This window comes from Lactuca sativa, chromosome 4 (genome assembly GCF_002870075.4).
Source record: "Lactuca sativa cultivar Salinas chromosome 4, Lsat_Salinas_v11, whole genome shotgun sequence".
Taxonomy (NCBI): Eukaryota; Viridiplantae; Streptophyta; class Magnoliopsida; order Asterales; family Asteraceae; genus Lactuca; species Lactuca sativa.
This window is the reverse complement of record NC_056626.2, coordinates 295,315,832-295,387,920: the sequence shown is the minus strand read 5'-3', so window position 1 is coordinate 295,387,920 and position 72,089 is coordinate 295,315,832.

The window sequence follows — 72,089 nt, the reverse complement described above, 5'->3', positions numbered from 1 at the left end:
TTAGCTGTCTGTTGCTAAGCCGAACTTGGAAAAATCACATCTTCGCTATATGAAGTCGGATTTGGGCGTTCTTTTCACGTACGATTATGTTTCAAAGACATTTAATCATAGAAGGAAATTAAGTAGAACTTATTTATACATGTTATTATGAAAGTAACTTTTTATTATTCAGAAGTGGTTACAATACTTGACCCATTATGGTCGTTACAAAGAGTTGAAATATCGGGTTGTCACATCATCCCCCCGTTAGAGAGAATTTCGTCCCGAAATTTAAAGTAGTAAAGATACTAGTGAACATGAAAGAGATGAGGGTACTTTTGTTTCATCTGATCTTCGCGTTCCCATGTGAATTCGGGTCCCCGCTTGGCGTTCCAGCGAACCTTCACGATGGGTATGCGACTTTGTTTTGTTTGTTTGACCTCTCGGTCCATGATTTCTACTGGTTCTTCCACAAAGTTGAGGATCTCGTTGATCTCGATCTCGTCGAGTGGAATAACAAGAGTCTCGTCGGAAAGGCACTTTTTCAAGTTTGAGACGTGGAAGGTTGGATGGATGTTACTAAGTTCGCGCGGTAGGTTTAGCTTGTAAGCCACTGGGCCGATTCTGGCAAGAATCTCGAAAGGCCCTATGTATCTTGGATTTAGTTTCCCACACTTTCCAAATCGTATTAAACCCTTCCACGGTGAGACCTTTAATAAGACGCGGTCTCCTACCTGGAATTCCAAAGGTTTCCTCCTTTGGTCAGCGTAGCTTTTCTGTCGGTCTCTTGAGGCTTTCAATCGTTCACGAATCTGAACGATTTTCTCTGTTGTTTCACATATGATCTCCGGACCTGTGAGAGTGCTTTCAGGAACTCTTCCTCTAGCTAACTGGGTATCGCCAACTTCAGTCCAGCACAGAGGGGATCTGCACTTTCGACCATAGAGGGCTTCAAACGGAGCAGCCTTTATGCTTGTATGATAACTATTGTTGTATGAAAATTCGACAAGGGGTAAATGAATATCCCATGCCTTTCCAAAGTCAATCACACAGGCTCTCAGCATGTCTTCTAAAGTTTGTATTGTTCTCTCACTTTGTCCGTCTGTCTGTGGGTGGTAGGCTGTACTCATGTCTAGCCTAGTTCCCAGGGAACTTTGTAGTGACTGCCAGAATCTTGAAGTGAATCTACTATCTCGATCGGAGATAATGGATATCGGAACACCATGCAGTCGTACTACTTCCCTTAAGTAAGTTCTTGTAAGCTTCTCCATTTTGTCAGTCTCCTTGATGGGTAGGAAATGTGCGGATTTGGTCAACCTGTCGACAATGACCCATATGGTATCGAGTCCACTTGTCGTCTTGGGTAACTTGGTTATGAAGTCCATAGTAATCCGCTCCCATTTCCATTCCGGTATCTCTGGTTGTTGTAGTAGTCCTGACGGTTTCTGATACTCGACCTTAACCTTAGCGCAAGTAAGACATTTACTCACGAAGGTAGCAATTTCTGCTTTCATGTTAGGCCACCAGTATAGTTTCTTAAGATCCAGATACATTTTATCTGAACCCGGGTGAACGGAATATCTTGAATTGTGAGCCTCGGTCATGACTACGTTTCTGAAACCACCATGATTTGGGGTCCAGATTCGGTCCATGAGATAGTAGGCCCCGCCACCCTTGACTTTTAAATTCTTCTCCATTCCTCGCAGGGATTCACCCGCCACATTTTCAGGTTGCAAAGCTTCCATTTGTGCTTCCTTAATTTGTGTGGATAGGTGGGAATGGATAGTCATGGTCAGAGATTTGACCCTCCGACCAGTGTATTCCTTTCGACTGAGGGCGTCGGCTACTACGTTGGCCTTGCCAGGATGATAACGAATTTCGCATTCGTAGTCATTCAGTAACTCAACCCATCGTCGTTGTCGCATGTTGAGTTCCTTCTGATCGAAAATGTGTTGAAGGCTCTTGTGATCGGTGAATATAGTACTCTTTGTTCCGTATAAGTAGTGCCTCCAGATCTTCAGAGCAAATACCACTGCTCCTAACTCGAGGTCATGTGTCGTATAGTTCACTTCGTGTGTCTTAAGCTGTCGGGAGGCATAAGCGATAACCTTCCCTCTCTGCATAAGAACACAACCAAGTCCTTGATTTGAAGCATCGCAATACACCACGAAGTCTTCTATCCCTTCGGGGAGGGATAGTATCGGTGCGGTGCACAAGGCCTGTTTTAGTGTCTGGAATGCCTTCTCTTGTTTCGCTTCCCAGTCAAAGGCCACTCCTTTCTGGGTTAATGAAGTAAGAGGTTTCGCAATGCTCGAAAAGTTCTTTATGAATCTGCGATAGTAGCCAGCTAGACCTAGAAATTGACGAATTTCTGTAGGTGTCTTTGGTGCCGACCAGTTCTCAATAGCCTTAATTTTGGAAGGGTCCACGTGTATACCTTTCTCGCTAACAACGTGACCTAAAAATTCGACTCTTCGAATCCAAAATTCGCATTTAGAGAACTTCGCATATAGCTTCTCCGTTCGCAGTGTTTCTAGGACTTTTCGTAGGTGTTGACTATGCTCTTCCTCACTTCGAGAGTAGATAAGTATATCATCGATAAAGACGATGACGAACTGATCCAAGTAAGGGCGACATACCCTATTCATCAGGTCCATAAATACTGCTGGTGCATTGGTTAATCCGAACGGCATCACTACGAATTCGTAGTGTCCATAACGAGTTCGGAAGGCTGTCTTTGGAATGTCCCCCTCTAGAACTCGTAATTGATGATATCCGGATCGCAGGTCTATTTTGGAGAAGTAGTTCGCCCCTTGAAGTTGATCGAATAGGTCGTCGATACGGGGTAGAGGATAGCGGTTCTTGACAGTAAGTTTGTTCAGCTCTCTGTAGTCGATGCACATACGGAACGATCCGTCTTTCTTCTTTACAAACAAGACTGGTGCTCCCCAAGGTGAGAAACTTGGTCTTATGAATCCTTTGTGAAGGAGTTCATTAAGTTGACTGGAAAGTTCCTGCATCTCTGCTGGTGCAAGACGATAAGGCGACTTCGCTACTGGGGTAGCTCCTAGAATTAAGTCGATTCTGAACTCGACTTGACGTTGCGGTGGTAATCCTGGTAGTTCTTCTGGAAAGATATCAGGAAAGTCGCGTACTACCGAGATGCTCTTGATGTCCTTCAGTTCTTGACTTGTATCGACGATGTGCGCTAAGAATGCTCGACAATCCTTCCGCAAGCACTTTCGAGCTTGGATGCACGAAATGATGCGAAGGTTTGTACTAGATTTGTCGCCGTAGACAACTAATGTTTCGTTGTTTGGGAGGTTAAGACGGACTGCTTTCTCAAAGCACATGATGTCGGCGCGAAGAAGGCTCAACCAATCCATGCCGATGATGACGTCGAAACTTTTAATTTGAACAGGCATGAGATTGATTGGGAAAGAATGGCCGTCTAATGTTAACGTACAACCCATGTATATGCAATTTGTGTTTTCGGTTTTTCCATTGGCCATCTCCATAGTGAATGATTTTTCTAACTTGCTAGGTTTAGGTTTAAGTAAATGAATAAAGTTTTGACTCACGAAGCTTCTCTCCGCTCCACTATCGAATAATATGCATGCGTATGAATTATCGAGAAGAAACGTACCAGCAACTATAGTTGGGTCAGCTACAGCTTCATCGTGGCCTATTGCCAAAACTCGTCTAACACCTCCGGTGCCTGCTGCCTTAGGACAGTTTCTCTGGTAGTGGCCCACCTCGCCACAACCGTAGCAAGCCTGTCCTACACCCGCACTGGGAACTTGAGTGATCGGCTTCGCGGGTTCCTTGCAGAAACGGGTTGTGTGCCCTTTCTGGCTGCAGTTAGTGCACTGCATAGTTCGACAAGGTCCATGGTGGTGGTAATTGCATTTGGTGCATTTTGGGAGGTTGCCTATATAAGGCTTTGTTGGGTAGGTATTTATAGGGGCTGTAGTGGGTACAATGGCAGCATTTACTGACACAAGTTGTTTCTTCGCGGATTCTTGGGAAGATCCACCCTTCCCTTTAATCCATGCTCTCTTCCTGCCATTGTTGTGGTTGTTGTTGTTGTAGTTGTTGTAGTTGTTGTTTGCTTTCTGTGGTGCTGGTGCAGAAGTGATTGAGTTCTGATGACCTCCGTAGTCGATCAGAGATTGTGCCAGTTCCTTAGCACTTTCAAAGGTGTCAGGTTTAGAAGCTAACACGCTTGATCGCATTTGGGGCGTCAGTCCCCAGATGTACCTTTCTATCTTCTTGCTCTCGGGAGCAATCATATCTGGACAAAGGATTGCCAGCTCGCAGAATCTGTTGGTATAAGTAGCGATGTCGGTACCCACCATTCCGAGAGTCCATAGCTCGTGTTCAAGCTTTTGAATTTCTCCCCGTGGGCAGTATTCTCTCATCATCATGGCCTTCAAGTTCTCCCAGCTTATGGAGTTCGCCACGATTAGGGTAAGTACTTTAACGTGGCCATTCCACCAAGTTAAAGCTTTATCGAGAAGGGTGAAAGTTGCAAATTTGACCTTGCTGTGCTCGGGGCAGGAGCATATTTCAAAGACTGCCTCCGTCCTTTCGATCCACTGCCTCAGGGCCATCACACCACCAGTACCATAAAACATTCGAGGCTTGGCATTAGTGAAGTCCTTATAGGTGCATTCCCGAGGTGGTCCATGACTCTCGCCATGGTTGGATAGGTGCGTGCCAGATCCCGAGCCATTAGTACTCGAGTTATTGATCTGTGACATGGCAGCTGCCACTGCTGCGGTGACTGCTGCTTGAAACATAACAGCATCAAATTGGGGTGGTGGAGGTGGTGGTGGTATAGGTGCTTCCTCACCGTTGTTTCGCCTCGGATTCCTACGCGGAGGCATCCTTCAACTATAGATTGAAAAGACAAGGATAAGAATTTCATAGAATGGAAAATGTATGTGTCTCATGAACTAAATCGCTATAGTTCAACAACAGATGATAGTATGAGTCTTACAATAGAAGAATGAAAGTTATTTGTAAGACTGAAGGTATGAAACAAGTATTTGGGGTTCTCAAAGACCATTCAAGGTTCGAACGAAATACTCAACATAGTAGTAATAGTGCCACTTATATTAATATAAAAGTTGTTACAACGATCATGAAAATTTGACCCCTATAAGGGTCTCCGATTACAAAGTTCGAGAAATTTAAAGACTTTTAGCTGAGGTCCTAAGCTATAACAAAATTTGAGTCCTTGACAAGCACTACTTGCGTCGAAGGTTGCGCTTGGAGCTTGACTCCGTATCTGATTGCTTTGACTCCATTAGACGCCTATCGAAAGCGGCTTGTTGTTCCCTTAGTTCGGCGAGGGCTGCAATCATTTGCGCTTGAAACGCTTCGGTTTGGAATTGAGCGTTGTCTTGCATCTTGTCCAGCCTACGGATGTCAGAAGTGTGAACCTGCACTTCCACGTTGATATCCCGGAGTCGGCTAGCTTGTACTCCAGACTGATAGGACTGATTGGCTAACTTACCCACCATTACCGGCAGTGCTCGATCAGCCGAACCTCCACCGCGGACATCATAGAAGTCCCGGCACATGCCGTAGGGAGGGCGTAGGTTCTGCTGTTGGCTCCAATGGTGGAGGTGACTTCCCCAAACGGGAGTCGGTCCTTGAAAGTTCCTTACGAAGACGGGAGGTCGAATGGGTGGTGGATCGATAACTTCCAGCTCTGAGTCGGTACCGGAGTCATCACCCACTTCTATGGGTTCCTCGTCCTCTTCGGGATCATCTTCGATCCATCCTCCGTTGCCTTGGTTGGGAAAGTAGGGGTCGCCAGGGTGGTGAAATCCAGCCATTTGGCTGTACGAGAAATAGGGTTATAAGAATTGAGTAAAGTCGGAACATGTAAAACATGTAAGTTAAACTAGTTTAGATAGCAAATACTCCTATAGTATTTAAATTCTTGTGTTTGATTCTTGAAATGGTTTGGTAAGTTTTGACTTGTTGCTTACTATGATCATTCCTCGATATACGTTGGTCCAATCTTGGGCAAATATAGTTGATCACGCTATATTTGTCCAAAATCTGATTACATATATCGAGTCTCAATCGTAGTGTCAACTTGTCTAAATACTTGTATAGTTGTATAACATGAAAATAGTTCGTGGTATGCATGTATTTGTACTTAAATGAACTACCAATTTAAGTTGAACGAAATGCTGCTTAAGTGTAAAAAGAAAATTTGTTTTGTCAGAGAGTATTAGTCCCTTAAGCATTTATAGTTTGTATATCTTATGTGGTTCGATATACTTAGTTCACTATAAACATTGCTCTGATACCAATCTGTCACACCCCCAAACCTGAACGGCAGAAACGTTCGGGGGCGGATGACTTCATGTGGTAACGTAACAAATGAATACATAGTAAAGGAAGCAATACAACCATCATATATATAATTGAAAGTTTACATTTGTCAAAAGTTACATGTTCAAAACTCAATTACAATATGATGTCAAAATACGAGATTAAACTGGCGCCGCAGCATCCCTTCATCAAAAGCGAAATGAATACCTGAAATTACTGATTCCCTGGGACATACAAGTAATTTTGAAAGAGTAGATCAGCATTTAAGCTGATGAATTTCATAAGTATTTAAGTAACAATGTTTGAATGAACTGAAATGTTTTATCTTCGTTTGTTTGTGGTTAGAAAATCCAGTATTTTCTACTAGTATAAAAGTAGCCTTCACTCAAGACCAATGTTTGTTTCTAAAATGTATGTAAGTGTAAAAGAACCAATGAATTTGAAAACCTTGTAAATCAATGCATTTTAATACCCCTTGTGAGTTTTATAACCAAACTATTGACTCTGAATGCCTATACACAACGTTCTTCAGGCGTTGGAATGTTATGACGTTTGTCACCCCAAACGGTGGACTGCAGCTAACAGTCAGGGCGCGGGTTTGTCAAGCCCGTATAGATCTATACACAAACACCATGCTCCCCCTCCAAGGGATTCTGGTATATAATACAGGACTTGAAATGTGTACTCGAACGTACATGAAGTTAGTGTCTCACAAATCCGTGGTATAAAAACAGATATACTTGTTAAAATGTTACGTTTGTTCTTGTACACGAAAGTGAACTTCTTGAAATATGTGATTCTACTACATAAGAGTTAGAAATTTGTTTCGTAAAACCATACCTATTATAGTTTCCAAAAAGCGTGTCTTGTTTGTTTAGAAATATTGAGAAAAGAAATCACTTGTTTATGAAAGTATAGATTTTTGGTGTAGAGTCTAGGATAGACAAGAAAAATCTAAGAACAGTTTAGTTTATACATGTATTACAACAACATTATATTTTAAAAGGTAAGATGCTATTGTGACATATGTTATATATATATATAAAAGTTCCTTTAAATGTTTATAAATCGCATGATATTTGAATATATAACAGTATATAAAAGAGTTTCCTTATGGAACACACGATAATACTCGTGTGTTTTACTTGTAATCCCCCCCTTGAAAGCATATAAAAGTATTTAGAATAATTAAAACGGTTGATTAAGGGGTATGAAACTCACTTGAAAGTTTGAAGATAGCGAGATGGAAAACCGGGCAGAGTTTCGTCTCGGGAAACGGATTTTCCTCGGGGTTCTCGGAAATCTCGGGAGTAAAATCGACCTTCAGGACTTGAGCCAAAAAGACCAGAGCTTCGGGTTTGAACGGACACGGAAAACGAGGCAAAGTTGGGAGAGAGAGAAGAGAAATGAACCATTTCTTTGGAAACCCTCGCATTCTATTTATAGGAAGGCTGGTCTGCCTCGGTACGCGGGGCGTACGCTCGTACGCGCTGCGTACGCGTACGTCATGCATGACCGAAGCCTCGACTGCCTCGGTTCGGATGGGACGGGTTGTTGGGTTCTCGGGTCGGATGGGACGGGTTGCTGGGGAGGTGGGTCGGATGGGACGCCGGGTCGGATGGGACGTCGGGTCGGACGGGTCGGGCGGGTCGGATGGATCGGATTCCTCGGATATGGCGACGTGGACGATCCGAGGCCAATCCTCTCGGTTACGCGGGGCGTACAGGAGTACGCAGCGCGTACTTCGGAGGAGGATGCTGACTCCCCTTCGGATAATATCCGAATTTTGAATTAAATAAATAATTAATTTATTTAATAAACTTCAAAAATCCATATCTTCTTCATACGAACTCCGTTTTCGATGGTCTTTATATCCTCGCGTAGGTGAGACTACGCTCTACAACTTTCGTTTAGACTCCGTCGGCAAATTCCAAAATTATATTTTTATTATTTATTAAAAATCCATCGTGTTTAAGGAATTTCTTAGAAAATTCATAACTTCTTTATCTGATGTCGGTTTTTGCCAGACTTTTTACCGCTGGAATACCATTGATGAGACCTTCGATTCTCGTTTAGGTCATTCCGGCCAAAAGTCGCTCGATTTCGATTCGAGTTTTTAGCTGTCTGTTGCTAAGCCGAACTTGGAAAAATCACATCTTCGCTATATGAAGTCGGATTTGGGCGTTCTTTTCACGTACGATTATGTTTCAAAGACATTTAATCATAGAAGGAAATTAAGTAGAACTTATTTATACATGTTATTATGAAAGTAACTTTTTATTATTCAGAAGTGGTTACAATACTTGACCCATTATGGTCGTTACAAAGAGTTGAAATATCGGGTTGTCACAGTCACAGTCGACGATCTTTTGTTCCCCATGATTAGATTTATCCTTCCATGCTCGACATCCCTATTTCTTCTTAGTCCCTGCAAATCAGAACATATGTGAAAACCACATCCTATATCAAGAGCCCAAGAAATAGCATGTGATGAATCATTAGATTTAATAGTGTATATACCTGTGAAAGACGGCTTGATCTTTCCATCCCTAATGGCTTGCAGGTATTCCGGGCAGCTTCTCTTCCAATTCCCTATCTTGTGACAGTGGTGGCACTCTGCCTCCTAGGGTTTGAGTTGGGTTTAGCGGAACCAACATTGGTCCCACTAGAAGAGGTGCCACTTTGGGACTTTCCCTTATGGTGGCTCTTCGAAGGATCCTTCCTCTTTTTACCCTTCCCTTTCCCTATAGCGAAGACAGGGGCAACAACAGTAGGAGTGGGAGTTGGTGCAACAGACTTGTCCCTTAGATTAGTCTTAGCAGTCCTCAACAAGCCTTGAAGCTTGTTCAATGTGACCTCTTCCTTATTCTTATGGTAGGTCATGTGAAACTGGTTGTAGCAGGGAGGCAAGGAGTGAAGGATCATGTCGATTTCCAACTCTTCATCGAAGTTAACATTTAACTTCAGCAGGCGATTAACATATCTCTGCATCTTTTGCAGATGAGCGGTAAGGGACTCTCCACTGCCCATTTTGGCAGTGATCATCGACTTTCATGGAGTTTTGCAGTCATGGTCACTAGCATGATGCAATGGACTTTCATGGCATCATGCTCATGTGCCTCAAAGGCAGCGATTTCTTCAGCAGTGGCAGTGTTGAGGTTGATTTCCTTCAGCTTCTCATCAAGGACATACTCTTTGTCCTCGTAGCGAGTGACCATTTAGATGTTTCGAATCCAATCATTGAAATTGGACCCGTCAAAGATCACTCTCCCACAAAAATTCATGAGTGAGAACGAGCCGGAGGAGTTCGAGCCGGAAGCATTGTTGTTGACGTTCGACATCTGAAATAGAAAAGGACAAATTTTGACTATAAATGAATCCCCAATTAAACACCCAAATGAAAAATTAGGGCTAGGATCCAACAACATTATTTACAAGTTAGAAGAGGGATACCATAATCTAACAAGCAAATAATTTGAAGGTAAGTGAATGACGATTCACTAATTCTCCACCATGAAAAACAAAAAAAAAAAGAGATTAAGTTTTAAATGTGTTGAAAATCCTAGATTTCTTTGAGATTCATTGAACTTTTCAATGGCATGTTTAAATCTTGATGTGCCCCTCTATTTTTGTGACTGGGATGCCGAGGATCACAAAGCGGGTGTGAATAACCATGCAAATGTACATGGTGCCCTCATTGTTATAATCACCTATTTGATGTGCTGGTTAACCACACACACTCCATCGAACTATGACAAACATTGAGTCACACTTTGCCGCCTATACTAAGAGTCTAATTAGTGTGTCGGTTAACCATACGTGCTCCACTAACGTCTTAGCAAGGGTGCGAAGTGTAATTTCATGGAATTACACCAATTCATTTTTCCTAAAGTAACTAAGATTTGAGAATTGTTGTAAAAACATTTAGTTACTTTTATAATTCATTATACTTTTTAATGAGGAAGGGTTTTCCCTATGCTACTCGTTCGGCTAACGACCCTCCAGCAATCAAGGAAGTGGTGGGTGAGAGTGGACACCCATTAAACGACCATTTTATAGGCCATAACCTTATACCCCCTTTATAGATCGGCTTCATGGCATACTAACGGTAAGACTAGAATTTTAAGTTATACATATATATTTATTAATCTTGTAATAATATAATAGTATAGGGTGTATTTTAAACATTTCAAAATACTAGGGTTTTTAATTTCAATTTAAAATTTTCGAAATTTAAGACCTTTTAAATTAAAATTTTAAATATTAAAACTCTTGATTTAATAATTATCTAAGAATAACCAATTAATTTGAATTATTAAATCATAAAGGATTATCTTAAATTAAACAATTAATTTATTCTAATCCGTTAAATCCCTCTAGATTTCGAAAAACATGCGATCGGATAATTCAAAATCTTTAATTACAAGATATGGGATTATCCAAATCCCTAAAATTTAGGATCTTATCTTGGGAGGAGGTTACTTTCGAAATTCAAGGGTTGGCAAACCCTTCGAAATCTTGGGCACAAAGGAAAGGGTTTGGAAACCCTTATTAAATTTCGAGATTTAGGGTTCAAGAACCCTAAAATCGAAAATCTTGCCTCCTAGGGTTTATTGGCTATAAACCCTAATTTGAAAAATACATACAATTGTATAATACTAATTGAAAAAAAATAACCTGGCTCTGATACCACTGTTGGCTTTTATACAAACAATCCTATGTGTGCATATAACCCTAGTTTATCGATCTATGTTTTCACTATTAGACATACAGCTTTATGAACACAAAAGAAACCTAGCATGCATCTATTATAATCGAAATTCACATAGGAGAATAGAATACACACCTCTTGTTGTTATATAGTAATAACAACTAGTTCCTTGGATTTCCTTAGCTCTTGAAAGCAAGTACCAGAAGTGTAGAACCTCTAATGGCTCACAAACAAACTTTGGGTGAGAGGATGAATATGAGCGAGAAAAGGAAGGGTACTAAGCTCGAAAATTCGGCTATAGTAGGGTTTTCCCAAGGGGTGGTCGAATTCCTAAGCCTAGGGGGCTATTTTTACTTGAGGCTAGCTAGGGTTTCAAGGTTGAAACCCCTAATCCCTTAGCTTAGGGCCTAAGTAAGTCCATGGACTCCTTTACTTAAGTCCTTGGACGAAAACTCCTAGATTCTTCTAGGATTTTCGTTCAAGCCTTAATAATGGTGATCCAATGGCCTAAAGTCTCAATTATCAAATAATTACAAAACTGCCCCTATACTTTTAATCAATTCCTTTAATCCCGAAATTAATTCCTAATTAATTTCTGATTAAATATGAATTAATAATATGATTCCAAATTAATATATTAACAAATTTATACCTAAATTTATTATTCTTAATAATAAATCAACCTCTCTCCTCAACAGTCATCCTGTCTAGTCACCAGTGTGAAGGCAACCCAAAAGGACCATGCTACAACCGGGTTAAGTACATACCAAATATAGTTATGGACTTAGACTCTAATGCAACAGTCTCCCACTTTGATATGTCTAATAACTATAAATTCAAGTATGACTTCTGGATTTGATTAGCAATCATAGCTTTCAAAAGCCGCTGCAAAATTTTTGTTTGGAACGTCCACAATATTCTAGGTTGAACAAATGAGCTTGATGAGCACTTCTTGCATGATCAAGTTCATGGCATCTTTTAATGAATCTCTTTCTCAAGCCTTTGAATATGCTTCTCATGAAGAACATGAGTCTGCTTGATAAGTTCATTAGTAGCAAATATCACGTCATCATGAATCATAAGCATAGTGTTGATGGTTTCGAGATGATGATCCGGATTGGCCTTGTAGCATTCCTCAGCTTCTTTGAGAGTACGAATCAAGTGAAGAGAGATAAGTCGTTCCAACTGTTTTGCTCTATCAGGTTCCAAAGGAGTGGTATCTTGGATGTCGGAAAGAGACTTGAGTATAAGTTCGAGTTTGGAATCAAGACTATAACACCCTATTTCGACTTGTTTCATAATTCGGGTACATGGCCTGAAGATCAACTATCATAAGGCTTCAGGCTTTGGGAAAGAGAAGTTTAGACCTATTTAGATGTGTATAATGTAGATAATATGATCTAATAGTTCGGTTTGTGCTTTGATCGAAGATTTCGGTTTGTTCCGCTTGATGAGATCGAAATAAATGAGTACCTTCATTTATTCGAGGAACTCGTGGAAGTTATGGATACAGAAGTGAAACGAATGAAGCAAAATTGCATTCCCATTGTGAAAGTTTGGTGGAACACCAAAAGTGGACCGGATTTCACCTAGGAGTGCGAGGACTAGATGATGCGAAATTATCCATACCTCTTCCCAACTTCATGAACGCCACTTTAGAAAAAAATTGGGACGAATTTCCCTCTAATGGAGGGATGATGTCACAACTAGCAAATTAGGGTTAAGATGTTTATCCTTGTACAATATAATCTCCTTGTGTAATCCTGCAACATTTCATTTAGTGAAATTCAAACTTCAATGCTATAAAGTTCATACTGTCATACATTGACATTCAAGTCGAAACAACCTCTTATAAGCCCAAAACTCGATCCAATAAACCAAGTCAAATCAATTTTGGGCCTTAGCCTAAGAATCTTCGACCCAAAACTCTTATTGGACCAAGACTTCCTTATTGGGCCCTATTGGGTCGATAACTTCTCCTTTTGGTCTTCTTGGGCTGAAAGCCCATCTTTGGGCCCTAATGGGTTGAAAACCTCTTTTAGACATTATATTGGACTGAAAACTCCTATAATGGGCCTTTTTAGGCCGAAAGCTTCTAGTTGGCCTTTATATGGGCCGAAAACCCATACTTGGGCCTTAGTTGGGTCGAGAACTAATTTTTTTGGGCTATTTGAACCGAAAATCCCTAATAAGCATCAATGGGCCAAAAATCTTCATTACACCAAGCCAAATCGAAGCCCACAAATTTTTTTTGGGCCACCCTTGGGTCGAGAAACCCTTGGGCCGGTTGGGTATTAAAAAAAAAGGGATTGAATGGATATTAGATTTGCCACTATATCATTACCCAGCATGTCACACCCCCAAACCTGAACGGCGGAAACGTTCGGGGGCGGATGACTTCATGTGTTAACGTAACAAATGAATACATAGTAAAGAAGGAAATACAACCATCATATATATAATTGAAAGTTTACATTTGTCAAAAGTTACATGTTCAAAACTAATTACAATATGATGTCAAAATATGAGATTAAACTGGCGCCGCAGCATCTCTTCTTCAAAAGCATATTAGTACCTGAAATTACTGATTCCCTGGGACATACAAGTAATTTTGAAAGAGTAGATCAGCATTTAAGCTGGTGAATTTCATAAGTATTTAAGTGACAATGTTTGAATGAAATGAAATGTTTTATCTTTGTTTGTTTGTGTTTAGAAAATCCTATATTTTCTACTAGTATAAAAGTAGCCTTCACTCAAGACCAATGTTTGTTTCCAAAATGTATGTAAATGTAGAATAACCAAAGAGTTTGAAAAACCTTGTAAATCAATGCATTTTTAATACCCCTTGTGAGTTTTATAACCATACTATTGACTCTGAATGCCTATACACAACGTTCTTCAGGCGTTGGAATGTTATGACGTTTGTCACCCCAAACGGTGGACTGCAGCTAACAGTCAGGGCGCGGATTGTCAAGCCCGTATAGATCTATACACAAACACCATGCTCCCCCTCCAAGGGATTCTGGTATATAATACAGGACTTGAAATGTGTACTCGAACGTACATGAAGTTAGTGTCTCACAAATCCGTGGTATAAAAACAGATCTACTTGTTAAAATGTTACGTTTGTTCTTGTATACGAAAGTGAACTTCTTGAAATATGTGTTTCTAGTACATAAGACTTAGAAATCTGTTCGTAAAACTATACCTATTATAGTTTCCAAAAAGCGTGTCTTGTTTGTTTAGAAATATTGAGAAAAGGAATCACTTGTTTATGAAAGTATAGATTTTTGGTGTAGAGTCTAGGATAGACAAGAAAAATCTAAGAACAGTTTAGTTTATACATGCATTACAACAACATTATATTTTAAAAGGTAAAATGCTATTGTGACATATGTTATATATATATATATATATATATATAAAAGTTCCTTTAAATGTTTATAAATCGCATGTGATTTGAATATATAACAGTATATAAAAGAGTTTCTTTATGTAACACCCGATAATACTCGTGTGTTTTACTTGTAATCCCCCCTTGAAAGCATATAAAAGTATTTAGAATAATTAAAAAGGTTGATTAAGGGGTATGAGACTCACTTGAAAGTTTGAAGATAGCGAGATGGAAAACCGGGCAGAGTTTCGTCTCGGGAAACGGATTTTCGTCGGGATTCTCGGGAATCTCGGGAGTAAAATCGACCTTCGGGACTTGAGCCAAAAAGACCAGAGCTTCGGGTTTGAACGGACACGGAAAACGAGGCAAAGTTGAGAGAGAGAGAGAAGAGAAATGAACCCTTTCATTGGAAACCCTCGCATCCTATTTATAGTAAGGCTGGTCTACCTCGGTACGCGGGGCGTACGCTCGTACGCAGCGCGTACGCGTACGTCATTCATGACCGAAGCCTCGACTGCCTCGGTTCGGATGGGACGGGTTGCTGGGTACGCGGGTCGGATGGGACGTCGGGTCGGATGGGACGTCGGGTCGGACGGGTCGGGGCTTCGGACGGGTCGGTTTCCTTCGATGGTCTTTATATCCTCGCGTAGGTGAGACTACGCTCTACAACTTTCGTTTAGACTCCGTCGGCAAATTCCAAAATTATTTTTTTATTATTTATTAAAAATCCATCGTGTTTAAGGGAATTTCTTAGAAAATTCATAACTTCTTTATCTGATGTCGGTTTTTGCCAGACTTTTTACCGCTGGAATACCATTGTCGAGACCTTCGATTCTCGTTTAGGTCATTCCGGCCAAAAGTCGCTCGATCTCCGATTCGAGTTTTTAGCTGTCTGTTGCTAAGCCGAACTTGGAAAAATCATAACTTCGCTATATGAAGTCGGATTTGGGCGTTCTTTTCACGTACGATCATGGTTCAAAGACATTTAATCATAGAAGGAAATTAAGTGGAACTTACTTATACATTTTATTATGAAAGTAACTTTTTATTATTCAGAAGTGGTTACAATACTTGACCCATTTTGGTCGTTACAAAGAGTTGAAATATCGGGTTGTCACACAGCATATCTACAATCCCATTAACCTCCACGCATCTATACATTTCCCATCACCCCCATAGGTCAACCCTACTCTCTCCCCTCTCCTTCTCTACCTCTCGGCCGACCTCCTCCCTCCTCACCATTCTCACTCCAAATTTTTTCTTTCAACTCTATTAATTTCTTTGCTCTCAAGAATAACATACATTTTTCTCTCAAAATATCAAGGTCCTATCATCTTCTTTTCTCCCCAAAGATTTAGTGGGTGTGTGTGTTAGCTTCAAGGAGTCTTCTTCAAGCATCATAAACTTGGTAAGTTCTTGGTTAAACCCTATTTTTTATTTCAAGTTTATACTAAGATCTTTCCTCTTACACTCTCATTTTTGTAAATATAAAACTTACAGCACCACCATTTTGAGAATCTTACCAAGAGAACAAGCTAGGCTCAAAAATCCTTCTTCTCCTTCCTTTACATCTCGAAAATCCCCAAGGTGAGCTTTATAGCCCTCTACTTTCAAGTTTTCATTCTTTTTTTTTTGGGGGGGGGGGGGATAAAAGTCAAGTCTTGTTTGAAATCTTTGGATATTTGCATGTACTTGTATGTATATATGTTTATGTGTGTTGGAATGTTGTTACTCTCAAGTTGTTGGAACAAAGTTATCTTTGTGTACTTTTAAATATTTTGGTACCATTTTGAAAAGGAAACAAGTTGCTAAGTGAAAATGGTTTCTTTTTAATGTGTGTTAAAAATCACCAACAATGTCAAAGAAAATGTTAAAGCATTTTTTACTGTAAAAGCTTGAAAGATGGTAAAATATGAGAGTTTACACTCAAAATGGTAAATTTTTTGATATATAAAATATTTACTATTAATACATGTAAAATTGTTGAAACATAATAAATTTCGAGGATTTATGTAATTTTATGTAAATTGTGACAAGTTCTAGTCAAAATAAAAATAGACTATTTTTGGTGTTACAAAACACTCAAACAGATTTTGTTGTGTTAAAAAACCACCACAACACTTGAATATTTTACTAAAATATAGTTCCTATTAGTAAAATAAGCGTAAAAGGTCGTACTATTTCAAAGGTTTTAAAACCTAGAGTATTATGTTACTTTTACAACATACATTGTAAATTGAGAAGCCATTAGTAAATATTTATAATATCGTTATAAATAATTTAATCAAACCGGTATGCAAAAACAAAATTTTATGAAAGAAATGTCCATGTTTCATAACCTGTCCATCATAAAGCTAATAATACAAGTGTTAAGCTGTATGTCATAAAGCTAGGAAACGCATGTCATAAAACTGCAGCCATAACTTTACAATAAGAGCATCATATGCATTATTCGATAAATTCGTGTAAATTTTGTAAGGCTCTTGTGAGACACTCCTTCAGCGTACCTACCTAGCATACACCATAAGTCATGTAATTATAACCAGAGTCTCTTGGAGGGAGAATGGAGTAATTGTGTATAGATCTATACGGGGTTGACACTCCCACACCTAAGTTGTTCGCTACAGCTAGACTGGCCAGTGTAGGGTGACAAATATCTTACCGAAACCGACACCTGAAGAACGTCATGACAGGCATTCCCTCACATCAAGTATGGTTATAACGACTCACATAGGGGATAACAATATTATTTAGAATTTACGAAGAATACATACTCTACATGTTTTCATAAAAAGGCAAACCACGCTATATCTATTTTGTACACTAACTCTAGTCTTAGGATTTTAAGACTACAACTTTTCGTATAATAGAAAATATAGGATTTTCTGTTGGATTAGTGCCTAAGCCTGTAACTATATTTGGTAAGTACTTGACCCGATTGTGCATGGTCCTTTTGGGTTGGCTTCACCAAAGCAATTTGACAATGTGATTTATGAATAGAGAGGTTGTTATGGTTTATTAATATATTATATGAATAATATATTAAAAGAGAAATTATATAATTAAATTAATATTAGACAAGAATTAATTAAGAAATTAACTTTATGGCTAAAATACATTAATTTAATATCGGTGACTTAAACTGTCAAATGTGTGATAGTTGAGTATTAGGCTGAGGAGCCTCTTGGATTAGGCATGGACGAAATTAGGATGTGTCCATCCATAATTTCGGCCATAAGGGCCTTGTTCCGGAAGCTTCCTTGGATTGCTTAAGGCCTAAGTTGTCCATTAGGGTTTAGACTGAAACCCTAGAAGCAACCGTATGAATAAGACCGTAAGGCTTCCAATTTTTGGCCACTTAATACCCTAGAGAGATCATAGCTAAAATTATGCCTCTCCCTTCTCTCCATTATCCTCCTCTTGCTTGTGTGGTGTTTGTAAGCCCTTAGAGGAGTGTCATTTGTGACTCTAAGTCCAAGACAAGAAGATTCAAGCAATTGTTCAAGAGGTAATCATCTATATCTATTTTATTATGTCGATTTCGAATCATGTATGCTAGATCTAGGGTTTGTAAGTCTTGGATGAATTGCATGTACAATAGAGAAACCTAGATCCAAGCTTTAGGGTTTGCATGAACACATACGATGTTATTTTCTGTAAAACCCATCAGTGGTATCAGAGCCATTATTGGTTTCCATTGTATTGATGCCTTGCTTGTTCATCCTCTCTAAATATTGTTTTTCTGCCTTCTACCCGACCTGACTTGCCGAGTCCAGTTAGTGACTCGGTTAGTCGGAGCGTCAGATAGAGGGATTTTCGAGATTTCTTGTTGTTTTGCTGCATGATAATTACTTGAATCATTTTTGGCTACTAAAATCTGATTTTTATTCTTGTTATATGATTATCCTTACCAAAATAAAAGATAATTACCAATTTTTTGAATCATTAATTCCTTATTTGATTATTTAAATTAATTGTTGAATTATATTGCAAATAAAATGGATTAGGTAAAATTTAGATAATCATTAAATTAAATGTTTAATTTTAAGTTATTTGCTATTTTATCCTATATATATATATATATATATATATATATATATATATATATATATATATATATGTGTGTGTGTGTGTGAGTGTGTATAACTTAAACTGCTAGTCTTACCGTTAGTAGACCTTATTCACGAAGCCGATCTATAAGGGGGTCTAAGGTTATGACCTATAAAATGGTCGTTTAATGGGTGTCCACTCTCACCCACCGCTTCCTTGATTGGTGGAGGGTCGTTAGCCGAATGGGTAGGATAGGGCCACCCCTTCCTCATTAAAAGTATAATGAATTTATAAAAGTAACTAAATGTTTTTAAAATTCCCAATCTTAGTTACTTTAGGCAAAAGTGAAATTGATGCAATGGAATTACACTTTGTACCCTTGCTAAGACGTTAGTGGAGCGTGAGTGGTTAACCGCCACACTAATTGGGCTTTAAGGAAAAAGTGGAAAAGGGTGACTCATTGTTTGTCATAGTTTGATGGAGCGTGTGTGGTTAACCAACACATTGAATAGGTGACTGTAACAATAAGGACACCATGTACATTTGCAAGGTTATTCACACTCGCTTTGTGATCCTCGCCATCTGTCATAGCCCAAAACCGAGAACGGTGGAATCGTTCTGGGGCGGAGGACGTCATGTAATGTATCACAACAATGTAAAGTAGTAAACAATCAACAACATCATCCATTGCATTAATAGTATAATTTTAATTACAAGTGTGTTCTTTCATAGTATAATACAACATAATGAATAATCAAAATAAAAGACGAGTATTGACTGCTCCATCTTCACAAAACCTGGTCGTCGTACCTGTCTATTTGTGACCTGAGAATACAAGTTATTTTGAAAGCGAGTATTAGCCAAAAAGCTAGTGAATTCATAAGTATTTATGTGTCTTTGTCTTGTAAAAATTGTAAAGGAAAGACTTATAAACATTTGGAGAAAGTTTGTATAAGTATGAAAATGTTTGTAAGTAATTGTAAACAATTAAAAACCCTAGAAAAATCCCATATTTCGTACTAGTATAAAAAGTAGTCTTCGACCAAGACCTAACTGTTTTGAAAGTAGTCTTCTACCAAGACCCGATTTGAAAGGAGCCTTATACCAAGACCCGACTGTACAACTATTATTATTATAATCTAATCTCCCTCATCGATTATGTGATTATGACACATGATAAAGGTATTAATAATATATTAACTGGAGTTTTATCCTTTTGTAATTATCGTATATACAGTGTAAGTACTGTAGTATTTGTAATAAGTGACTACTTTTGTACTAATTTGCCTTAATTGAGGGTTAAGGCATAATGTGATGGCTAGATCCCATACTAAACGCTCCCTGTCAAGAGATTTTGGGAACCAAACGCGACCCTGCATGATTGCAAGCCATGAACATCCACATTATTATAATCATGTATACTCAATATAACTATCACAATGCATTAGTGATTCATTGGTATAGTTAGATCCTGAACTTGTTCTATGCTATAGCACCTTGTTATGTTTGTTCTGTTATCGTGTATTATAATCGTATTTATGTAAGCGTATTCATGTAAGCATATTCATGTACGCGTATCTATGTAAACGTATTCATCTAAGCGTATCCGAATGGTTCTTGAATCTCCATGGTCATTAGACCGTAGGGCGATCTGGTTATAGGAGTCGTATTGGGTTCTAAGCTTGTTCGTGTGACGATGCGATTACTCGTAGTCTTGGGCAGTCTCCGTCCTGAAATTCATATTAGAAGTCATACATGCTTCATTAATCACAGTCTCGTGTATACGAGTCGTATATAATTAAGATTGAAAAGGTAGTCGAATAAATGATTCTTCTTTAAGCTCACATCCTAACGAGGAAAAGAAGTTAAAGTGGAATCGTCAATTCTAAACATGTAGAACCTTGATTATGTACTACCCCTATGTATAGATTCTTCAGCGATAGATCAACCGTATGGATCTATGGATTGAACTTAACGTACTGTACGAGTGGTACTTCAGGGAGGTTTACTGAGGTCTCTTCGGAAAGGATAAGAAATATGAGGTACTCTATGCATGAGTACTTTGGAGTTTTGGAATGACGGCTTCGCTAGAAAGACGTTTTAGGAGAAATAGATGTGCACACGAAATTGGTAATGTGCAGATCGAATGGACTCAAGTTGTCTGACAATATCGGACAAACTTGAAAGTAAAGACACTAGATTTGAACATAAAGGCGTCAAAGACAAAACACAACAGTGCAACTTTTAACAGAGTTACAGTACTTTAGAGTAACTACAGGAATGCTGCTGCGAACAAGGTATACTAAAAAAGACAAGTATACGTAGCACAAGGGTCCCTTAACTGACGAGATCTCGCAAAAGATGAGACTCGAGTTCACTAGTTTTAAACATGTTTTATAGGTCTGTTACAACGAGACGCCTTAATTACATTAACGTGGGTCCGGAGTAGTGTCTCCTGCGGCAGTGACCCTTAGTATCCTCCCGTCTGAGCCGGAGTTCTTTGTTATTAGACAATCCTTCTTGAAGTGCCCTATCTCACCGCATTGGTCACATGTCTGGCGAGTACTAGTATTGGTGGTGGGAGTGAGGTGTCGAGTCAGACTTATGTGGACACGGGTGTTTTCCTTGTTCATCCACTTTGAAAATTTCCTTTTATGGGGTCCAGTTTTATGACTACTATCGTGTGCAGGTCTGATCCCAATGTCGGGGACTTGAGAAATGGTTCCTGCTGGTGCTCCACGGCTATAGGCATGGTGCCCTACTTTGTGGCAATTGTAGCATTGCATTTCATGACAAGCCCCGTTATGATGAAAACTACACTTGTTACACTTTGGAAGTTTTCCCTCGTATGGTCTGATCGATGCTGAAATGGCAAGAGTTGCCACTTGTTGCCGTTGCAGGGCAAGTCTTTGGGATCGCCTGCGCTCCTTTCGGGGTTGGTGATATCGTTTCCTCTTCTCCGTTTTACGGCTTTGTAAGTTCGTGACTGTTGTCATTTTTTGGCTTCCCGGATTGGTACTACAATTGGAATTGTCAACTCCTTTTCCAGTCTTCTTCGCGTTGCTAGAGTTGATGTGTGCAAGGAAAGCTGTCCCTGCAGCTGTTACCGCGGATTGTAATGTAGCGGCTTCAATATGAAGGATAGCGGTTTTGTTGCTCTGGGGGCTATTTCTGGATGATGAGGTGATTCTGTAATTTGAAAGAAAAGGGATTCGTGAGCTAATACAGTTGAACCTGTATCATTTTGATTTTGGCTAATAGATGAGTTGTTATACATGAAAACTTAGCTTATACACGTTATGATATAATCAAGTTTGGGCGGATAATAAAATGTGTGATTCTACTATAGTTTCACATCCCAACAAGGAAAAGAAACTAATTACAAACCTCGCATTCTATTGTCTACTAGGTCTTCGTTATATATAACTCGGGAATGTATAAGCAAGGAAAATCATAATACTAACCTTCTTGCGAATCCTTTTTAACGAACTAGAATTCCTAGTAAAGGCTACCATTGACCCTAGATGTACTTCGATCGTTCAATTATGGAGTAAGACTATGTTCTCGAAGGTTTGACCTACATCCCTATGATGCAGTCCTAGTATAGAATAGGAGTATTTTTATGAAGGTGAGACCTACATCCCTATGATGCAGTCCTTGTAAAGAGTAGAAGTAAGTTCGTAGAATGGTCTCGAGACATTTTTCGTTCAAACTAGGGGTAACATTGGTTGGTGAATAACATGATGCAACCTTTGAAAGAGACTTCGAAATGTTTTCAGAGTTAAATTACTACAGTCCAATGACTTGACTAAAGCAAATTTCAGATAGACTCCAATGAAGGTATGATGAAAGTATTTGAACAAAGAGTGACACGGTAGTTAGCTGACTGTCAATAACATCGATGTTTAAGATGTAGTAAGTTCGGGGAAAATTGACCTTGTAGTATGTCTTACATCATATACAGAGTAGAGAAGTCTTTGACAACATAAAGACCTAACTAAAAGTACTTACCGTACAAGGTAGTCACATAGAAAACTGTTACACAGAATATAGACAGGAACACGGTTCTTTAGAACAAAGAAGGGAGTAAAGCATCTCCTACTGGCGACGGTCACCCCTATGGTGAACCCTTAGTTCAGCTAGTTGACGTTCCAAATCTAGCATGTATCTTTCGTACACCCTCTGGAGTACCCAGAGCTCTATGACTTCGGCTCGAGTTTCAGCGAGTGCTTGCAACAGGGTCTCATGGTTTCTCTCAGATCTCTCACTTGTGTGATCAAGGCGATTGGTGCAAATAGTATGCATTCTTGCATTGGCCTTAACCTCTCCGATACGATGGAGAGCCGTTCTGCCCTGAATTTTGTTTCGGGCAACTCTACGGATCAGGATTGGTAGAACTCTATCTATTATCTCCCTTCGTTTATGTTGTAGAAGCTTCGGTCTCCATTAAACGGCATAGCTTGATCTTGATCTTCGTTCCATGTTTCCAAGCATTCTACCCAAGGAGGCGTCAGGCCATGAAAAGTCGGACAAGGGTTAGGATTTGGAATGGGAGCTACCGGAGGTAGGTTCTCAACCTCGGGTTCAGAGTTATCATCATCTGAAAGGTCTTCAGCATGGTGATCATCTAAAGGGATTGGATGATCATTCTCAGGTTCTTCTCCAAACCATCCGACATTGCCTTCGTTCGGAAGGTACGGGTTGCTGTGGGGATGAAGTCCAGCCATGTTATCTACACCAGAATTTGGGTAAGAAAATAATTATTAGACGAACTTTCTAAATAATTATTAGATAATCTTAATTATTTACATCACTATTTGTAAAGTGCATACCAGTTATATGTAATCAAAACAGGATAGGCTTTCGAATAAGTGACCTTAACTCCAAATTCACAAGGAATAGGGGTAAAGCAAAAATTTCACAGATTCTAAGTCTATAACATCCTAGTTACATATAACCTTAGTGTGTCCACTTAGCAACTATCAACTTAGTAATGAAGATCCTTTTTAGTTCTCAAGTAAGTAATTATAGTAACAAAAAATACTCATATAGTATATTAGACTTAGGTTCTGTTATAATGTTCTCATTATGGTAGTGTTAGTAAGTTTTTAGACTTGTTTCCACATCACATCCATTCTTGGGCATGTGCTAATCACTCCTCGGACCAACATAGTTGATCAGGCTATGCCACTCCCAGGACTGACCATACATCCCCGAGCTTACCTGTGATATTCAACAATCGTAATACTTTTGTTCTTGTCATTGTGACACAAATTTTAGTATGAATGCAGGCACGTATACTTAGTTAAATATTTTATTATTTAAAAGTATAAACTCTTGGTCAGAGTATTTTTAATCCCATTGTATTTATAGTTAGTATATCCTTTATGGGTTGATATACTCAATTCAGTAAAAACAATGCTCTGATACCAATCTGTCACACACCAAAACCGAGAACGACGAAATCGTTCTGGGGCGGAGGACGTCATGTAATGTATCACAACAATGTAAAGTAGTAAACAAGCAACAACATCATCAATTGCATTAACAATATAATTTTAATTACAAGTGTGTTCTTTCATAGCATAAGACAAAATAATGAATAATCAAAATAAAAGACGAGTCTTGACTGCTCCGTCTTCACAAAACCTGGTCGTCGTACCTGTCTATTTGTCACCTGAGAATACAAGTTATTTTGAAAGCGAGTATCAGCCAAAAAGCTGGTGAATTCATAAGTATTTATGTGTCTTTGTCTTGTAAAAGTTTTAAAGGAAAGACTTGTAAACATTTGGATAAAGTTTGTATAAGTATGAAAATGTTTGTAAGTAATTGTAAACAATTAAAAACCCTAGAAAAATCCCATATTTCGTACTAGTATAAAAAGTAGTCTTCGACCAAGACCTAACTGTTTTGAAAGTAGTCTTCTACCAAGACCCGAATGTTTTGAAAGTAGCCTTCTACCAAGACCCGACTGTACGACTATTATTATTATAATCTAATCTCCCTCATCGATTATGTGATTATTACACATGACAAAGGTATTAATAATATATTAACTGGAGTTTTATCCTTTTGTAATTGTCGTATATACAGTGTAAGTATGGTAGTATTTGTAATAAGTGACTACTTTTGTACTAATTTGCCTTAATTAAGGGTTAAGGCATAATGTGATGGCTAGATCCCATACTAAACGCTCCCTGTCAAGAGACTTGGGAACCCCTACATGATTGCAAGCCGTGAACATCAACATTATTATGATCATGTATACCCAATATAACTATCACAATGCATTAGTGATTCATTGGTATAGTTAGATCCTGAACTTGTTCTATGCTATAGCACCTTGTTATGTCTGTTTTGTTATGGTGTATTGTCATCGTATTTATGTAAGCGTATTCATGTAAGCATATCTATGTAAACGTATTCATGTAAGCGTATTCATGTAAGCGTATCTATGTAAACGTATTCATGTAACATGTAATGTATTATTATAGACTCATGAATGAACTAACTCTTGTGTGATTCCTTTTACTTGGAATGAAAAGCAGTATCTCCTAACTATACCTATTATAGTTACTAGTAATGTACGTGTATAACAGAAAGTATGCCTTTGCTACCCAAAGGTACTGAACTGACTGTGGGAACTTTTATGTCTATATATGTATACATGATATATAACTAATATTTAGACGACATTCGGATGAGCAACCGATGCCCTAAGGCCACATCCCAACAAGGAAAAGGAAATAAAGCGAGCTAACCGTCCTAAGTCCTTTAAACATTATTTATATAACTATACATATCTAGGCATGCATTTAACAATATAAAACTGTAAAAGAAGTTTTGTAAAACCTTTGAAAAGTTTACTATTAAGAAACAATGACTTGATGTCAGCTTATAAAATGATTTGAAAGTATTTTGTTTGATAAGACAGTTCAAGGATAAGAAAAACCTTTGATTGAAACACATTTGTAACAGAGTTTGAAAGGAAACATACAGCATGTAAAGCAGTTTGATAAAGAGTTTTAACATGTAAAAACGTTTATGAAAGTCATTTTAAGAAATCTGTTTGGTAAAACAGTTAACGTATAGTAAATCCATTTGCATGATTCAACTTGTATTCCCCCCCCCCCCCCCCATAAAGCATTTATAAACATTTACAAAACATTTAAAAGGTTATTTAAGGGGTATGAACTCACCTGCAGTGAGTGGATCGGATGGAAGTGTCGGACACGTGCTTCGTGTCAAGTGAAGACTTAGAGACACACAATGATCCTAATAACATATGAAGACATGTGTATATATATAATTAGTGATTATAACACTAATTAGACATGTATAAACTATTGGATTAGTGTCTAAGTCCATAACTATTTTGGTATGTACTTGACCCGATGGTCCATGGTCCTTTTGCGTTGCCTTCACCAAAGCAACTTGATAGGATGAATTATGGAGAGAAAGGATTAATTATGATTTATTAATATATTATGAGAATAATATATTAAATGATAAATTATATTGTTTAATTAATATTAGTCAAGAATTAATAAGAATTAAGTTTGTGACTAAAAGAGATTAATTAAACTTAAGAGACTGGAAATGTAATTATAAGATAATTGCAATTGGGCTATGGATTACCTTATAATATAAGGTTGGACGAATTCTATGGGCAAACCCATTAGAAATCGTTCAAGGCTTGTTAAGGAAGGAGTCCATGGGTTTCTTAGGGCTTAAGCATCCAAATTAGGGTTTTGTTGTTAGATAACCCTAATAGCCTCACTATTTAAGGACCCCTTGGGCACCAAAAACGTGGGCAACTGAATCCTTAGGGTTTTTACACATTTTTGGGTTTTTCTTCTCTTCTCATATTCATCCTCTTGCTCTTGGTGTTTGAGAACCATTAGAGGAGTGACATTTGTGACTCTAAGCTTTCTACAGTCATTACAAGAAGGATTTGAGATTGTTATTGCTACATAACAATCAAGGTATGATCTAAACCCTAATTCATATGTTATATTGATTATCATATTCTAGATCTAGGGTTCATAGTCTTGGATGGATTGCATGTACAATAGAGAAACCTAGATCCAAGCATTAGGGTTTGTATGAGCACATAGGATGTTCTTATGGCTAAAACCCATCAGTGGTATCAGAGCCATGATTGGTTTCTATTGTATTGATGCCTTGTATGTTTGTTCAAGCTGCAAAATCAATTTTTGACCCATCTGCTTGATGAACTCGGCGAGTCCCATTGTGGACTCGGCAAGTAGGCCCCTACTCGGCGAGTCCATAGGGGTACTCGGCGAGTTCGAGCGTCAGAAAGAGGGAATTTCGGGATTTCTTGCTGTTTTACTCATGGATACTTGCCTTATCTGTTTTAGATCATTAAAATCCGATTTTAAAAATACTTATTAGTATATCCTTGATTAAACAAAAGATAATTACCAATTGATTAGATAATTGCCTATAAAATGGCGATTGAATGGGTATCCACTCTTACCCACCGCACTCTTGACTAGTGGAGGGTCGTTAGTCGAACGGGTAGGATAGGACAGAAACCTTCATTATAAGTATAATGAAGTACAAAAGTAACTCAATGCTTTTACAAAATTCCCAATCTTAGTTACTTTAGGCAAAAGTGAATTGATGCAATTCCGTGAAATTACACTTTGTACCCTTGCGAAGACGTTAGTGGAGCATGTGTGGTTAACCGGCACACTAAATGGTTCTAAGCAAAGGTAGCAAAGGGTGACTCAATGTTTGTCATAGTTTGGTGGAGCGTGTGTGGTTAATCGGCACATCGAATAGGTGAGTGTAACATGTGGGGGCACAATGTAAGTTTGCATGGTTATTCACACCCGCTTTGTGATCCTCGGCATCCCAGTCACAAAATAGAGGGGCATATCGAGATTTAAACATGCCATTGAAAAGTTCAATGAATCTCAAAGGATCTAGGAGTTTTCATAGATTTAAAACTTAAATTTCTTTTTTGTTTTTCACGGTGGAAATTAATAAATCGTCATTTACCTACCTTCAAATGTTCTGCAATTTGGGTTACGGCATCCCTCTCCCGAGTTGTAGAATATTGTGTTGGGTCCTAGCCTTAGTATCTCATTTGGGTGATTTATTAAGGACTCAATCAATCAACTAACTTGAATTTATGATTCTCCCGTTTTGTAGATGTCAAAGTACGACAACTATGGTCTTCCCAAATCCCGTGGAACAAGCATTCCACATAAAGATGATATTCCACGATTCGATCGAGGAACAAGATATCATGCTTCACTTCCTCCACCTCCTCCAATTATTCTCCCTAACCCACAAGATCAACGAATTGAAAGGTTCAGTGTCACTAAAGCCCTATTCGAAATGAAACATGAAGATGGTAAAACCGTGTGTGCCCACGTTCTAGGAATGAAATCACACATCAATAGATTGATAATGTTGGGTGCGTCATTTCCTGATAAGTTGGCTGTGAACTGGGTTCTGCAGTCACTTCCTGAATCATATAATGAGTTCAAGAGAAAGTATTATATGATGGATCATGACGAAAACCTCATTGACCTAACTTACATGCTCATTGTTGCTGAATCAGAAATGATTTGGCAAAGCAATGGAGCGTATTTGTTTGGAAAGTCAACCAACCATGCTTCCGAGGACGTTCTAGGAGAACCGACCTGCGTTTGCTGCCAAGAGAAAGGGCGTTGGATACAAGTCTGCCCTAAGAGCCCGAAGATTCCAGAAGATGGGAGAGTCAAAGAGTATGGTTGCGCTTCAGGTAAAATCCACTATCTAACGCCATTAAGTTCCTATTCGTTGATTCTTAATACATGATGTGGTAAGATTACATTTGAATGTTTTCCAGGATCAGTGAAAAGAGAGGAAGCTTGATGAAAGAGCAACATGAGTCTAATCACAAATAAATGGATCTCGATCGCATGGACTTGAAGATTAGATTTTGAGCTTAGAAAGTTATGATAGAATTGTTAGGAATATTTGACTACATAGTTTTCAATTGATTTTGCAGTGTAAGGACAAATGTTTTCCGCTGCTTTTATGAATAAAATAAATTTTGTTTTGACTCATTTATTTATTTATGTATTTCCTTGCAATGAAATCATTATAAAAAATTGATGTTTGCATATTTCTACAACGAATGGATGTGATTCTTAATTATGTTAATAGTTGAAATGTCAAGAATTTACCAAATAGGGAGAGTTTCTCATCACCCAAGTTTCAATTGGACAGAAACTTGAAATCATGCAACTTGGTTGCACCATGAATGAGAAATTTCATATTTGGAAATTAGACTAATTCATTGACAAAGTGTCAAGTGAATGACTAGGAGATCGAGTACACAAAGTTGTGCGATGATCAAGTACACCACAAGAGTAAAAAAGATATTCGTCATGGTTCACTAAAAGTTTATTAAATATGATTATACTTATAAGATTAAATGTAATTCTGAATTGATTGAAAGAGTTTAATTCAATAGCAGAACGAATAAGAAGAATCAAGTAGGCAGAAAGATAAAAGTTTCTCTATTCTAAGAAGAAGGGAGAGTACCTTTTATTATGTTTTATTATAGGTCTTAATGATTAAGAACCATATCTCAATTGATCCTCTATGTGAGTCTTACTACAATTGTATATCTGAGAAGAGGATTCAAGAATTGAAGAAATGGTTAAATCAAGAAGTCAATCATACTTCGTTCCAAAACAAGTCTTAGAGTTAAGATTGTAACATTGAGTGAAAAATCTTAAGAAGGTTTATAACATTCATCAAATGTAGAATTTAGAAGAAGGTTTTCTTATTCTCGCACATTTGAAATTGGTAAGTTGTGATATCTTGGTTAAGACAAAGACCAACTAGGACCAATTTTGTGAAGTGTTTTGTCTTGATAAAAGCTACACTAACTCTTGAATATTTGTTTATCAAGAAATGTTTATTGACAAAAGAATCTTATATGTCAAGGAGTCAGTGGGAGTCTTAATGGTCTTGAAAGGTTTCAAGAACAAATCAAGAATAAACCTTATCGATCATCACTAGCACACGAGTTGAGGTTTACAACCTATCGTGTTGACACTATATTGTTTCTGTGCCGTTCCAATCGAGTTAATTATGCATATGAGTTCTATGAGTTCTCATTTGAACGCATAAAAGTCAAGCACCTTGATCAATGAAAAGTACATTGATAGGAAAGGGTGAGTTGCTTAACTACTTGGAAGACATGGTGGGCAGTTGTGTTACCATAAGGCAAGAAATCAAGATTAAGAGTTCGGTCCATATGAGTTTGAATTTGTCATAAACTTTGGTTTTAACAAATTCACATGGATAGGAACACATACACCATTAAAATCTAAGTGTCATAAGATTCCCTCCTTCATGGAATTGACTGTGAGGAAATGCTTTCACTAAGAGAGATTTTAAGAAGCTAGTGATTGTGAAAATTGGATTCTCGAATTCGATTATGGTTACGGTATCCCTTTCCATGATTCGAATTGTAAGATTTGGCAATTAGTCTGAATTGTTTAGACACACATATGAGCTATCTAAGACAAAGGTGTATAAGTTCAAGAAGCCTTGATAAAAGATTATCAAAGCATTGGGTATTAGAAATATGAACTTAAAGAAATTTAATAGGTATTGTTTTTCTGAAAGTTAAGCTGTTTCTGAATGCATGTCAAAGCTAGTGGGAGCATAAGTGTTATGTTTATAATAATCATCGTGATAGTGGGAGCATAAATTTTATGCTTGTATGATTATTAAGGCAAGTATTGCAAGTTAGTAATATTAATTATAGAAAACAAGAGGCATACTTTGCAAAGTTGTAAAGGTTGAATAGTTGTTTTTCTATAATTAAGGGAGAAAATATTATGCTTCATTTCAAATCTAAAGGCTTAGGTTGTGGAATGTTAATAATTTTAGTCAAGGATACATAGTGCGTTCTCAAAATTTCGATTATGATTACGGCATTCCTCTTCATAGTTCGAATTGTGGGAACGTAGCACATAAAATATTATGGCAGAAGATTGATAAAGTATCAAATTTTTATGTAAGATATTATACATCGTGTCCCATACGCTTCGGGTATAGGATTGATTGAAACTGCTATAATATTTGACCATTCTAAAATTTTCCAAATGTCTAGCGCATTTAGAGGGAAAAAGGACAAGAATCGGTTTTGACTAAGATAATTAAACTACTATCAAAGGACGATCCAAAGCTCGTTGAAGATTGGTCGCTTATGAGTAGTTGGAAGTAATATATTGGATGGACCATATTGACATTATTATGAATAGATAAGATTCTATTATGAATGAGTTGTGATATTGAAAATATGGAAATGTTTCCATATTGGGAGTTGGATATTGAGAATCAATGTCTAGATTAGAAACTTTTATGCAAAAGGATGTTCAAAGGAATGTACTTTGAGTGAGAGACATTAGATCTATGGAATTGTGTTGTAACAATCTCCGATAGGGGACTTTGTAATTTCATTGGCAATAGTCATTGTGACTTTAGTGTAGTGATACTATGAAAGGATCATTGCATAAAATGTTAGAATCTAACATATTCCATAAGTGGCAAGAATTTGATATTCTTTCACTTGTGAAAAGGATTAGGAGTTGTGAAATGAGTATGATTGGAAATGTGTTCATTTGATCTATTTCACAAAGTAAGAACCGTAGGTAAACATTGTGTGCATGCTAAGAGCATGGGACAAGTGTTGTAATAATTCAAGTAAGAAGTTAATTTCCTGAAACAACAGATAATGAGTAATCGATATGGTGATCAGTAAAGGTGTTTTATTTATACTCAAAGGTTTGAGGCCATATGGGATTAATATTATTCTTGTGTTTCACTTTGCATGTTTTGACTTCCTAAATAATTTAATTGGTTTAAGAACAATCAAATTATTTGAACGGGCCACAGTCGTTCATATGTTGGAAGTAAGTATGAATGAAGACTGTCATGAATTGGTGTGTGGATTGTCTAAAGTGTATTAGACATAAGCAAATGTTTGCTGCAACATTCATGAGTGCTTATGAATATGATTTGAGCATTGGATTAAACCCACGCTCACTTGGATCACTTTATGAATTTTATCACGAGTGATTGGTGAGACGATAATATCTTATATTGTGACAACCCAAAATTTCCATTGTACGAACATCATCTATTCAATAGAAGCTAGTTCAGTTTCAGTGATTTTCAAGCTTTTCCGAACAAGTTTGTGTACATTAGGGTTTATGTTTTAGATGATATCAGGAGAGTGGATACTCCTGGTTTGGTGAAACTTGGGCATTTCAAGTTTCATACTGTTACAGTCCAACGTCAGGAATAAAAATATTTTCTGTCAAAATATTCCAGGACTATAAATAGTTTTCTGAATTAAATTAATTCATTATTCACAATTCCGAATAGAGAAAAGCCATATTCTCTCTGACGGATCTTCGGGTTTTCATCCCAGATTGTGAGTCTACTTTTCTATATGTGTTTCAATACTTGTTAGATGCTCATTAACACTAATTACATGTCTAGATATCAAGATCCGGGAGTTTACCGCCCAAGATCGTTCTTGGGGAGTAAACTCCAAAATGGAACATTATGGCTTCCTAGTCCCAATCCCTTGCTAGAAGACTTGTATAGGAGATAGGGTATGACATTTAGGGATCAAAAAGCAACCAAGAAACATAAGTCTTTGGAGTTTACGGCCAAGGAACTACCTTGGGCCGTAAACCCCTTTTCAAGGGCTTAAATGCCCTAAAACTTTCCCCAAATGCTTAAGGACTTTAACCACTAGTGCTTGTGCTTGTGTAGAACATCAAAAGCCCATAAAAACCATAAGTTTTTAGGAGTTTACGGCCAAGAACCCTTCTTGGGCCGTAAACCCCATTTTGTGGGACAAAAATCATTCCAAGCTATCCTTAAGCCTCTAGACAATTTACCTTGCACCTTTGGGACTAGAATGGAGAGTAGAACACATCTAAACCACTCCTTGAAAGGAGTTTACGGCCAAGGAACATGGCTTGGGCCGTAAACTCCAAGTGAAGGCACCAAAGTGTGCCTCTTGTCCCCATTAGCCTTAGATAAAATCATGGATGCCATTCTTGATGTTTAAGAGCCTTAAATCAATTAATTTCCTAGAGTTTACGGCCGTAAAATCTAAGGTGAAGGACCTTAGGCCGTAAACTCCCTTATGGAGTGTTCTAGAGCCTTAAAACTACTTCATGCATTATTCCAATAAGGATAGAAGTGTTCTAGATGCAAGATAACACCACAAAACACCCAAAAACACCATTTGAGGAGTTCACGGCCATAAACCTATGAGTTTACGGCCGTAAACTCCAAGGTGTGGGGTTTGTTGGGTGGTGAACTCCTATACAAGGCCCTTTGATGTTTCAAACCCTTTTGCCTTGTCCCGTAGCAACTTAGATGCAACCATTTGGACCTTAAACACTCATAAAAGTGTTTAAATGTTTTCTAAGTGTCTTAACTTATTTATTTAAGTTATTATTTGTCTAATTAGTTATATATATGCTTATTATATGATAACTAGGCTCGTGCGTGTAAACCAGTCTCCGTTTGTCACCTAGCATGGTAGCCGACACTGCAATTCAAACGACTCACCACAAGTGAGTTCATACCCCTTGAATCAACCTTTGAAATGATTTTAAGTGTTTTAAATACTTTATGGGGGGGGATACAAGTCAATTACTTATAAGTTATTGCTTCAATCACATGTGATTGCATTTAATCACATGTGATTAATAACTAGGAAAACAACGATTTTTACCACTGTTCAAACTGTTTATCAAATTGTTTTACTTTGAAATGTTTTACAAACTGTTTTACTATCCAAACTTACTTATAGACTGTGATTTAAACAAATGCTTCTTATCCTTGAACTGTTTTATTTACTTATGCCTTCAAATTGTTTTATAGATCGACATCAAGTCGATCTTCTCTTGAAATTATATTACTGCTTCAAATGTTTTATGAAAACTTATTTATGCTTTTATATATATCATATATACATATATAGACATAAAAGTACTTCCATATTCATACTCATCAGTACATCATTAGCTGGTTACCATCGGGGTAACGCAGGATAATACATATACAGATATACTAGAAACAATACATATACAGATATACTAGAAACAATACATATACAGATATACTAGAAACAATACATATACAGATATACTAGAAACAATACATATACAGAGATACGAGAAACAATACATATACAGATATACGAGAAACAATACATATACAGATATACGAGAAGCAATACATATACAGATATACGAGAAACAATACATATACAAATATACGAGAAACAATACATATACATAAATACGTAATAATTATGATCCACTGTATCGGGCATGCCTTAATTGTCATGGCCCGAGTTGTAGCCAGAATTCTCCTGGAGGGAGAGCGTGAGTTTGCGTATAGATCTATACTGGAATGACTATCCTACACCTTGCTGCTAGCTACAGCCGGACCTGCAGGTCTGCGAGTGCCAAACGTCATTTCTTTTATTACGACCATTCATTATGTCGTTGTTACCAGTCGATAGCATGGTGCAATTTATCACATTATGCCTTAATATAAATCCGGTTTAAGGTAGTAGTATTTAGTACAGCAGTAGTCTTATTATACAAAGCTACAGTACTACAATGATTTACCCATTACATATTTTAGTGATAATCTCACTTAAGCATTAGTGTACAAACTATATTTTAACAAATGATAGTCATACTTGGGTAATTACACACTTTTACAACAGACAAGTTTACAAAACAGTTTAGCCTTGGTAGAAGGTTACTTTTATAGAAAATATAGGATTTTCTGAGAGATTCAAACTTTTACAAACACTTTCAAACATTTGCTTACATTTTTACAAACTTATACATTGAGACAGGTTCAAACGTTTTTACAAGAAACATTGACACTAAAATACTTATGAACTCACCAGCTTTATGCTGATAAACTCTTTCAAAATAACTTGTATTCTCAGGTCATCAGTAGACAGGTACCGAGGCCAGCTTTTGAGAAGATGGAGTGCGTTCAAGACTCATCTCATATTATTTTGTGTTTCATTATTTTTGGTGTCTATAACTGTACAGAACACACTTGTATTAGAATTATATATTTAATGCAATGGATGATGTTGTTTGCTTATTTACATTTACTGTGTTGTGATAGTATACAAGACGTCCTCCGCCCCAGAACGTTTCCGCCGTTCAAGGTTTTGGGGTGTGACATATATTCTTGAAACCGAGATGTGTGAGTTGTATCTTGCAAATCGGTTGCACATTGATAATATGTAAACGCACCAGTAACTTGGTGTTATAAAACATATTGTTGTGTGTGATTCGGTGAGTAAGTGCAAGCAAGCATTGAATCAAAGTTTATCCGTTCCTTTTATCCAAAGTAGGGTGAAAGCGATATATGTGGGCCCCTCGATGATTTATTGATGGCACCTAAGTGCATGGCCAAGCCGGGACTAAATTGATGTGTTCAATTGTAGTCTGTTGTCAGTCGTCATAAATCTGAATTCGGGAAACAACACATAGACAGAGAGAATGATTTAGATCCATGTCTCAGTCTATACGACATCTAGAATGGAGGAATATATGATCCCTTATCTAAAGGACACGTGTATCTGATAAGATCAGAGTTGACAGCGGCTTTAGAAAGCTACAATTGCAGATCAGGATCTGAAGTTATACGCAGAATAGTTATTAGACTTATCCAAGTGGGAGACTGTTGGATTAGTGTCTAAGTCCATAACTATTTTGGTATGTACTTGACCCGATGGTGCATGGTCCTTTTGGGTTGCCTTCACCAAAGCAACTTGATAGGATGAATTATGGAGAGAAAGGATTAATTATGATTTATTAATATATTATGAGAATAATATATTAAAGGAGAAATCATATTGTTTAATTAATATTAGTTAAGAATTAATAAGAATTAAGTTTGTGACTAAAAGAGATTAATTAAACTTAAGGGACTGGAATTGTAATTATAAGATAATTTCAATTGGGCTATGGATTACCTTATAATATAAGGTTGGACGAATTCTATGGGGAAACCCATTAGAAATCGTCCAAGGCTTGTTAAGGAAGGAGTCCATGGGTTGCTTAGGGCTTAAGCGTCCAAATTAGGGTTTCCTTGTTAGATAACCCTAATAGCCTCACTATTTAAGGACCCCTTGGGCACCAAAAACGTGGGCAACTGAATCCTTAGGGTTTCTACACGTTTTTGGGTGTTTCTTCTCTTCTCCTATTCATCCTCTTTCTCTTGGTGTTTGTGAACCATTAGAGGAGTGACATTTGTGACTCTAAGCTTTCTAAAGTCATTACAAGAAGGATTTGAGATTGTTATTGCTACATAACAATCAAGGTATGATCTAAACTCTAATTCATATGTTATATCGATTATCATATTCTAGATCTAGGGTTCATAGTCTTGGATGGATTGCATGTACAATAGAGAAACCTAGATCCAAGCATTAGGGTTTGTATGAGCACATAGGATGTTCTTATGGCTAAAACCATTCATAGACATCCTAATGTGAGGAAAACACTTTGGTCAAAGTGTTAGGAGGCCATTAGGTTGCAACAAAGGAGAGCAAGGCCTTATAAGGGAGTTTATGGTCAATGGACCATAACTTTTGGAGTTTACGGCCCAGGGGAGTTTACTCATGGCCGTAAACTCTCAATTGGGTCACCAAATGAGGCTTAAAACTATTATGACTTAAGTGGTTAAGTGTTCCAAGGCTTAAACAAGAGGTTGGGTGGGTTTAAGGTCCAAGAATGGCCTTGTATGGTGTTTACGGCCTGGGGACCACTTCCCCATGAGTTTACGGATGTAAACTCATGGTATGAAGTACCATTTTGTGTATTGAAGTCCCTAGTTCAATGGTGTAAGGTTCTATGCTAAGTTCCAAGGCTTACTAAGGTGTTAGGGTGTCATTTGCACCCTTAAAAGGGGTTTACGGGCCAAGAACATGACTTGGCCGTAAACTCCTTTGATCACATGATTCTTTGTGATTTCTAAGCCCTAAACATGTTAAACCTAGTGTACAACAAGTTGGAAAAAGAGTAATTACGATCTAGGAGCTTGAATGGTCGGTTTTGGCCAAGAACACTAGTGTGTGTTCTTGGTGAAACTTGAAGATCTACATAACGAAATGATTTCACGAATGAAATCATGCACGATTACTAGTTCATGTAAGATATCAACTAGTTAAGACAATAAACTTACAAGATTTGAAGATCGGGGACAAAGATTGGGATGATAGTTGAGAGGATTTTGGCTAAGAGGAGGAAAGGAATGAACAAAATGGCCAAGACTTCACCTTATAGGAGGAGCTTACGGCCCACATGTGGTGGCCGTGAACTCCTGGTCAAGGTGTTCCAGACTTGTTCTTTGAGCTATAGGTTCAGCAGATAAACCCCGACACTTATTCCTTAAGTGTACAAGGCTCAGAACGCTCAAATAAACTCCTAATTGTGCTAAAAGATAACAACAATGAGTTTGACTTTTAATGAATTGTTTGAATGATCTGGATGGAAAATTTCGGGTTGTCACAACATCCCAGTCACAAACTTGAGGGGCATATCGAGATTTAAACATGCCATTGAAAATCTCAAAAGATCTAGGAGTTTTCAATACATTTAAAACTTAATCCCATTTTCGTATTTAATGGTGGAGAATTAGTGAATCATCATTCAATTACCTTCAAATTATTTACGTGTTAGATTACGGCATCCCTTTTCTAATTTGTAAATAATGTTGTTGGATCCTAGCCCTAATTTCTCATTTGTGTGTTTAATTGGGGATTCATTTCTAATCAAACTTTGTCTTTTTCTATTTCAGATGTCAAACGTCAACAACAACGCTTCCGGCTCAAATTCCTCTGGCTCGTTGTCACTCATAAACTTATGTGGGAGAGTGACGGGTCCAATTTCAATGATAGGATCCACAACATCCAAATGGTAACTCCTTATGAAGACGAAGAGTATGTCCTCGATGAAAAGATGAAGGAAATCAACCTTAACACTGCTACTGTTGATGAGATCGCTGCCTTTGAGGCCCATGAGCGTGATGCTACGAAAGTCCATTGCATCATGTTGGCAACTATGACTGCAGAACTCCAGAAATCTTATGTGGACATGTATCCATATGAAATGCATCAACACGTGCTGGACCGGTACCACCAGAGCACTAGGCAAGAAAGGTACGAGATCATCAATTTGATGATCACTGCCAAAATAGGTGATGCCGAGTCCCTTACCTCTTATCTGCAAAAAATGCAGATATATGTTGATCGCCTGCTGAAGTTAAATGTTAATGTCGATGAAGAGATGCAATTGACAATATCCTTCACTCCTTGCCTCCCTGCTACAAACAGTTCCGCATAACCTACCACATGAATAAGGAAGAGGTCACTCTGAGCAAGCTTCAACCTTGCTAAGGACTACTGAGAGAAATCTCAAAGATAAGTCTGTTGCATCAACTCCAACTCCCACTGCTACCCTTGTCTTGGCAACATGGCAAGGGAAGGGTAGGAAGTATCCCCCAAAGAGCCCCTATAAGGTAAAGTACCAATATGGTACCTCTTCTAGTGGAACCAAAGTTGGTTCTACTAAACGTAACTCTAACCCCAAGGAGGCAGAGTGCCACCACTATCACAAGATAGGGCATTGGAAACGAAGCTGCCCAGAGTATCTGCAATCTATCAAGGATGTGAAGATTAAGCCATCCTTCGCAGGTATTTAAACTATTAAATCTAATGAATCATCGCATGCTATTTCCTGGATTCTTGATACAGGATGTGGATTTCACATATGTTCTGATTTGCAGGGACTAAGAAGAAATAAGGGTCTGGAGCATGGGAAGATAAACTTGATCATGGGGGACAGAAGATAGTCGCCTTTCACCAAGATTGGAGTTTATTCTGTAGTTCTTAGTAATGGATTAGGTTTAGATTTAAATAATAGTTGCTATTCGCCATATATAGAAAGAAACATCATTTCTTTTCATGGTTTATATATATATATATATATATATATATATATATATATATATATATATATATAAGGATGTAGATATTCATGTGATAATGAAAGGGGTTCTATTTATGCTTATCTTAATGGTGTTTTATATTTGAAGCATTGCCTTGTAATGGAATATATGAAACTGTGATGGTTGTAGATAACTTACGAAATGATGTGTTGTGTATTGATTCTTCCAATAGTTTGGATAAAGCATGCTTGTGGCATTGTCGTCTTGGATATGTCAACAAGAATCACATAACCCAACTCCAAAAGCATGGAGTGTGACAACCGTCAATTTTCGGTCAAGTCAAAGTCAACTGAAGTCAACAAGTCAAACCGTTCGACTCAATTTTCCCGTGGGTACTAGAGTTTACATTATGTAATTCCTAAACAACTCGCTATTCTAATGAGAGATCATAAGTCGAAAAGTGCGTACATCTAGATCTCCTTAATCTAAAATTGTGGTACGTGGCGAGCCAAACCGATAAAACAATGTTGCATACTCATCGGGAGTGTGTAAGATCCTTAAACAAGGCTTAACAGGGTTTATGGACCATGCATTGTGAAGCCAGACACTCGAAAAGGTCACAAATGAAACCTCCCTCTCAATCGTTTTCACTATATCTCTCTTTATCGAGAATCTCTCCCAAACCTCCCCACGTATGTTAAATCTCTCCAAAATCTAAGTATGTGAAATCTCTCCCAAAACTCTCTTTGTATGAGAAAATCCATCCAAGAATATGAAATCTCTCTCAAATCTCTCCAAGAATGTGAAATCTCTCCCAAAACTCTCTTTGTATGAGAAAATCTCTCCAAGAATATGAAATCTCTCTCAAATCTCTCCAAGAATGTGAAATCTCTCCCAAAACTCTCTTTTTATGAGAAATCTCTCCAAGAATATGAAATCTCTCCCAAATCTCTCCAAGAATGTGAAATCTCTCCCAAAACTCTCTTTGTATGAGAAATCTCTCCAAGTATTGTGACAACCCAAAATTTCCATTGTACGAACATCATCTATTCAATAGAAGCTAGTTCAGTTTCAGTGATTTTCAAGCTTTTCCGAACAAGTTTGTGTACATTAGGGTTTATGTTTTAGATGATATCAGGAGAGTGGATACTCCTGGTTTGGTGAAACTTGGGCATTTCAAGTTTCATACTGTTACAGTCCAACGTCAGGAATAAAAATATTTTCTGTCAAAATATTCCAGGACTATAAATAGTTTTCTGAATTAAATTAATTCATTATTCACAATTCCGAATAGAGAAAAGCCATATTCTCTCTGACGGATCTTCGGGTTTTCATCCCAGATTGTGAGTCTACTTTTCTATATGTGTTTCAATACTTGTTAGATGCTCATTAACACTAATTACATGTCTAGATATCAAGATCCGGGAGTTTACCGCCCAAGATCGTTCTTGGGGAGTAAACTCCAAAATGGAACATTATGGCTTCCTAGTCCCAATCCCTTGCTAGAAGACTTGTATAGGAGATAGGGTATGACATTTAGGGATCAAAAAGCAACCAAGAAACATAAGTCTTTGGAGTTTACGGCCAAGGAACTACCTTGGGCCGTAAACCCCTTTTCAAGGGCTTAAATGCCCTAAAACTTTCCCCAAATGCTTAAGGACTTTAACCACTAGTGCTTGTGCTTGTGTAGAACATCAAAAGCCCATAAAAACCATAAGTTTTTAGGAGTTTACGGCCAAGAACCCTTCTTGGGCCGTAAACCCCATTTTGTGGGACAAAAATCATTCCAAGCTATCCTTAAGCCTCTAGACAATTTACCTTGCACCTTTGGGACTAGAATGGAGAGTAGAACACATCTAAACCACTCCTTGAAAGGAGTTTACGGCCAAGGAACATGGCTTGGGCCGTAAACTCCAAGTGAAGGCACCAAAGTGTGCCTCTTGTCCCCATTAGCCTTAGATAAAATCATGGATGCCATTCTTGATGTTTAAGAGCCTCAAATCAATTAATTTCCTAGAGTTTACGGCCGTAAACTCTAAGGTGAAGGACCTTAGGCCGTAAACTCCCTTATGGAGTGTTCTAGAGCCTTAAAACTACTTCATGCATTATTCCAATAAGGATAGAAGTGTTCTAGATGCAAGATAACACCACAAAACACCCAAAAACACCATTTGAGGAGTTCACGGCCATAAACCTATGAGTTTACGGCTGTAAACTCCAAGGTGTGGGGTTTGTTGGGTGGTGAACTCCTATACAAGGCCCTTTGATGTTTCAAACCCTTTTGCCTTGTCCCGTAGCAACTTAGATGCAACCATTTGGACCTTAAACACTCATAAAAGTGTTTAAATGTTTTCTAAGTGTCTTAACTTATTTATTTAAGTTATTATTTGTCTAATTAGTTATATATATGCTTTTTATATGATAACTAGGCTCGTGCGTGTAAACCAGTCTCCATTTGTCACCTAGCACGGTAGCCGACACTGCAATTCAAACGACTCACCACAAGTGAGTTCATACCCCTTGAATCAACCTTTGAAATGATTTTAAGTGTTTTAAATACTTTATGGGGGGGATACAAGTCAAATACTTATAAGTTATTGCTTCAATCACATGTGATTGCATTTAATCACATGTGATTAATAACTAGGAAAACAACGATTTTTACCACTGTTCAAACTGTTTATCAAATTGTTTTACTTTGAAATGTTTTACAAACTGTTTTACTATCCAAACTTACTTATAGACTGTGATTTAAACAAATGCTTCTTATCCTTGAACTGTTTTATTTACTTATGCCTTCAAATTGTTTTATAGATCGACATCAAGTCGATCTTCTCTTGAAATTATATTACTGCTTCAAATGTTTTATGAAAACTTATTTATGCTTTTATATATATCATATATACATATATAGACATAAAAGTACTTCCATATTCATACTCATCAGTACATCATTAGCTGGTTACCATCGGGGTAACGCAGGATAATACATATACAGATATACTAGAAACAATACATATACAGATATACTAGAAACAATACATATACAGATATACTAGAAACAATACATATACAGATATACTAGAAACAATACATATACAGAGATACGAGAAACAATACATATACAGATATACAAGAAACAATACATATACAGATATACGAGAAGCAATACATATACAGATATACGAGAAACAATACATATACAAATATACGAGAAACAATACATATACATAAATACGTAATAATTATGATCCACTGTATCGGGCATGCCTTAATTGTCATGGCCCGAGTTGTAGCCAGAATTCTCCTGGAGGGAGAGCGTGAGTTTGCGTATAGATCTATACTGGAATGACTATCCTACACCTTGCTGCTAGCTACAGCCGGACCTGCAGGTCTGCGGGTGCCAAACGTCATTTCTTTTATTACGACCATTCATTATGTCGTTGTTACCAGTCGATAGCATGGTGCAATTTATCACATTATGCCTTAATATAAATCCGGTTTAAGGTAGTAGTATTTAGTACAACAGTAGTCTTATTATACAAAGCTACAGTACTACAATGATTTACCCATTACATATTTTAGTGATAATCTCACTTAAGCATTAGTGTACAAACTATATTTTAACAAATGATAGTCATACTTGGGTAATTACACACTTTTACAACAGACAAGTTTACAAAACAGTTTAGCCTTGGTAGAAGGTTACTTTTATAGAAAATATAGGATTTTCTGAGAGATTCAAACTTTTACAAACACTTTCAAACATTTGCTTACATTTTTACAAACTTATACATTGAGACAGGTTCAAACGTTTTTACAAGAAACATTGACACTAAAATACTTATGAACTCACCAGCTTTATGCTGATAAACTCTTTCAAAATAACTTGTATTCTCAGGTCATCAGTAAACAGGTACCGAGGCCAGCTTTTGAGAAGATGGAGTGCGTTCAAGACTCATCTCATATTATTTTGTGTTTCATTATTTTTGGTGTCTATAACTGTACAGAACACACTTGTATTAGAATTATATATTTAATGCAATGGATGATGTTGTTTGCTTATTTACATTTACTGTGTTGTGATAGTATACAAGACGTCCTCCGCCCCAGAACGTTTCCGCCGTTCAAGGTTTTGGGGTGTGACATATATTCTTGAAACCGAGATGTGTGAGTTGTATCTTGCAAATCGGTTGCACATTGATAATATGTAAACGCACCAGTAACTTGGTGTTATAAAACATATTGTTGTGTGTGATTCAGTGAGTAAGTGCAAGCAAGCATTGAATCAAAGTTTATCCGTTCCTTTTATCCAAAGTAGGGTGAAAGCGATATATGTGGGCCCCTCGATGATTTATTGATGGCACCTAAGTGCATGGCCAAGCCGGGACTAAATTGATGTGTTCAATTGTAGTCTGTTGTCAGTCGTCATAAATCTGAATTCGGGAAACAACACATAGACAGATAGAATGATTTAGATCCATGTCTCAGTCTATACGACATCTAGAATGGAGGAATATATGATCCCTTATCTAAAGGACACGTGTATCTGATAAGATCAGAGTTGACAGCGGCTTTAGAAAGCTACAATTGCAGATCAGGATCTGAAGTTATACGCAGAATAGTTATTAGACTTATCCAAGTGGGAGACTGTTGGATTAGTGTCTAAGTCCATAACTATTTTGGTATGTACTTGACCCGATGGTGCATGGTCCTTTTGGGTTGCCTTCACCAAAGCAACTTGATAGGATGAATTATGGAGAGAAAGGATTAATTATGATTTATTAATATATTATGAGAATAATATATTAAAGGAGAAATCATATTGTTTAATTAATATTAGTTAAGAATTAATAAGAATTAAGTTTGTGACTAAAAGAGATTAATTAAACTTAAGGGACTGGAATTGTAATTATAAGATAATTTCAATTGGGCTATGGATTACCTTATAATATAAGGTTGGACGAATTCTATGGGGAAACCCATTAGAAATCGTCCAAGGCTTGTTAAGGAAGGAGTCCATGGGTTGCTTAGGGCTTAAGCGTCCAAATTAGGGTTTCCTTGTTAGATAACCCTAATAGCCTCACTATTTAAGGACCCCTTGGGCACCAAAAACGTGGGCAACTGAATCCTTAGGGTTTCTACACATTTTTGGGTGTTTCTTCTCTTCTCCTATTCATCCTCTTTCTCTTGGTGTTTGTGAACCATTAGAGGAGTGACATTTGTGACTCTAAGCTTTCTAAAGTCATTACAAGAAGGATTTGAGATTGTTATTGCTACATAACAATCAAGGTATGATCTAAACTCTAATTCATATGTTATATCGATTATCATATTCTAGATCTAGGGTTCATAGTCTTGGATGGATTGCATGTACAATAGAGAAACCTAGATCCAAGCATTAGGGTTTGTATGAGCACATAGGATGTTCTTATGGCTAAAACCATTCATAGACATCCTAATGTGAGGAAAACACTTTGGTCAAAGTGTTAGGAGGCCATTAGGTTGCAACAAAGGAGAGCAAGGCCTTATAAGGGAGTTTATGGTCAATGGACCATAACTTTTGGAGTTTACGGCCCAGGGGAGTTTACTCATGGCCGTAAACTCTCAATTGGGTCACCAAATGAGGCTTAAAACTATTATGACTTAAGTGGTTAAGTGTTCCAAGGCTTAAACAAGAGGTTGGGTGGGTTTAAGGTCCAAGAATGGCCTTGTATGGTGTTTACGGCCTGGGGACCACTTCCCCATGAGTTTACGGATGTAAACTCATGGTATGAAGTACCATTTTGTGTATTGAAGTCCCTAGTTCAATGGTGTAAGGTTCTATGCTAAGTTCCAAGGCTTACTAAGGTGTTAGGGTGTCATTTGCACCCTTAAAAGGGGTTTACGGGCCAAGAACATGACTTGGCCGTAAACTCCTTTGATCACATGATTCTTTGTGATTTCTAAGCCCTAAACATGTTAAACCTAGTGTACAACGAGTTGGAAAAAGAGTAATTACGATCTAGGAGCTTGAATGGTCGGTTTTGGCCAAGAACACTAGTGTGTGTTCTTGGTGAAACTTGAAGATCTACATAACGAAATGATTTCACGAATGAAATCATGCACGATTACTAGTTCATGTAAGATATCAACTAGTTAAGACAATAAACTTACAAGATTTGAAGATCGGGGACAAAGATTGGGATGATAGTTGAGAGGATTTTGGCTAAGAGGAGGAAAGGAATGAACAAAATGGCCAAGACTTCACCTTATAGGAGGAGCTTACGGCCCACATGTGGTGGCCGTGAACTCCTGGTCAAGGTGTTCCAGACTTGTTCTTTGAGCTATAGGTTCAGCAGATAAACCCCGACACTTATTCCTTAAGTGTACAAGGCTCAGAACGCTCAAATAAACTCCTAATTGTGCTAAAAGATAACAACAATGAGTTTGACTTTTAATGAATTGTTTGAATGATCTGGATGGAAAATTTCGGGTTGTCACAACATCCCAGTCACAAACTTGAGGGGCATATCGAGATTTAAACATGCCATTGAAAATCTCAAAAGATCTAGGAGTTTTCAATACATTTAAAACTTAATCCCATTTTCGTATTTAATGGTGGAGAATTAGTGAATCATCATTCAATTACCTTCAAATTATTTACGTGTTAGATTACGGCATCCCTTTTCTAATTTGTAAATAATGTTGTTGGATCCTAGCCCTAATTTCTCATTTGTGTGTTTAATTGGGGATTCATTTCTAATCAAACTTTGTCTTTTTCTATTTCAGATGTCAAACGTCAACAACAACGCTTCCGGCTCAAATTCCTCTGGCTCGTTGTCACTCATAAACTTATGTGGGAGAGTGACGGGTCCAATTTCAATGATAGGATCCACAACATCCAAATGGTAACTCCTTATGAAGACGAAGAGTATGTCCTCGATGAAAAGATGAAGGAAATCAACCTTAACACTGCTACTGTTGATGAGATCGCTGCCTTTGAGGCCCATGAGCGTGATGCTACGAAAGTCCATTGCATCATGTTGGCAACTATGACTGCAGAACTCCAGAAATCTTATGTGGACATGTATCCATATGAAATGCATCAACACGTGCTGGACCGGTACCACCAGAGCACTAGGCAAGAAAGGTACGAGATCATCAATTTGATGATCACTGCCAAAATAGGTGATGCCGAGTCCCTTACCTCTTATCTGCAAAAAATGCAGATATATGTTGATCGCCTGCTGAAGTTAAATGTTAATGTCGATGAAGAGATGCAATTGACAATATCCTTCACTCCTTGCCTCCCTGCTACAAACAGTTCCGCATAACCTACCACATGAATAAGGAAGAGGTCACTCTGAGCAAGCTTCAACCTTGCTAAGGACTACTGAGAGAAATCTCAAAGATAAGTCTGTTGCATCAACTCCAACTCCCACTGCTACCCTTGTCTTGGCAACAGGGCAAGGGAAGGGTAGGAAGTATCCCCCAAAGAGCCCCTATAAGGTAAAGTACCAATATGGTACCTCTTCTAGTGGAACCAAAGTTGGTTCTACTAAACGTAACTCTAACCCCAAGGAGGCAGAGTGCCACCACTATCACAAGATAGGGCATTGGAAACGAAGCTGCCCAGAGTATCTGCAATCTATCAAGGATGTGAAGATTAAGCCATCCTTCGCAGGTATTTAAACTATTAAATCTAATGAATCATCGCATGCTATTTCCTGGATTCTTGATACAGGATGTGGATTTCACATATGTTCTGATTTGCAGGGACTAAGAAGAAATAAGGGTCTGGAGCATGGGAAGATAAACTTGATCATGGGGGACAGAAGATAGTCGCCTTTCACCAAGATTGGAGTTTATTCTGTAGTTCTTAGTAATGGATTAGGTTTAGATTTAAATAATAGTTGCTATTCGCCATATATAGAAAGAAACATCATTTCTTTTCATGGTTTATATATATATATATATATAAGGATGTAGATATTCATGTGATAATGAAAGGGGTTCTATTTATGCTTATCTTAATGGTGTTTTATATTTGAAGCATTGCCTTGTAATGGAATATATGAAACTGTGATGGTTGTAGATAACTTACGAAATGATGTGTTGTGTATTGATTCTTCCAATAGTTTGGATAAAGCATGCTTGTGGCATTGTCGTCTTGGATATGTCAACAAGAATCACATAACCCAACTCCAAAAGCATGGAGTGTGACAACCGTCAATTTTCGGTCAAGTCAAAGTCAACTGAAGTCAACAAGTCAAACCGTTCGACTCAATTTGCCCGTGGGTACTAGAGTTTACATTATGTAATTCCTAAACAACTCGCTATTCTAATGAGAGATCATAAGTCGAAAAGTGCGTACATCTAGATCTCCTTAATCTAAAATTGTGGTACGTGGCGAGCCAAACCGATAAAACAATGTTGCATACTCATCGGGAGTGTGTAAGATCCTTAAACAAGGCTTAACAGGGTTTATGGACCTTGCATTGTGAAGCCAGACACTCGAAAAGGTCACAAATGAAACCTCCCTCTCAATCGTTTTCACTATATCTCTCTTTATCGAGAATCTCTCCCAAACCTCCCCACGTATGTTAAATCTCTCCAAAATCTAAGTATGTGAAATCTCTCCCAAAACTCTCTTTGTATGAGAAAATCCATCCAAGAATATGAAATCTCTCTCAAATCTCTCCAAGAATGTGAAATCTCTCCCAAAACTCTCTTTGTATGAGAAAATCTCTCCAAGAATATGAAATCTCTCTCAAATCTCTCCAAGAATGTGAAATCTCTCCCAAAACTCTCTTTTTATGAGAAATCTCTCCAAGAATATGAAATCTCTCCCAAATCTCTCCAAGAATGTGAAATCTCTCCCAAAACTCTCTTTGTATGAGAAATCTCTCCAAGAATATGAAATCTCTCTCAAATCTCTCCAAGAATGTGAAATCTCTCGCAAAACTCTCTTTGTATGAGAAATCTCTCCAAGAATATGAAATCTCTCCCAAATCTCTCTCAAAAATTCCAGTAACTTTTTGAAATCATTCGGGTGATTCCGACCCTTAATCGGATCAAAAACGGCTTGAATCGGCATAAAAACGAATAAAATAGGCTTAAGGACCCGAAACCCTCTTAGGACCCGAAAGTCCTAAGTCGAACCCGAAGCTGCTGTTCATTCGGTCCATTTCGCTTCTTACTTCTAGGACCGAAACCTGCGAACCGAAGGCATCAGAAGCGAAGGTCAGAAGCGAACCCTCCATGCGAACCGAACCCGAACCCTGCATGCGAACCAAACCCGAGCCTCCCCTCTCGCTTCCTTCTGTCTCGCCTCATTTCGGACTCAGCACCAGCAAGGACCGAGCCTCGGCCTAGGACCGAGAGGTCTTGCTGGAAGTGCTTCTTCTCCCGGGTTTCGTCTACTTTTGCATTTAAGACCCGTTTTTAATTATTTTAACGCGGGATTTTCACCCAAAATCATATTTTAACATAATGAACCCTAAATATTCATAATTTAATCATATTTTCATGAAAATCTTTATTTAAATAATAAAATCTAGTGGGTAAAGTACAAAGAGGTGGAGTGTTCACTTAGCTTTACCTTATGACACAAGCAACCACTCCCACACCCACTCTATGACCAGCCACACCTCCCCACCTTACCTAGGTCACTTCAATGTCCTTTCCACTCAATTATCACCCTATCCCACGTTTTAGAGCTGGAACAAACCATTCTCTCTCATGACTTCTCTCATTTGCTCTCATTTCACCAAGGATCCAACTCCACTTTTCTCTCAAACTTTCTCCATCAAAATTCGAGATTCTAGGCTGAGTATCAAGCTTTCTCACATTCTTGGTAAGTATAATTCACCCTCCTTGTGATTATTGCTCTTCATTCTACTCAAATCATTGATTTTTTACACAAACATCATCACATTCTTGTTAGATCTTCGAACCTTCAAGTGATTCTCCCAAGTGTTCTTGAGTTGAACACTTCTTTTCTCCATCATCCATCTACTGAAACTAATCAAGGTGAGTTCATACCCCTACATTTTCATGTTTTCTCAAGTTTTTAGGGGGGGGGGGGGGGGGGGGGAATACAAGTTAAAACACCAAGAACATAACTAAATTTTTCTAACAGCTTTCATTAGAAAAGTTGGACTCCATTCACGGACTATTTTGGACAACTTAAACATTTTTTTTTTTGAAAAAGTGTTTTACCTGTAAGTAGTTCCAGCTATTATCTTTAAAATGACTACTTTCACATCTCCATACGATTTTTCTACAATTTATGGTGATTTTTACAAAATTGCCTATCATTTCAAACACCAATCCGGACCAGTCTGTGATTATGGACTATTTCATCCAAGTTGGAGGTTATTAAAAATCATTATAAAAATTATGAGTAAACTAGACAAATTATGCGACCTCCCAGAATTTACGGATTTAGTTTTCGACTTAGTATGATTTTTCTATGACTTTTCTAAAACAGCGCAGGAAGATTAAATGTAGTTAACAGCATATAAATTACATAACACTTTGTATTATGTTGAGCAAAGTGTATAACAATAAGTTCTAAATATTGAATGTGTTTCCTTGATAGTTTATCATCATAAACTGAAACTTAGTCATTCATAATAAGATTATTCATTCATTTAGAACACGTATATTAAGCTATAACAAGCATAGTTTATGGATTCATAACACAAATGTGTTTTCAGAAAAGAGTTCTTATACATTACAAACGTTTTGGGATAAAATATAATAGGTATGGTTTATGTTTCCGTTAACACAACAAACACATTTCGGAATGTTTTATTCCCACAGAAAAAGGTTTTACACTCATGCACACCACACGTAAACTTGTTAACCTAAATTGTGAGACAATCTCTTCCGTACGTTCGAGTGCGGAATCTAAATTCCTGATAGTTATAATCAGAGTCTCCTGGAGGGAGAACGAGATAATTGTGTATAGATCTATATTGGGTTAGACACCCCACACCAGAGCTGCTTGCAACAGCTAGACCGGCAGGTCTGAGGTGACAAGTGTCATTTCAGTTTCGCGACGCCTGAGAAACGTCGTGGCAGGTTATTCAGTCATTAGTATGATTATAGCAGCTCACATAGGGATTTAACAACATAAAGTTTACAGGGATTTTCATAAATCAAAATGGGTTTTATGTCGATTTAAAATCACTTTTTACATCAATAATTACAGATATTATGGTATATTTTCAGTTTTGGTATTTAAGACCACACATCATTCATTTCGGGATTTTTCTCAAATCAGAAAGGGTTTTACGCCAATTTAAAACCACATTTATATCCTTAAGTATGACAAATACTTGTTCATTTTCGGACCTGGCATTTAGGACCACATAACTTTTATAAGGAAAATATTGGATTTTTCTTGGTAACATACATCTCTTTACAAAGATCGGTTTTCAAACTCTTACTGTCAAAAGCTTATGAACTCACCAACCTTTGTGTTGACACTTTTCAAAACTACTTGTATTCTCAGGAATTCAGTGAAACAGGAAATCAACAACGTTTTGAGGATAGGACGATAAGTCGTCAAACAATTCATTTTGTATCATAATGTAATTGATTTGAATCATGTAAACATATACTTTGGTGTAACTTTTTCAATTATATTTATGATGGTTGTATTTACTTTGAGCACTATTATACTCGTTGTTGTGATACTCTACATGAAGTCCTCCACCCCGAGATGTTTCCGCCATCCTTCGTTTGGGGGTGTGACAGATTGGTATCAGAGCATTATTTATAGTGAACTTAGTATTTCGAACCACATAAGATATACAAACTATAAATGCATTGGGACTAAAAGTCTCTGATTTAAAGTTTTCAAAACAATTATAATTTTAGAAATAAATAATTTCCTTTTAAAAGTATACGTGCATGCATACATATTAAGGTCAGCATCATTCTCGAACAAAACAAAAGTAACGATTGTTGAATATCACAGGTAAGCTCGGGGGTGTATGATCAGTCTTGGGAATGGCATAGCCTGATAAACTATGCTAGTCCGATGAGTGATTAGCACATGCCCAAGAATGGTTGTGATATGGAAACAAGTCTAAATACTTACCAACACTACCACAATGAGAACATTAGAACAGAACAGGAGTTTAAAACACTATAGGAGTATTTTGTAATATCATAACTTATATGAAAACTAAATAGATCCTTAATAATAGGTCTATAGTCCCTAGGTGGATACCCTAATATATTATATAACTTAGAAATCATAGACTTAGAATTTGTGGTCACTGCCTTACTTCCTTTTCCTTGTTTGGATGTGGATCTAGGGTAGGATCACTTATTCGAAGGTCTATCATATCTTGTTATATGTAATTAGTATGTACTATGTCATTATAGAAGTAACTAATAAGGATCACCCCTATAAGTAACCAATTATAGAGTTAGACACCTAGTAATTATCTCTTCCACTTCAATTCTCGCACGAACAACATAGTAAGACCCTACTTACCGGACGACCCCTACTTTCCCAATCCGAACCCGAGAAATGGTGAATGGTTATGAGGAGAATCAGAAGCAAAACCGGAGGTAATCAATCCTCCATGCATAACAAGGGTTTCCGCGAACCGTTTCAACTACATCGAACCTGTGCCCCGTTTGGCAATCGTGATCGAGGGTTGAATGTCGATAGCAATGACGACAACCACCATGTGGAGACCAACGAGGGTGCTATGACCTCAACCATAGGGGACCGACTGACAGAGCCCTCCCGGCAAAGACCCGACAGATCGCGAACACCGGGGATTAAAGCAGGTAGACTACAACCCGAGTTCGGAAACTGCACGCTACTACAGGCCCTACTGTCTCACGTACCCGAGACTCGGAAAGAGACTACTATTTCGGAGACCAACTCTCTGTTTAGGACCTTATCACCACTCAGGCAGAGGAAAAAAAGTAACGGGGTAGACACACGACATTCAAAGAGAGGAGGATTGCAGCCAAGCATCGATTTACAGAGCTGCTAGGTGCATCGACTTTGCCTCAGGCATCGCAAGGGACGGATCGTCGTAAGTAGAGTTCATACCGCTCACAAGACCTTGTAAATTAGGTTCGTGAGTATGCGTTGGTGCTACTCTATTCTAGGCGTAAGCACGACACTGGGATTTAAGCGGTCATACTAAACGAGGGATCTAGTTGCTATCAAAACTTTTCCATGCACGGATGTGAGGTAAACCTACATCTAGATCAAAAAAAAAATTCGCTGAAACCAGAATTACTACAATCATATTAACAAGATGGGTTTAGGACATACTTAACAGACTCGAAGGTCTATTTAGCCTTAATTATATAACTAAGCATACATCAATTGGTCATAATAAGGACCTAGCTTGGGTTAAGTTACAAGGTTTCACTTGGATACTGAACTACTAAAAATTCATGGGTTTACCATATAAAGACTCCCGTTATGAACAGTTTTCAGAATGCCCCTAACAACCGAAATACGTTATAAATTAAACTAAGATCAATAAACTTAGACAGAAAACTTGCAACGTATAGCCATTTTAAAGACTCGTTACCGTCTCTCCCCTTAACCCTTATGATTGAGGGGATGCTTTCTTCGTAGACCCATGGGGTGCGATCGTTCGGGAACTAATACACCGGGTCCCATCAAAACTCCTCAGCCAAGTGTGTTCGGACAAACATGATCCTAAGATGAGTAAAGCTTAACGCTCACATGAAAGCTACTCCTACCCACTGCCATAACCCCGTCTCGGGAACATTAGCAGAAACACTAAGAATAGTACATCAATGTCCCTAAATTTATATATATATGAATATAAATCGTAAGAATGCACTTGAGATAATTATCCCCACTAACGAAGTCGTTTTTCATCGTGGAACAGAGTTGTCTCTTCACCAAGAGGAAACCAATCAACTAGCAAGGCACCAACCCTGCAGATAGACTCTGCTACTTTTCAAGCTGCGGTCACGGCAGCCGTAGCAGCCATCATGGCGCAGCTCAATGCTAACCCCACCAGCAGGCGTGGAAATGGAGTCTGAAATACTAATCGTGATAAGAATCAAGAACATCAGTAGGCGACCATCAACGAAAGGGCCTCAGGCCACAAACCTACGAACAAGAAGAGAATGTTTTGGAACATGAAAGAGCACCACCAATCTCAAAGATCCACTAAAAGACAACAACCCATGGCCACCCCTACCATTACAACAACAGCCACGACACATGCCTCGACACTAGCCAGGAGGTCTGCCATCCAAACGTCGGCTAGACCATATAATGGATCACTCCCAAAGTGTAACCAATGTGGCTTCCATCACAATGGGGCTTGCCGGGAGATGCACTGTAAAAACTGCAACAGGAAAGGGCACACCGTTCGTTTCTGTATGGCCCCAACCCAACATCTCACTTCAATCACCAGCACCAAGGTAGACCCAGTATGCTACTTATGCGGTGAAACGGGACACTTCAAGAGAGAGTGTCCAACCGAGAAGAATGACGGGGGAGCAGGAGGAGTGTGATGAACGCACCAGCAGGAGCAGTAGGGAACCATATTAGGACTTTTGTAATGTTTCCAACAACAAAAACGTGTAAGTATGATATGTTTGTAACGAATTTGGTATGCTTGCTAAAGTCACCGCCTTTTTAAAAAGTAGTTAAAATACTCTCTCGTTCAAATCAAACCAAAGACATTCATATATGACCTTAGGATCATTACCTGTAAGATGTGATGACTTTGTACATAGATCGGGGTTAATTATAATCAAAATACTGAAGTCTTGAAACAAATAATTCCATCCTGACTCCTATTTCGTGTCTAGTAGTAAGAATTGAGTGGGGTCACCCACTCGACGATTGTACCAACATCAACTAACATACGACGTTTATATACCGCTTGATCGTAGGGAGACCTTTCAAGGATCATGATATCAAGTATCATTACTGGCTATCGAAACACACCCACTACTAGTGCTAGACACTATGGTATGAATCGTCTACAGTAATAATAACATCAAACAAAACAGACCACCCTGAAAAGAAACACAAGATACTCTATCACACTAGTGATCTCTTCTTATGAATACAGCTTAACTCATGTTATCTAAAAAGATTTGGTTGTCACCATTCAGTTTCGATTAGTATAGTCCTCATCTTCCCGATTTAATGTCTACAAAAGGTCCCTTCACCTAACCCACCAAAATATCGGAACCTTTGTCCCTCACAAACGCGTCCAGCACGGATCTCCGGGTCATCTCTCGCTGCGAAACTCCAAAACATGCACCAAAGTGGTGTTATACTTCCCAAAACCTTATCACATGTATTGACAGGAGACCTTCGGGAATGTCACGCATGTAGCAGACAAGGTTCAAGCACAGAAGCTTAGGACGGATACGGTTAGTCTACCACTACTACGTGTATACGCGAGGATAATATATAATTAAGATTCTACTGACATTGGATGTGTGCTTCCGCCCTAATTCCTGTTCCATGTCTGGTTGTGGATTTGGGGCAGAGTCACCCATCCAAATGTCTGCCAATCTTAAGCACATACGACCTATATGGGCAAGTTAATGACAAATGGACCAGGTACGAGTCCTACCATGAGCTTTGGGTCAAGGTTGCCCATAAGGACGAGTAAATGTCCTACCATCCCAAAAGGCCTTGTCGCGTAAACCAAACCCACATGCTTCCTACCGAGCTACAAGAACTGTCAGGTCAAACCTGTCGAACTACTCAACAATGAAATTGAAGAACCAAGCTTCTCACCCTGGAAAACTCTAGTCTTATTCTTCAAATAGAAAGGCAAATTGCTCGTAGTTCCACCGACTTTAGAGGCCCCGACAATATCTCCATTAGAAACCTTTACTATCTGCCTCGCATAAACGAATAGGTCAACCAACCACAAGGAACGACGTACCCTTCAGGAATTGGACCTGAGACCTTAATATCACCAGTCGCGAGTATTGGGGAAGGATGTCCAAGGACAATCCTCCAAATTCAATACGGACACTGCAAGTCCGTAGTAATACCCCTCGGATAGGACCAGCCCGCTCGCAGTATTCATGAACGTAATGAATAGGAAATGTCATTCTTACTAAATCAGTTCGTCATTGTCATTATAAATGACTTGCTTATCTACCCTCGTAGTAAGAAGGAAACCAAGGAGAGCAGCTATAACAAACCACGGAAGCAATACGATCAGAGAAGCCCTACCCGAAGTTCCCTAGATACGAGTTTTGGAATTGAGGAGTCTAATTCCTAAGACACATCATTATCAATGTGGCAATTCTTAAGGACCCTTTCAATTGATCAAAAACCATTGGGAAATAGTCATCACCAAAGGCGTCAGCAGGAGTACGCCAAAATCCCAGGTCTCGCTGACCTACCGTCTTAGTTCCTTTGGAACTTCTTGTAAATTACAGAACCTCCCTTAAGACTTTGACCCTGAAGGGAGCAACCCTTGACTGGGGAGAGAAGCAAGAGGGAGAAACCGTTAGAAATCCAGAATAAGAGACCAAAATTCCTCTAGAGGCCTCACTCTGGGAAGGCTTAGTACACTTCGGAAAGCGTGGAAAGCCAAACCCCCCACCCCCCCAGATAATTTTGGCCTTTCGAGATTCTTGTCAGAATCAGCCTTGTAACTCGCAACTTCAATCTACTCCCGCGAGCTTGGTAAAGTACATTCTACCCAACACGTCCCAAACTTACAGAAGTATCTATCCGACGAGACTCTTGTAATCCCCCTCGACGAGATCGAGTTCCACAAGAGCCTCACCTTCGTAAAAGAACCGTAGTGACCATGGGCCGAGAGGTCAAGCGAACGCAGCAACGCCGCTTCCCATTAGTGAAGGTTCGCTGGAATACTAACCAAGGACCTGAAGTCACTTGGAAGTGCGAGAATCAGTCGATTAGGAAGTAACCCCACTTCTTGACTCGATTGTTCATGCCTACTCCTTGCCTAAATTCAAATTTCGGGACGAAATTCCCTCCAACGGGGGGATGATGTGACAACCGTCAATTTTTGGTTAAGTCAAAGTCAACTGAAGTCAACAAGTCAAACCGTTCGACTCAATTTGCCCGTAGGTGCTAGAGTTTACATTATGTAATTCCTAAACAACTCGCTATTCTAATGAGAGATCATAAGTCGAAAAGTGCGTACATCTAGATCTCCTTAATCTAAAAATGTGGTACGTGGCGAGCCAAACCGATAAAACAATGTTGCATACTCATCGGGAGTGTGTAAGATCCTTAAACCAGGCTTAATAGGGTTTACGGACCTTGCATTGCGAAGCCAGACACTCGAAAAGGTCACAAATGAAACCTCTCTCTCAATCGTTTTCACTCTATCTCTCTTTATCGAGAATCTCTCCCAAACCTCCCCACATATGTCAAATCTCTCCCAAATCTAAGTATGTGAAATCTCTCCCAAAACTCTCTTTGTATGAGAAAATCTCTCCAAGAATATGAAATCTCTCTCAAATCTCTCCAAGAATGTGAAATCTCTCCCAAAACTCTCTTTGTATGAGAAAATCTCTCCAAGAATATGAAATCTCTCTCAAATCTCTCCAAGAATGTGAAATCTCTCCCAAAACTCTCTTTGTATGAGAAATCTCTCCAAGAATATGACATCTCTCCCAAATCTCTCCAAGAATGTGAAATCTCTCCCAAAACTCTCTTTGTATGAGAAATCTCTCCAAGAATATGAAATCTCTCTCAAATCTCTCCAAGAATGTGAAATCTCTCCCAAAACTCTCTTTGTATGAGAAAACTCACTTTTTGAAATCATTCGGGTCATTCCGACCCTTAACCTGATCAAAAACAGCTTGAATCGGGGTAAAAACGAATAAAATAGGCTTAAGGACCCGAAACCCTCTTAGGACCCGAAAGTCCTCTTAGGACCCGAAAGTCCTCTTATTGACCGAACCCTCCTGAGCCGAACCCGATGCTACTGTTCATTCGGTCCATTTCGCTTCTTACTTCTAGGACCAAAACCTGCGAACCGAAGGCATCAGAAGCGAACCCTCCATGCGAACCGAACCCGAACCCTGCATGCGAACCGAACTCGAGCCTCCCCTCTCGCTTCCTTCTGTCTTGCCTCATTTCGGACTCGGCACCAGCAAGGACCGAACCTCGGCCTAGGACCGAGAGGTCTCGCTGGAAGTGCTTCTTCTCCCGGTTTTCGTCTAGTTTTGCGTTTAAGACCCGTTTTTAATTATTTTAACGCGTGATTTTCACCCAAAATCATATTTTAACATAATGAACCCTAAATATTCATAATTTAATCATATTTTCATGAAAATCTTTATTTAAATAATAAAATCTAGTGGGTAAAGTACAAAGAGGTGGAGTGTTCACTTAGCTTTACCTTATGACACAAGCAACCACTCCCACACCCACTCTATGACCAGCCACACCTCCCCACCTTACCTACGTCACTTCAATGTCCTTTCCACTCAAATATCACCCTTTCCCACGTTTAAAAGCTGGAAAAACCATTCTCTCTCCTCTCTTCTTTCATTTGCTCTCATTTCACCAAGGATCCAACTCCACTTTTCTCTCAAACTTTCTCCATCAAAATTCGAGATTCAAGGCTAAGTATCAAGCTTTCTCACCTTCTTGGTAAGTATAATTCACCCTCCTTGTGATTATTGCTCTTCATTCTACTCAAATCATTGATTTATTACACAAACATCATCACATTCTTGTTAGATCTTCGAACCTTCAAGTGATTCTCCCAAGTGTTCTTGAGTTGAACACTACTTTTCTCCATCATCCATCTACTGAAACTAATCAAGGTGAGTTCATACCCCTACATTTGCATGTTTTCTCAGGTTTTTAGGGGGAGAATAGAAGTTAAAACACCAAGAACATAACTAAATTTTTCTAACAGCTTTCATGAGAAACGTTGGACTCCATTCACGGACTGTTTTGGACAACATAAACATTTTTGTTTGAAAAACTGTTTTAGGTGTAAGTCGTTCCAGTTATTATATTTAAAATGACTAGTTGCACATCTCCATACAATTTTTCTACAATTTATGGTGATTTTTACAAAACTGCCTATCATTTCAAACACCAATCCGGACCAGTCTGTGATTATGGACTATTTCACCCAAGTTGGAGGTTATTAAAAATCATGATAAAAATTATGAGTAAACTAGACACATTTTGGGAACACTCAGAATTTACGGATTTAGTTTTCGACTTCGTATGATTTTTCTATGACTTTTCTAAAATAGCGTAGGAAGGTTAAATTTAGTTAACAACATATAAATTTCATAACACTTTGTATTATGTTGAGCAAAGTGTATAACAATAAGTTCTAAATATTGAATGTGTTTCCTTGATAGTTTATCATCATAAACTGAAACTTAGTCATTCATAATAAGATTATTCATTCATTTTGAACACGTATATTAAGCTATAACAAGCATAGTTTATGGATTCATAACACAAATGTGTTTTCATAAAAGAGTTCTTATACATTACAAACGTTTTGGGATAAAATATAATAGGTATGATTTATGTTTCCGTTAACACAACAAACACATTTCGGAATGTTTTATTCCCACAGAAAAAGGTTTTACACTCATGCACACCACACGTAAACTTGTTAACCTAAATTGTGAGACAATCTCTTCCGTACGTTCGAGTGCGGAATCTAAATTCCTGATAGTTATAATCAGACTGTCCTGGAGGGAGAAAGAGATAATTGTGTATCGATCTATATTGGGTTAGACACCCCACACCAGAGCTGCTTGCAACAGCTAGACCGGCAGGTCTGAGGTGACAAGTGTCATTTCAGTTTCACGACGCCTGAGAAACATCGTGGCAGGTTATTCAGTCATTAGTATTATTATAGCGGCTCACATAGGGATTTAATAACATAAAGTTTACAGGGATTTTCATAAATCAAAAGTGGTTTTATGTCGATTTAAAATCACTTTTTACATCAATAATTACAGATATTATGGTATATTTTCAGTTTTGGTATTTAAGACCATACATCATTCATTTCGGGATTTTTCTCAAATCAGAAAGGGTTTTACGCCAATTTAAAACCACATTTATATCCTTAAGTATGAGAAATACTTGTTCATTTTCGGACCTGGCATTTAGGACCACATAACTTTTATAAGGAAAATATTGGATTTTTCTTGGTAACATACATCTCTTTACAAAGATCGATTTTCAAACTCTTACTGTCAAAAGCTTATGAACTCACCAACCTTTGTGTTGACACTTTTCAAAACTACTTGTATTCTCAGGAATTCAGTGAAACAGGAAATCAACAACGTTTTGAGGATGGGACGATAAGTCGTCAAACAGTTCATTTTGTATCAGAATGTAATTGATTCGAATCATGTAAACATATACTTTGGTGTAACTTTTTCAGTTATATTTATGATCGTTGTATTTACTTTGAGCACTATTATACTCATTGTTGTGATACTCTACATGAAGTCCTCCACCCCTAGACGTTTCCGCCATCCTTGGTTTGTAGGTGTGACATGGAGTGTTGGAGTCATTCGACCTTAGGGACGATGACCTATGTCAGTCTTGTTTACTTTGAAAGATGACTAAGTCATCCTTCACTGTTATTTGTGAAAGGGGTGAGGGTTTTTTGGATCTCATACACACCAATGTGTGTGGGCCCTTTAGATCCACCACAAGGGATGTGAATCACTTCTATGTGACTTTCACAGATGACTATAGCAAATATGGGTATATCTACTTAATCAAGCACAAGTCGAAAACCTTTGAAGAGTTCAAAGAGTTTAAACAAGAAGTGGAGAATCATTTGGCAGGAAAATCAAGATACTTCGACCCGATCGAGGAGTAGAGTACCTAAGTCTTGAATTCCACAACTACCTCAAGGAATGCGGAATCATTTTGCAATTGACGCCACCTAGGGCACCGCAGTTTAATGGTGTGGATGAGAGGCGTAATCGAAGCTTGCAAGACATGGGTCGTTCCATGATGAGTCATGCTTCGCTACCTATCTCATTATGAGGGTATACCTTACAAACTGCCGCCTATATCCTTTACTTAGTCCCTATGAAGAAGGTTGCCAAAACACCTCACGAGATATAGACAGGGAAAGCTACCTCGTTGGCACATATCATTGTTTGGGTTTGCGAGGCTTTCGTAAAATGAGAGACTCACAACAAGCTCGAGCCTCATAGTGAGTGGTGTATTTGTTGGATTAATGTCTAAGTCCATAACTATAATTGGTAAGACTTGACCCGACCCGACATGGTCCATTTGGGTTGCATGGCATCATGCATTTTGATAGACTATAATGAGAGAAATAAGACACTTATGGTTATTAATATATTATAAGTTCTAGTATATTAATAATAAGAATAATAAGATTGTTTAATTAGTATTGATCAATAATTAATCTAGGATTAATTAAGTGATCAAAAGAAGACTAATTAAATATATGGGTTGATTGTGTAAATCATCCATACTTGTATAGTGGGCTAATGCTCTATGGATAATCAAGTTGGGCTAAAACCCATAGGATGGTCCATGGATGCTCCATGGTGTATGTGAACCCATGGATCCAAGGAAATGGAAAGTCATGACAATTAGGGTTTACCCTAATTGTAACACTATATAAAGATCTTATTCTTTACAAAATCGGCAACTAGTATCATTCTAGAGAGGGCTAGCCGATTTCATGAAGTGTAGATTTCTCTCAAGTTATTCCAAGTGTATTTGTTGTTGTGTGAACCATTTGAGGTGTCACACTTGGGGCACTAGGCACTCAAGCTTCATGAAGACTTTCTACATCAAAGAGGTATGTATTCTATCTTGTTATATTCTTTGTTTTGTATGCTAGATTAGGATAATACCTTGGATGTTCATATTTGCATGTATAATAGAGAAAACATAGATCCAAGGTATTTAGGGTTGCATGCACACTTAGGAGTGTTAGAATGCTCAAAACCCAACAGTGGTATCAGAGGCTGGTTTTGTTTTCTTGTTATACTTGCAAAAGAAGCTGGAAAAATGAGGTTTGATGCTGTCTGCTCAGCAGACTCACCGAGTCCAAGGCAAAAATCATCCAACTCGCCGAGTTGGTCCGTGGACTCGACGAGTTGGACCCCCAGACAACATAAATTCGACTTTTTTGGCTGGAATTGGACTAGGAACATTACCCTAAGATGTTTTTGAACTTATAAACTTGTTTTTGATGTGGTAATGTTCATGCTAATCCAATTTCAAATATAATTGTCAATAGATTCATGTTTTGTATTAGTTTAAGGTTTAGACTAATTACATGAAAAAGTTTGATTTGAATTATCTTGTTCTTATGAGTTGCTTAGATTAACAGAAAAGTTGAGTGAAATAGTTGTTTTCAACCCAAATTAATCTAAGATTTGATTCTAAAATGTGTTTTTGTAACTTGTCCTCAAGTTATATGAAAAGTCACATTTAAGTTTCATAAAACTCATAAAAGTTGGCAAAGGTTACAAAATGAAGAGTCTAGTTCTAATTGAATGGTGTTATGACTCCATAATTTGTCCTCAAGTTATGGAGGACCAAGAGTCTCTTCATTAAATAATAAAATAAAAAAAAGTGTAACCTTAAATAATTCCATAAGTTATAAAATAAAGAAAAGTTAATTCTTTTATTAGTTTAAAGTCTTCCATAACTTGTCCTCAAGTTATGGAACTTGAAGAGTTTTTGGATTAAAATTACTTTAAACACATAAGTTATGGAATTAATTAGTTTTGAATAGTTTCAAAACATGCCCTCAAGTTTTCGTATTTGTAAAGTTTTCTCTTATGAATACATTAATTCCAAGTTAGCCCTTAGAATTTTAAAAGTTAAAATTCAACCCTTATACTTTATAAGATTATAAGTTAATAATATATATATGTATAAGAGTAAAGTCAGTCTTACCGCTAGTACTCCTCATTCACGAAGCCGGTCTATAAGGTGGGATAAGGTTGTTGCCTATAAAATGGCAACTTAATGGGTGTCCACTCTCACCCACCGCTTGCTTGACTGGTGGAGGGTCGTTAGCCGAACGTGTTTGACAGGACTAGAATTCTCCCTTCATTAAAAGTATTAATGATAAATACTAAGTAACTAAACTCTTAATAATACCCAATCTTAGTTACTTAGGAAAATGTGAATAAGGTGCTAATCCGTGAAATTACACTTTGCACTTTGTTTAAGTCAGTTAGTGGAGCTTGTGTGGTTAACCGGCACACTAACTCGTATTTAACAAGGTAGGTAAAGGGTAACTTAATGTTTATCATAGTATCGGTGGAGCGTGTGTGGTTAACAGGCACATCGATTCAGGGGTAAACACTTAAGGGTACCAAGTAATTTCCATGGTTACTTCACACCTTGTTTTGTGATCCTCGGCATCCCAGTCACAAAACCTGAAGGGCACACTCAAGATTGAAACATGCCATTGAACAGTTCAATGAATCTCAAAGATCTATGAGGTTCAAAAACCAATTAAAACCTAATAATACATTTCGTTTATCTTGGTGGAAATTGGTGAATCGTCATTCACCTACCTTAAAATATTTTATAGCTTGGATTACGGCATACCTCTTCTAAGTTATAAAATAGTTTGTTGGGTCCTAGCCTTAATATTTCAAATTGGGTGTTATATTAAGGACTTAAGATCAACTATCTTGAATATCTCCCAAAAGATGTTTGGTTTAGATATTTATGATCTTCCCAAATCTCTTGAAACAAGCTTTCCTAAATGAAGATGATGTCCCATGGAAATCATACTTCTTTCACCTCCTCCAATTATTCTCCCCAACCCACAAGTTCTTGAAAATTTTGAGGTCACTCAAGTCCTATTGGCAAGTAAAGGTCTATGTGTGGTCACATCTTGGAGAGGTAGTCACATATTGACAAGCCGGGAGAGTTGGGTGTCAAAGTCTTGAGAAAGTTGGTGGTTCAATCACTTTCTAAGTTACATAGTGAGTTCCTTTGGGAAACCTATGAAACAGACTATGACAAGACCCTTAATGATCTTATCTATTTGTTAAGATCAACTTCCTTAAAACTTGATGGACATTGACAATAGTGACACAGGAAATTCAGAAAAGCAATCTCTTCCCAATGGAAAGGGACTGGCCATAGTCAACTCGGTTGACCAAATGGTAAAGAGAAAAGCTAAGTCTGTGATAGTCCCGTGTACCATTATCAAAGGGTCCATATGTTTATATTGCCAAATAAAGGGGCACTGATTGCGAAGCTGCCAAATTTACCTAAGGATGTTAAAGTCAATAAGTTTGACTCTACTTCAGGTGAAGTCCACTATCTAACTCTGCTAAGTTTCTATTATGAGATTCTTGATACATGATATGACTGGGTCACATGGTGATGTTTTAAGAATCAAAGATAAGTGAAGAAACTTAAAGAAAGAATATGTTGAATCTGATGGCGTAGATGGATTTCTATCGCATAGCTTGAAGATTGGATTCTTGAGCTACTTCTTAGGAGTTATGAGATATTGCTTAAGAATAGATAACAACAAGTTTTCATATGGATTGTAACGATAAGTTTTTCCGCAAAGTTTAAAATAAAAGAAATTTTTTGATTTTATTTATTTTAAAATATCCTTATAATGGCATTTGAGGGAAAAAATTGTTGCTTATATGATTCCATTAATAGAAAGAGTGGAAATATGAAATTGATTCTTTCATTTGTGGTAATGTCTAAATTTACCAAATAAGGAAAGATTCTCATCACCCAAGTTTCAATTGGACCGGAACTTGGAATCATGCAAGTTGTATAGCATGATGAATGAGAAATTTCAAGTATTGGAAAATTAAGACTAATTACTTGTTCACATGGATGTGTGAATCAAGTAACGGACTAAGGGATCGAGTACACATTCTTTTGCACTGATTAAGTCCACCACAAAAGATCGATAAGATTATTCGTCATACTTTACTAAAGATCAGTAAATATGATTATACTTACAAGCTTAAGTGTAACTCTAAGACATTAGAAAAGGTTCCAATGTATGGCAGAGCGAATAAGAAGAATCAAATTAGGCAGAACGATAAAAGTTTCTCAAATCTGGAAAGATGGGAGAGTACTTTAGTATCAGTTTTTTTGATCATCTTAATGATTAAGAAACCATAGCACAATTAGTTCTCTAAGAAAATCATAGTGCATTCTTATGACTAAGAAGAGGAACTTGAATTGTTGAAGTGGTTAAATCAAGAAGATGAGTCATACTTCGTTCCAATACAAGTCTTAGATTCATACTCCAAGATTGTAACTTGAGTGACATGTCTCAAAGAAGGTTTAAAACACTTGTCAAATGTAAGAGTAAAAGTTTTCTACTCTTGTACATTTGAAATTGGTAAGTTGTGATGTTTTGGATAAAACAAAGACCAACTTAGGCCAATTGTGCGAAGTGTTTGTCTTGGTTAGAATCCACACTATCTCTTGGATGTTTGACAAGGGAGTCTTATATGTCAAGAGGACAGTGGGAGTCTTAAAGGTCTTGAAAGTCTCAAGAACTAATCAAGAACAAAACCTGAAGTTCTTCACTAGCACACGACTTGAGGTTTATAACCTATCGTGTTGACATATTCTGTGCCCATTCCAGTTAAAGTTGGCTTTGCATATGAGTTCTTAGGGTTCTCAATTAGTTGCACAACAACTTGGAAGCAATGGCAGGCCCTTGAGCTGCTAGGTGGCAAGAAATTAAGATTGAGTTCAGTCCATATGAGTTTGGATCTGTCATTATCCTTGTCTTTAGACTATGGTTTTGACAATTCACATGGACAAGAACACATACACCATTAAATCTAAGTGTCATAAGGTTTCTCTGCGATTCATGAAAATGATGGTGAGGAAACACTTTCACTAAGTAGATTTTAGCTAGATAGCAATTGTAATATTTGCATTCTCAAAGTCGTTAGTGGAGCGTGTGTGGTTTACCGGCACACTAACCTGGACTTGTGAGAAGTGGAAAAAAGGTCTAACCATTATGATTACGGCATCCCTCTTCATAATCGTTTAGACACACAAGTGTGCTATCTAAGGGAAGGTGTATGATTTTGATAAAGTCTTATGAAAACAATCTAGTATCAGAAATCTAAACTTTGGTAAGAAAGTCAATGAAGTATTGATTTCTAGAAGTCCAGCTGATTTCTGAGTACATGTCAAAGCTAGTGGGAGCATAAGTGTTATGCTAATAATCATCATGTTAGTGGGAGCATGATAATTATGATAAGTATTGCAAGTAAGCAATGTTAATTATAGAAAACAAAAGTTTCAATTGGGAAAGAGTTGTTTTGCTATAATTAAGGGAGAGGAAATTATACTTCATCTCAAATCTATAAGCTTAGATCTTGAGGTTTTAATCATTTAGTCAAGGAAATATATATGAATTTCATGTTGGAATGGCTCAACATAAGGAAATTCTGTATATGGGTCCATTGTTTGCATTCTAAAATTCGATTATGATTACGACATCCCTTTTCATAATCTGAATTATGAGAACTTGGCAAATTGAAATGGACATATTATAGCAAAAGACTGGTTTAGTCTTTATGTGAGACATCATGAATCGTGTCCCATATGCTTCAGATATAGGATCGATTACACGTGCTATATTCATCCTTTCTAAAATTTTCCAAATGCCTGGGGCATTAAGAAGGGAAAAGGTTTAGAACTGGATATGAGTAAAAGGATTAAACAATTGTCGAGGACATAGACAAAAAAGAGAATCATTGAAGTTATGTTCAATTGATCTAGTTCACAAAGTAAAGATCATAGACAAACATAGTATGCATACTTGGTGTGTGGCATGACTAGTGTTTAGAAAACATAATGTACATGGTTGGAGCATGGGACAACTATTTTTTTAAATTCAATAATAAAGTTGATAGCTAAAACAGTATACAATGAATAATGTGTAATCATATGGTGATAAATAAAAGGTGTTTTATTTATGCTCATAGGTTTTGATACCATATTGGATTCAATTATTATTGTGTTTCATTTTGCATGTTTTGACTTCCCAAATAAACTAGATATGAATTAAGACTGTCATGGGTTGGTTTGTAGAGGTCTAAGGTGTTGGACAAAGGGCTACAACACTCATGAGTGCTCTTAAGTTCTGAGTATTGGATTCAACCCGCGCTCATTGGAATCACTTCATGGATTTTATCACGAGTGATCATGAGACGATAATATCTTATATTCTTCAAACCTAGAGATATGAGTTGTTACTATGAGTTGGTTGTACATTGATTGCACGAAAACGCATTCGGTAACTCGCTGCTATAAAACGTGCCTTTGTGTATGTTTCAACAAGTAGTAGAACAAGCCATATGAGTCGAAGTTTGTCCATTCCTTTTACCTTCGGGATAAAAGTGATATATGTGGGCCCCTCGATGATTTGATGATGAAAAATGGAAGTGCTCGGCCGGGCCAGGACTGATTTGATTTGTTCAATTAGTCAGTCGTCATAAATCGGAAATCGGGAAACAACAAATGGACAGAGAGAATGATTATAATCCATGTCTCAGTCCATATGATATCTAGAATGGAGGAATATATGATCCCTTAGCTAATGGACAAGTCATTGACAAAGGTCAGAGTTCATCGACAAGGTCAGAGTTCGACAGAAGCTTTTGAGAGCTACGATTGCCAGTTGGTTCCTGAAGTCATACGCAATAATAGTTTTAGACTTATCCAAGTGGGAGACTGTTGGATTAATATCTAAGTCCATAACTATAATTGGTAAGACTTGACCCGACCTGACATGGTCCATTTGGGTTGCATGGCATCATGCATTTGGATAGACTATAATGAGAGAAATAAGACACTTATGGTTATTAATATATTATAAGTTCTAGTATATTAATAATAAGAATAATAAGATTATTTAATTAGTATTGATCAAGAATTAATCTAGGATTAATTAAGTGATCAAAAGAAGACTAATTAAATATATGGGTTGATTGTGTAAATCATCCATACTTGTATAGTGGGCTAATGCTCCATGGATAATCAAGTTGGGCTAAAACCCATAGGATGGACCATGGATGCTCCATGCTGTATGTCAACCCATGGATCCAAGGAAATGGAAAGTCATGACAATTAGGGTTTACCCTAATTGTAACACTATATAAAGATCTTATTCTTTATAAAATCAGCGACTAGTATCATTCTAGAGAGGGCTAGCCGATTTCATGAAGTGTAGATTTCTCTCAAGTTATTCCAAGTGTATTTGGTGTTGTGTGAACCATTTAAGGTGTCACACTTGAGGCACTAGGCACTCAAGCTTCATGAAGACTTTCTACATCAAAGAGGTATGTATTATATCTTGTTATATTCATTGTTTTGTATGCTAGATTAGGATAATACCTTGGATGTTCATATTTGCATGTATAATAGAGAAAACATAGATCCAAGGTATTTAGGGTTGCATGCACACTTAGGAGTGTTAGAATGCTCAAAACCCAACAGTATTTTCATCGGCTACCTACAAAAGTCCTTTGGATATCTCTTCTATAGACCGAGTGACAATGTTGTCTTCTTTGCAAGTAGAGGGGTTTTCCGAGAGAGAGAGAACTCATAAGCCAAGGGGACAGTGGGAGGCAAATCGATCTTAAAGAGATTCAAGAGTCAAGCGATGAAGGAACCACCAATACTGGCATTCAACCCGAGGAGGAAACTTCGGTTGAACCGATTGACGAATCCTTACCTCTTACACGTTCCAGAAGAGATAGTGTTCCACCCGTCTTGTATGGTTTTCATATAAAAAGCTAGGGTGATACGTATATTAGTGATAGTACACTAATAAATTTGGACGAACCTAACAACAATAAGGAAGCCATGGCAGGCCTGGAGTCTTCAAATTGGAAAGAGGCGATGGACAAGGAGATTTAGTCTATGTACGATAATCAAGTTTGGAGCTTGGTTGATAATGTGCCAGTTCGTGAGAGAGTCGGGTGCAGATGGATCTTCAAGAAGAAGACAGACATGGATGGGAATGTGCACACTTATAAGGCGTGATTGGTTGCGAATGGATTTACTCAAAATCCTGTAGTTGACTATGATGAGACCTTCTCACTAGTTGCGAAGATAGAGTCTATTAGGGTGATGTTGGCCATTGCTGCATTTCATGACTATGAGATATGGAAGATGGATGTCGAACCGCTTTCCTTAACGGGAAGTTGGCTGAGGATTTTTACATGGCTCAGCCAGAGGGTTTTGTCAATGTGAAGTATCCCAATAAAGTGTGTAAGCTTGAGAAGTCCATTTATGGACTGAAACAAGCGTCTCGCAGATGGAATCTTTGTTTCGATGAGAAAGTCAAAGAGTTTGGTTTTCTACGAAGCGAGGATGAATCATGTGTATATGTCAAAGCCAGTGGGAGTATAGTTAGCTTCCTTGTATTGTATGTCGATGACATACTACTCATAGGAAACAACATCCCGACGCTGCAGGAAGTCAAGTCCTGGCTTGGGAAGTGTTTCGCTATGAAGGACCTCGGAGAGGCTGCCTATATTTTGGGAATTAGGAACGTGAGAAACATAAGTAAAAGACTAATAGGACTTAGTCAGAATACTTACTTGGACAAGGTACTAAAACGTTTTAGTATGGATATTTCCAAGAAAAGGGAGTTACCAATCCAAAGTAATGCCAAGCTGAGTAAGACTCAAAGTCCGAGTACCGAAGTCGACATAGCAGAGATAAGCTGAGTACCTTATGCTTCCGCAGTTGGCTCGATCATGTATGCTATGACTTGTACTCGCCCTAATGTGGCCTTCGCTTTGAGCATGGTGAGCAGATATCAAGGGAACCCTGGAAAAGCACATTGAACCATAGTCAATAATATTCTTAAGTACCTTCGGCTGACCAAGGAATGGTTTCTAGTCCTCAGTGGGAGTGATGATTTAAAGGTGCAGGGTACAGTGACGCTAGTTTTCAGACTGACAAAGACAATTACCATTCGCAGTCGGGTTGGGCCTCTACACTTAATGGAGGAGCAGTGGCTTGAAAAAGTTCCAAGCATGAGACCATGGCTGATTCAACGTGTGAATCATACTACATTGCAGTGAGCGAAGCGTAAAAGGAGGCAATATGGCGAAGAACATCATTGGAGACCTTGGAGTTGTGCCAGCCATATAAGAGCCTATTGAAATTTTCAGTGATAATGAAGGAGTCTTTGCCTTGACCAAGGAACTGAGGGTTCATGGAAGATATTGATATATTGACAGAAAATACCACTTTATTCGACATCGGGTAGAAGAATGATTCCTCATAGTGAAGAGGATATCGTCGGAGGATAACCCAGCAGATCTGCTTACGAAAGGACTGAGTAGGGTTAAGCACTTGCAGCACGCTAGGAGCATTGGGCTGAAGGACAATATTAGTTTAGATTAGATAGTTTAGAAACATGTAATTGATAAATTGTAATTAACATTCGATGATTAAATAAATGGGTATTATTTATTAGTTAAGTTATTGTCTTATGTTAATTGTTTACTTATTGTTTCATTTTGCATGTTTTGACTTCTTGAATAAAAAAATTATTCGAATGGTCCACAGTTGTTCATATGTTGGAAGTAGGTATGAATGAAGAGAGCCATGAATAGGTGTGTAGATTGTCTAAAGTGTATTAGACATAGAAAAAGTTTGCTACAACGTTCATGAGTGCTTATGAATAAGATTTGAGCATTGGAATAAACCCACGCTTGCTGGAATCACTTCATGGAATTTATCATGAGTGATCGCAAGATGATAATATCATATGGTCTTAAAACCTAGATATATGTTTTATTGTTTGCTAATTTGTTGTGCATTGATAATGCGTAAACGCATCAGTAACTTGATGTTATAAAACGCATTATTGTGTATGATTTGATTAGTGAATAGTAAATGCATATAAGTCGAAGTTTATTTGTTCCTTTTATCCTAAGAGGGTAAAAGCGATATTAGGGCCCTCGATGATTTGGTTTGACTTGTGTGTCGGGCTCGGTCAGGACTGAATTGATGTGTTCAATTAAGTTCTATGTTAAACAAATCTGAGATTGAGAAAGAAACTGCTGGATAATAAGTATAACTATGTTCCATGTACGATCCCATATCTGAAAGACTAGTTATTGATGAGATCAAAGTTTGACATCATCTATGAGAGCTACGATTGCTAATTGGATTATATTTGCACTTGTAGTTACTAGACTTATCCGAGTAGGAGATTGTTGGATTAGTGTCTAAGCCCGTAACTATATTTGGTAAGTACTTGACCCAGTTGTGCATAGTCCTTTTGGATTGCCACCAAAGCAACTTGATAGGGTGATTTATGAATGGAGAGGTTGATATGGTTTATTAATATATTATATGAATAATATATTAAAAGAGAAATCATATAATTAAATTTATATTAGACAATAAATAATTAAATAAGTAATTGTGTGGCTAAAAGACATTAATTTAATATCAGTGACTTAAAGTGTTAAATGTGTGATAGTTGAGTATTGTGCTGAGGAGCCTCATAGATTAGGCATGGACGAAATTAGGATGTGTCCATCCATAATTTCGGCCATAAGGGACTTATTCCAGAAGCTTTCTTGGATTGCTTAGTGCATAAGCTGTCCATTAGGGTTTAGACTGAAACCCTAGAAGCACCTGTACCAATAAGACCCTAAGGCTTCCAATTTTCGGTCACTTGATACCCTAGAGAGATCATAGTTGAAATTGTGCCTCTCCCCTCTCTCTCCATTATCATCCTCTTGTTTGTTTGGTATTTGTAAGCCATTAGAGGAGTGACATTTGTGACTCTAAGCTACAAAACAAAAAGATTCAAGCAAATGTTCAAGAGGTAATCATCTATATCTATTTTATTATGTTAATTTCAAATCATGTATGCTAGATCTAGGATTTATAAGTCTTGGATGAATTGCATGTACAATAGAGAAACCTAGATTCAAGCTTTAGGGTTTGCATGAACACATAGGATGTTATTTTGTGTAAAACCCATCATTTTCTAGGGCCACTCTCTTTATAAATACAAAAACGGAAAAATAAAGAACATGCATGCAATTATACACGATTTGGAACGAGACACATAAATTACTTTTATAGAAAATATTGGACAAATACAATTCAGTAAACAATGATTTTTGATATTTGTAATGTATGATGTTGGTTGCTATGTTTTCAATTTTATTCAATTGTTATGATATTATAAGATGAAATCATCCGCCCCCGGACGTTTCTGCCATCCTGGTTCGGGGGCGTGCCAATTGAGTGGCTCATAAGGAATTGATTGTTAGCCTGGTCTATACCTTAGCCATGTCTCAACTCTGCTAAAAGGTCTCGGATAAAGATGATGGCCTAGAAACTGAGAACCACTTCATATTTTCAGCTTCCGAAAGGACTTTAGTAGGTGGTTCCATGATAGCTTGATCTTCTAGGATCACATATTCTAGTAAATCTTCTTCATCAACATGTTCTTCTTCAAGATTTTCCACTTCCATGATTTCTTCATTGGTAAATTCATCTCGGAGCGCATAGTCTGAGATTGGTTTCCAATGCATTTGCTAATGTTCTCCCCCTCTTGCATGGGAAGGCCTAACCTCCGATGCAAGCATAGAGCCAGACTCGATCTCTTCTAATCGTTCGGACACTCATTTAAATCTCATATTAAGTTGCTTGTTAAGTGTGTCATATGCCTCGGTTGTCGAAGCTTGAGCTTTGAGGTGAGCGAATGTTTCATCAAGAAAGAAGAGCATTTCATCAAATTTGTTGTTTGGAACATACAAAATATTCCAGGTTGAACAGATGAGCATGACGAGCACTTCTTCCATGATCAAGTTCATGGTATATTTTAATGAATCTCTTTCTCAAGCCTTTGAATCTGGTTCTCATGAAGAACATGAGTTTGCTTGATAAGTTCATTGGTAGCAGAGATCACATCATCACGAATCATAAGCATGGTGTTGATGGTTTCGAGATGATGATCCGGATTGGCCTTGTAGCGTTCCTCAGCTTATTTGAGAGTACGAATCAAGTGAAGAGAGATAATTTGTTCCAATTGATTGGCTCTATCAGGTTCCAAGGGACTAGTAGCTTGGATCTCGGAAATAGACTTGAGTATAAGTTCGAGTTTGGAATCAAGACTATAACACCCTATTTCGACTTGTTTCATAATTCGAGTACATGGCCTAAAGATCAAGTATCATAAGGCTTCAGGCTTTGGGAAAGAAAATTTTAGACCCATTTAGATATGTGTAATGTAGATAATATGATCGAAGAGTTTGGTTTGTGCTTTGGAGTCAAAGGGTAAAATGGGAAAGGTAGTGTTTAGACATATTTTATGAATTATGGATTTTAGTTCGGTGTGTTTGAAATCAAAAGTAATTAGATAGGTTAAATATATCCTCAATACCTTTTCATGGACATAAAAATTGTCGGAATCGGAGTTAAAATGAAGACGTTGTGACCGTTTAAAGTTAGGACGATTTATGGGTAAGAACCATACGTTGAGCATACGAGGAGTATGTTTGGCATACTAGGGC